Genomic DNA, 56,891 nt, shown 5'->3' on the forward strand with positions numbered 1-56,891 from the left:
GATTGACATCTCTTTCCATCCACTGCCTCACTTTGGCCGCCCTCCTAGATGAAGGGCTTCGATTCTGTTATTATCCAAAACACAGTAAAAAGATCTAAAATGCAACACGGATGAGAAGATACTATTGTTGAATCTAATAAAGGACAGAGAGCTCTCGGCCACCAGTTCCCCAGAGCAACTAAAGCCTCTACCAGCTCCATCAGCATCCAAAATCTAGCACCATCAAAAGCAACCACTTAGAAGCAGAGAACCACAATTATAAGCGACTTTTATCCGGTCCATTGAACCAGTTACTTCCTAGACTTCCCTTCTCTCCTCCCATCCTCTTCTCTCCTTTCCTCCTCTCCAAGCACCAACCACCTTCTTTTGTGTTTCTTTTGGATACCCATACAGCCTTCTTGTTACTCTCGAGCTACCGTATTGGTTGGTACCTCTAAAGATCAGTAGAAAGCTGAGCACAAAGAAGAAGAAGAAGAGAGAAAGGAGGGAACTTAATCTCAGAGGAAATAAGTGTTGAAGGAGGAGATATGAAGATCCAATGTGATGCCTGTGAGAAGGCGCCGGCGACCGTAATATGCTGCGCCGACGAGGCAGCACTCTGTGCAAGCTGCGACATAGAGATCCATGCGGCGAACAAGCTTGCGAGCAAGCACCAGAGGCTCCTCCTCCAGTGCCTCTCCAACAAGCTCCCTCGCTGCGACATCTGCCAAGTAATTTAATTAACTACTGAATCCTCACTTCCATTTCTCGTTGGCTATCCATCTTTACCCTGTGATGTTTTAGTTTTCGTGTTTCTTTCAGTGCTGGTGCTTTCTTTTGTTTCCTGAATAACAATATTTGAATAGCTAAGGTTGTCACTGTGACTTAATCTTCCTGCTGTATCTTCTGCATCAACCTGTTTTGATGTCTTTTCTATGGAAACTAGCATCTATGTTGCTTTTAAGTATGTGTAAATATTTTTCAAATTTATAAAGCAAAACCATCATGAAGGATCATCATTAGTTATTGTATAGACATCTGTTGAGCTGATTTTTATGATTGGGTGCTGATCAATTGCAGTTGATGCATCCCTTACGCTAAAAATTTACATAAACAGATTTTTTTACAGTCGATACCCGTGCCTTCTTTTTTCTAGATTCTGTTTCTTTGTTAGAGAATTAAGATGGATGGAAGTGTGGAACAAAATCAGGGTGAGGGTAGGATCAAACCTAAGTCTCTTGTATGAGTTGAATCTACACTGAGACTTTACCACCTCAACATCTATGTAGTATAGGGTGTCACAGAGTGATGAGCCTTTCTACGCTCGGGACTAAAATGTTGTTTAGGCCCAGAAAGTTTGCTCTGAAGATACTGAGTGGTTCAAAAATCCATGTTATGTAGATGTAATCAATAAATCAATCTTGACCTCTAAGAGAACAAAGGAACAAATCAACCATCATTTCTTTAAGATTGGGTTGGTCATATGGGCTTTCATGAAAAAGAAAAGAAAGGAACAGAAAAGTATTACCATATGGGCTTTCATTGGGACTGCACCTGCACCTCATCTTCATTAAAGCAGCTTGTTCTTGAGCTCAAACTAGACTCCAGTCACTTATACATAGACTACATTCACATAATATCCCAAATAATTAGTTAAAGATAAATTTCCTCTTTTGAGATTAAGCTACAGTATATACCCTATGTCTTTCGTCTGCATCATGCAGCTGGTAATTATCAAACTTTGTCCCACTAAAAATAGGTCCAGCAGCAACTATTGTTCAGAATTATTTGTTACATCACTACAGTGAATGAATCATGAAGATTGGGAGGAACTACCATCAAGCACAAAATAAACCATATAATTTCTCTATATGAAAAGAATCTCTGTTGCTTGTTTCTTCATGAAAATAACTGCAATATGGGTGAATAAAGAAATTATGGAATGTTGAAGAGACCTGCATCTTTCATTAGGTTGAAAATCATTTGTTCAGCACCGAATACAATCTGGAGACTTTCTTGGCGGATTGATCTTCTTCATGAAGTTTTAAGGAAGACTACTGAAATTGAGAATATTACCCTTCCACATTAGTCTCTTTTGGGATCTCAAAGAAAGGAGGTAGTTGAGAAAGAAATGGCTTGATAATGGATGAGTATCTAATGAAAAAATAGTTTAATTTACTTGTTAATTTTCTTTTCAACTTCCCGATTCTTTTTTGCGATTGTTACAGATCTAGGTTAGTTTATATGAACATTAGGAACTCCTGTATGCCAAACTAACATAGTCCATGGTGCAAATGGTTGGGTTTAAAGCATAAAATTTTGTGCTGGGATGGGAAGGTAGGGAATTCTGGATTCATGGCCTAAAACAAAGTATAAATTTATAAATTTATAACCAGTCATATAAATAATACTAACTACCAAAAAGAAAGAAAGGAACACAGGTACCTTATGGCAGTTCTGAAGGTTAAAGCAACCAGAAAATCGTAAAATAGATGATGATTGGAGCAGAGAGGTTCTTAGATGATTATTGATAATTGGATATTTATAGAATAGATGATGAGGCAGCTATAATAATCAATCAAGTTCGAGTTATCAAGTTGGGAGCAGAAATTATACATAATGTAATTTATTAGATTCATAGCAGTTGTTTTGACCTCCATTGATCAAAGCAGCTCTTGGAGTATACTATTTTATGCCTAAATTTTTAGAATTGTCCTTTCCTTTATAGTGATCTTAGGTAGTGCTTTGGATACGATGGCTGCATTGCTGGCTATATGAACTCATTTGTCCCAATACCATGTTAAAGACCTTTTTCTGTTCAAAGGTAATGAAGACATGACACATCTTAACCAAAGCATATTGCAAGAAATGTGAACAATACATTAGCCAAAGTATTGTGCAAGAAATGTCAACAGCACCTAACTGATGTCAGATGTATTTAGATCTGAGATAAATAGATTTAGATACAAAAGATGACAAATACCCTAACTGATGTCATGCATGCACTTCTATTAACTCTCTCTTTCTAAAATTGCCTTATAAAAGAATGCTCAAATAACAATTTCTGAAAATACCCTCTCCTTGCACTAAAGCATTTAATCTCTTTTAGCTGGAGTATTTCTAGATAGTCATAACTCACTACTCAACAATATGCTATGTCTTGTACTAGTAACTACTTGTCCAAGGCCATGGCAAATGAAGAAATGGTAATGTAATGTACTATTCCCTTCTTTTTTTGGTTTTGATGTTTTTGGTAGGAGAAGGCAGCTTTTATTTTCTGCGTAGAGGATAGAGCCCTATTCTGCCGGGAGTGCGATGAGCCTATCCATGTTGCTGGTACCCTCTCCGGCGATCATCAGCGCTATCTAGCTACCGGCATCCGTGTTGCCCCGAGTTCAGTGTGCAAGAAGGACACCAAGAAGGGTCAGTCTGAGGCATCAAACAACAGCCCAATACACCTTGCTCCAAAGGTTCCAGCAACACAAGCTGCCTCATCAGCATTCGCACCCTCAGCAGCATGGGCTGTCGATGAGTTCCTCCAGCTGTCGGACTATGAATCCGGTGACAAGGTGAGAGTGTTGAAGTTCTCCATTTGTTTCTGCAGACATGAGGTTTTGAAGCTGTCAATTCATTCAATTGCAGGGCGTGCCTCCTATCGGGTTCGGAGAGTTGGAATGGTTTGCCGACATCGGTGTTTTCAATGACCAGATGCCCAAGGGAACCTTGACAGCAGCCGAAGTCCCTGAGCTTCCAACCTCGCAGGCAAGCAATGCAGCGTTCTACAGATCGAACAAAGATAGTAACATTTCCCACAAGAAGCCAAGAATTGAACTCTCTGATGATGAGGAGTATTTCACTGTCCCTGATCTTGGATAAACTGAAGCCTGCCAATCTCTGTATTGGTACATTTGTGATCTCCAGAGAGAGATGCACATCTGTGCGCCTATCTACATTTCTACAGAAATGCAGATAGATATATTGACAGATTAATCTTGGCAGACAGTATTACCTTTGATGTTAGATGTTTGGGTAGAAAAAAGTTTTTTGAGTGCGGCGATATTACTGATATCTTCAGTGCCGTTATGGTTAAGATTGGCTTGTATTAATACTGAATTTGCTTTCCTAATGTGTTTACTGTAACTTCACACGTCATTGTTTAAAGAATGGCATTGGGTTTGTGAGATTTTGGGATATATATCTCGAAGACTGCTCAACTGGGGACAGGTAAAGAAGCCAGCTTGTACTACATAAGCTGAGAAAGCAACTGAAAGAATATAGAAGCCCTAGTTTTAGATGTGTACTGTTCCTCTTTATAAGCATTCATCAAACCCTGCAGCAAGTTTGATCATTTTCTCCTCCATCTAAGTTCGCTGTCTAAGCTCGCACGATGATGCTTTGTTTCTTGCACCACTTCAGACGCCTGTTGCTTTCTGAGTGCCTTCAGGACAAAAACTTACGCTTACAGCTTACCATTCCCAAAGATTGTAAGAAAACAGCAGTTGTGCTGGTGATATTTTTTATTCCCCCCAACATCAACGTTTCCTTGAGGGGTTCTCTAACATTTCAAATCTTACTAGGCTCTCTCTCAACATGTAAAAATAAAAAACTGAAGTTCAGAGGCATCCCCGTGGATGCAAAATACGAAATCATGGAGCTCCTGCTCCAATCTCTGATGCAAACCAGGACACCAAAATGCTGATGGTCCCACATCCATCTCATTACAGAAATACCTTCAGGATCATAATGGCATTTATAAAAATATATCATGAAATCAGAATCAGTGTGTTAGCATTCAGTGTATTCATTACAAAAAGAATCTATGATAAATCAATCTAGCAAAATTTTAGTATAGACTGTTGATGTATGTATGTTACAGAAGCATGAAATTTTTATGTCGTACAATGCAAATTCATATATGGAAGGGCCACCCTGTACCTGCATTTGGAATAGCAGTACTCCAGGTCATGTTAAAATGAAGGTCTTTCTATAGCATTAGTTAGGATGGCGAGGAAAACATATTTAGCAGAGAATGGTTTTCCTTCATGCTAGGCTATGATCCACAGTCCTCACAGGTTTGGCAGCATCTTCAACATCTTGAAAACATGATTCTGCAGGCAGCCTGAAGCTTAAACAATACATTGCCTGTAAAAAGAGGGGGAAAATACATAAGTCGTACAAAGAATATATAAGTTCGCAAGTTGTGAAACTGTAAAATTATCTAAAGTTCTCTTAGACCTTAGAACTTCTAAACCTATAGAAAATAACAAACAAATTATGGTGATAAAGAAAAAATGCATGGCAGAAATCATAAGTTATGCTACCAAACTTGATTCCATCTGTCGGATGGAACCACAAAATGTAGGTCCTCCACAAAGAGCTTGCTGGAAGCACAAACCATGCCATGCCACCTAAAAGAGTAATGCTACAGACCCAACCATATCACCAAGTATTTTCTGTGGATAGATGGCATGCGCCGTGGCAAAAGGGATTTGGTGTGATTCACAAGGATTGTAGTGAATCACTATGCACATGCCCAATGGCAAGCGAGCTGTGAACGGAAAATATTTGGTAATGGGTTCAGACTCCTTGGCATTTTTCAATTTCAAAAAAGACTTCAAGCAATTTTATACCTTGTTAGGAGCAACATCACGAACCCTGTGAAAAAGTGGTTCTGCTATCCTAGCATTCAAAGCTTTCTCTGCCTCCTGGAGGGAACAAGAAAGGGGATAATCTTTCAGATAGTGATTGTACATATACAATAACATGGAAGCTAAATTATGCAGATACATATGAAAAGGACAGATACAATAAGTATGCTTTAGTTGGTTTTATGACATCGAAATATTTTTACCTTAAAAAAAATGAGGATGGAATGTATGCTAAAATAAACTCCATAAGAGTCTCCAGCTAATCATGCAGTGCAGCGATAATTAGCATATATTATACTAAATCTATATAAATGTTTATAATTCTAAGAGGAATTAAATTATTAATGGTTTCCTGGGCAGTAAAGAACATATTCTTGAGGTGAATTCCCATGGTAACACTTAAGTCAGCACCAAATGAGGCAGCAGCTATAAGTTCTGTCTGAAGGCTATAGTTCATCCACCTTCCTGGATCATAACTGAAGTATGGATTTCAATACTTTAAAATAGTATTATACATATATACATAGATATCCATATGTCAATACACATAAATACATAGAAAGGCACAAGCACATGCGCAAGTGCAAATGACACACACACACACACACCATATACGTATTGAATTTCTATAAATTAGATTTTCTTTGGATCACTAAGTACCAAGGTTCACAAACTCGGTACTAGATCCCATATACACCTACTACTGGGGTTAGTTCAGCTTTTGGCACTTAGTATGCTCCCTGTACTAAGTATCAGTTCAGCATCAGTATGTACGCCCAGTATGGAATGGTACACAATGGTATTATGAACATTGCTAAGTACCCTCATTCCAACCTAAACAAATCTGCAACTAATACACAGTATTCTTCATAATGCTTCTTCAATTTAATAAATTAATTTGCTTTCATTAATGACTTTTGTGCGATTGATCATCAATTTATGTTGTTGATTAAATTTTATACACAGCTTTTACAAAAATATTATATGCAATAGGTTGTCAAAACTATCACTATTCTTTTTAATTTTTCTTTCTTGCATATCATGTTTATAATATATATATAGCTAGACCTGGCTAGACTTGAGTAGATCTTCACTCAAATCTGATCAAGTCTACATGAAATTAAATTATATATATATTTCTGATCACTTGATGCATAGGCCAAGGTCCTCCAAATCACATCAATTTTTGTAAGTAGTTTAGAGGTATTAAATCACATCCAACAGCTCATATCATCGATATGGGAACCCCATTGTCCAATGTAGACCTAACCGGATTTGAGTGGAGATCTACTCGAGTATAGCTAAGTCCAGCTCTCTCTCTCTCTCTCTCTCTACCCATACACATACACAGACATATATACATACATACATACTCAAATATATATATATATATATATATATATATATATATATATATCTTCAACCTGATCTGAATGGAGAAAAATTCAGCTTGGCTTCCATTTGCTGACCTACTCAAAAAATGGATGGGAATTAGGGTGCGCCGATCCATGATCCAATTAAACATGCTTGCAAAGTATGCTATCATTTCTAACACAAGAGGAATTCAGGCTAAAGCCTTTGTGATTTTTCGCAAATCGAATCCCGTTATACTAAGGCTAATTGAGAAAGTGAGGTCGGAGGACTGCATACAAACACATAGGAACCCAAGGCAAATACTCTCAATCAGATTTTTCACAGCTCTTCCAAAGTGAGAAACAGAATCAGCAAACCATTGGAATTAATAAAAGCAGGAATGGCTGCAAATTTGGGAACTAAAATATTGATATAATCTTGGGCTGTGAGCAGTGTATCAAGCTACTGAGAAAAATGCCGTTCAAACAAATTGCAACCTACCTTTTGCTTGCTCAATGGAAACTCTGCCTTCCAATGATAAGATAGCCACTTCAAAATACTTCTAGATGGCTTATACATATTTGTAAGTTAAAAGAAAAAATATGAATTTAACAATTTATGATCAGCTTCCTTTAGTCGACAAATCAACACAAATGATGTTGCACAGCTACTGTATATTGTTAAATGATGGTAAGTCTATACAATCTTATGGCATAAAAGCCAGACACTCTAATAAGTTGAATGCCTTATTTGGTTGTTACTTCCTACTGAATGCCGTTCTCTCTCCTGCCTGCTAAATGTTTGTTTTTTAATCAAAAACGAATGGCATACCAAACTTCCATTCTAATAATAAAACATACTTTATGGATCCATTAAATCTGAAGAATAAACTTCTTAAATCTTGTTCAGTTTGTCAAATAGAAACTGCATTGTACCATCTAAAATCCATATCATATCAGGGTCTTGGATTCATATCATTGACAAAAATGGGAAAGCATCCCAGCAACTATTCTATTTTTACCATAAAAAGAAAGAAGATGATCAATTTGATGTTCAACAAAATAATTTTTCATGCAATCTAGCGGAAGCAGTAAAAAAAATATCAGGTAATATACAGCAATGAAGTTTCTGCAGGAACTCACAGCTAATATTGATTCTGTGGTTTCATTTGATCGTATGAAGCAGTAGCAGTGTATCCAGGGCAAAGGTCCTTTCCAGTATTTTCTTGGGAGAAGGCCCTTGAAAACATCTGTATGTCATTTACCAACAATCATGAAAATAAGACAAAAATTAATCATATATTATGGACTTAACATGTAATTCAGTAAGAATAAAACTTGAACAAGAAATATAGCAAAAAGCAAGTTTATAAAGAGTAAAATAACCTAATTACATACAAATATACATATAAAAAAAGATCCCAGTAGAGATTAGATACATAATGTGACTGACTATTAGATCAGGAGAAGATTTGGGAGTAATTAACTCTTTGAAGGCACCAAATGCTGCAACCATCATTTGCATATGTAGGATGAGATATTAGAAGATACTTTCACTTTGGCAGTTTGGTGTGTTTTTGATTCATTGGTATAAACTGTCAAAATAGTTATCCACCAATTTAAAATAATGCAGCAAGTGACAACGGGACCACGTAGATCAAGGTGAGCCTAACCGGTACCGGCACACATACCAATCGGCTATCAGTTCGAAATGGTACCGGTTTGGTACAGGGTGAACCGGACGGTCCACTCTAGTTCGGCATACTGTAAATTCAAGCTTTTTGAAAAGAGGGGGACGAACCGGTTCAAACCGGTGCGAACCGAGTGGTTTGCCCCGATTCTGCTACAAACCGTCCAATTCGGAGCAATTCACGGCATTTCAGGAAATATTCGCACCATCATGCCACAAACATCACTGAACTACTGTCGTTATGATGGTATGTGGAAGGTGCAATAAGACATGGTTGATCAGTTGATGTTGATGATGGCTATAAGCAATGGCAAGGGATTCCATGCATTCCTTTTTGTTTCTTTTCAAGGTCTTTGGGTGTCTGGTATGGAGCTTAAAGAAATTCAAAAAAGGAATTCTGAAATATGTCCATGTGTTTCTCATAATAGTGTGCACATTTTACTGAAAATAACCTCTTTGGTAATTCAATTTTTTCTCATATCTTGGTAACCTCTTTGGAATTCTATAATTCTTCCTGAAAGTAACAAAAAATAGCATACATGCAAAAGAATGATGTCTCATAACATGGCAGCCGGGCAAAACTTTCCATGTCACTGCCTAGCACATTTTGGAACCAGCAGACATGGCCACAGAACACAACTTCACGTATCCTCAGCCAAAACAGAGCAACAGCTCTCTTGAGAGAAGTACATAATCCAAAAGGTGACCAAGAATGTGGCTACTAAATGCCAACAAAATATATTTCATTTCTCTTTTATAAAATGGAAAAAATTTCAACCTAATGTTATCCTTGTTTAAGTATGGTGCAAAGATGCATCTACAAGATTTATGAGCAAGATGGCCATAACTGATATATGCATCATCTTCAAGGAAGATGCCCGTGTGATTGGTCTATGCATTCACTTAATGGGTGACTAAGGGTTCATTTAGTTATTAGGTTGTTTGAGTTGTAATTTGATTACAATAAAGCTCAGTACAGAATGTCATATATATCCCAACCATTTTACGGCAGAGTACTTGTATCCTGGCCCTCAGCATGGAATTGTACTAGATTAAGAGAATTGTCATGGTCACAGATCACTCCATTGGGCCCTCCCTTTCCCATCTTTCACTCTCCACTTTTTTCTTCATTTATCTTTCAATCTCTTTACCTTCCTTTCATTTTTGTCCATCAATTCTTCGCAAAGCATAGCTTACACAACAGTCCAAAAACTAATCTTTCCTTCATGCGCTTATACTAGATCTGTTCAAAATTAGTTTCTTATTCTGCTTAGTGCAGAACAAAGATAGAGAATGGTTGATAGTGGGTGCGGGTGGACTTAGCCATAAAATTTGAAACTAAGACTTCATCTATCTTCCTCTGAAATCATGTTCAATATGTGCAACTCTAGGAATGATACATGTGCAGGTGCAAATGTTTACCTACAGAAGAATTAGCAAATACATAGTAGGAATTCCATGCATTTCTGGATGTTTTCAAGAGAACATTAGGACAAAAGAAAAAGAATTCTCTGCATATCCAGAATAATATTGCATTGCACAACACTTCCTTTCTATGCAAGTCAATAGGCAAAAATGCATACAATATAAAATTATAATTATAAATTACAATATATCAGTAAAAACAAAACTCACCAAGAAACTGCAGAGCAGAAGCAGGAAGATTCATTATAATATGATCAACATGCTCATATGTCTTGGGAATGGACAATTTGAAGCTTCTGATTCTCTTGCTAGCGTTTCCTTTTATCACACTCGCTGCAATTATACAACCATTTTCAGTGTTTCTATCACAGAAGCCGCTACTATATTTTTAAAAAAAAAAACTCTTAAAAGTCGAGGGCAGGCCTTGGTGCAATGGTGAGGTTACTCCATAATAGTTTGGATGTCATGGATTCGAAACAAAAAGCCAAGTCAAGAAGGTCTATGTACATCTAACCCTCTCCAGACTCTGCAAATGTGGAAGCCTCATGCACTAGGACGCTCTTTTTTAAAAGTCAAGAAGGTCTGTAGTAGAAATTAATCATAAAGGTTGTTTTTCATAATCCATAAAAGTAAGGACAGTAAAGCTACATGAATGGACATAGTTCAGCCCCTATTGACTTAACACTCAGAGCTGTCCTAAAGGTCCGTAAGTATTTCTGATGCAAAACAGACCGGAACAACAATCATGTCTAATTTTCGTATACCTGAGTTCTTTCAAGACCACCCTAATAGATAATTAGGTCCGCTAACCACCTTAAGCTTTCCTTTATCCTTGCTTTCAACTCCCGCCTATGAGGGCATCCTTTACCCATTTTTTTTGTAATAGTGCATCTTTTACTTAACTCTGTAATGGATGCTATCTCCAGACTGTCAATATTGTAATTGCTAACCTTCCACTGCAGCTTACACTTAACTAGGAAAGAACTGAGCTTCATTAATATCATCATAATTATTATACATCAAACAAAGCTTTCAGTACCATTGTTTGAAGGATCCACCAACTTACCATCATCAGAAATCTCAGACCGCCTTTTAGCAGCAGCATTTGCTATTGTTGAAGAATCATCCAGACGATCTTGAACATTTCTTCCAGTATCGAGCATTTCCTTATTATCAACTGCAATATATATATATATATAAACTTAATGCGAGAATATAACTTATAAGATAATAGATAAGCCTTCTGCAAATTAGGCAACATGATACCAGTCTGTTTTCCATGTTCAGAACTTCCTTCTCTATTAGCTATCAAATTGTTTGTTTGACAATCTATGAGTACAGTGTCCTGAGATTCGGGTTTAATCTCTGAATCAGGCACAGATATCATCTGGTGCATGAATGCTCTAGCATCCAGGTTATATGCATAAACACGATCCTCCACCTTGTTGATCTTTGCATTAATCTTTAAATAATGAACACTATCTGGATTTAAATCATTTGCATATACAACACATCCTTTCTGTGCTGCTGGAATTGAAAATGGACCAACACCAGCAAACATATCGCAAATGGTCTCTCCTGTCTGGAACTGTGAAACCAATCGAATGTGTTCATGCTCAAGCCTTGAGTTCCAGTATACCAAGCTGTAATCGAGTCTAAATGTGGCACCATACTGTTTCACATCAGTGACCATATCATCATTTCCTGCTAGAACTTCAAAATTTGGCACTCGGAACTCATTTGTTATGGTTCCAACTTTATTCACCACGGTTTTGATTCTTGGTTGATTTTTCTGCATAAAAAGCCAAGAAAAGGTACTAAATAATTTTTCTAGTAATTCACAAACTAGAAAGAGAGCACAAAATGCAGAACATACTTTAAGCAAGAAGAGCAAAATGTCCTGTATGTAAGCAACTTTTATCTTGAACCATGATGGACAAACATGGGAAAAGAAGATATTATCCTGAAAACAAATAAAATGTACATGCAACATATGCTTTCTGAAAACAACTTAGTTTAGGGGAGGAACCCCATGAAAAAAGAAAAGAAGAGAAAAAAAATAAAAAGATCTGGAATGCACATGTGAATGTTAAGACCGGGATAAGTCATTCTTTATTATGTCTTATGAGAGTCATTCTTTATTATGCCTTATCAGCATCTTTTTGATGCAAAATCACCAATACTTATTTGGTCTTACAGCGGATCCTTCCGCTGGATATCAGAGGTCTCACCTATAAATGATGTTTAAGCAAGCTAAGAAGATCGTTACTATATTATTAATCTTATCTTAGCCACCTATTTGGACGTCAATTAGTTGTAAGCAACACCAGCGAAGATCACTCTTCTTCACCTCGATCTTCCCTACTACTTTTTTTTTTCATTGATTGGCAGCCTTGTAGGCATATCTCTGCACATGCTTGCATCTCTTTGTGATGTATAATATATGTACTTGGGCATATGTGATGCAAAAAGTCCTACTTCATTCTAAAATTCATGCTGGAGCCACATAATTCAGGTAAATATTAAGAATGAAGCAGAAGCAGACATACATCAAAGATAACCTTCGCTATAACGTCTTTGTAGGGAAGCAGGTCACCAGTAATATTCAAATGAGCAATATGACCTGGAGATAGGAGGGTAATGTTAATTCAACAAGGCATATAATTTTAGGCATCATAAATTAATTATTATTTACAATGTGAACTGCCAATTTCAATCATTAACAACATAATACATAAAAGGAACAAATAACAGAGCAGTTTAGCATACGAAAAATTAAAGAATACTTAACTATTGTTTCAAAAGAAGAAGGCACCTCCACTCCATGGGGCAATATTTGCTTCAGAATATGGTCTATAAACAAAGAAAAGAATTAGAAAAAAAGACAGTTGTTGGATATATGATTATTAGATAACTGAAGTGGTTGAGCAAGAGGAGTGTCTGGTTTACAGCTGACCTGCACCCCAATAGGAATATCCAAGTGTCAGTGAATAGGGCACTACTTCAATGTTGCATAATTCCTTCAGTGCATCTAGTACTCGATCTTGTATCTCAGATAAATCTGTTCCATTTTAAATATTCTTCACCAGTAAATACTAGAAACAAGAGAAGAATGCGAACTGTATATTATGAGAAAACCCAATTGAATTGTAATGTTTAGCAGTATAAGATACACAAATGACAGATACAACACATTGATAAAATATCAAGTCTCTTATTTCCTTGTTTTTATTCTTTGATTGATATCTATCCTTTCTTAATGTCAAGGGTACCCAACAACCAAGATTCACCATACTAGTGTGTACCATCCTATACCGGATGTACCGTACTGTACCGATACTGAACTGAGACTCGATATGGGGTCGTACTGACTCCCATATAGCAGGTACCGATATTGTACTAGCATGGTACCTGTACGGGTCCGCTACTAAAATGGCAAATTTTGCAACAAACAGATACAAATAACAAAACTGATAATATAAATAAATGAAGACCAAAAGAGAAACTTCAGGAGCATATCAAGCATGATGCTTTTGAAAGTGCCTTTCTTTGTGGCAATCAATTGGTATCATTCAATGGAAAGTAAGTGACAATTTGATTTACCATAACAAGATATTAGTTGCTGAATTACAAAGTAATAAAATTATTATTCTCACACCAAAAACAGAAAAATCATAAATCCAGCATTTCAAATTCTTACTTGGCTTTTAATTGTCAAGATTGTAGGACAATTAGTATTAGGCATCCGATGCATTCAGAAACCCTTGTCTAGAAAGTTAATTAAGATTTACAGTGGACAATAGTGATTTAAATGATATTGCATATGACACAGCTAAGACAACTAAGCAACTTAGTCACATGAAACTCTTACTAACAGTGATTTTCTAAAATCAAAAACACATATTTCTACTCCTTATGTCATCCGATAGAAATCAAATGCTCAATTGCCTTCCCAATGATCTATCAAAATTAATAATATGCGTCTTATATATTCAGAATTTCCCTGAAAAATTAAAATTTACAGCAATAAGTGGTTAAAACAGATACTGCAAGAAAGCAACCACAAAATTTGCAGCTTAACCTTGTGTAAACCTCATAATAATCCTCTTCTCAAATTTCATAAATGTTGTTCCTTATCTCATCCACGACATGGGCAAAAGCTAAAAAGTCAAAATTTACAGAACAATAAGTGACTAAAACAGATAATGCAAGAAGGCAACCACAAAAACTTTGCAGCTTAACCTTGTGTGAACCTTGTTACTTATTATCCACAACATAGACAAAAACTATCTAGAGCTAGATAGGACAGTGATAAGGCAAAACAATAGGGGCTCGCTGAAGTAGATGGGTAAATCAACCTTGTGGTTTTGTGCATAAATAATATGCTTACCAGGGTTTTGAATCCTTTCTGATAAAATAACAAAGCGATTTTTCTCAGAAGTTGGATCTTCAGTAATGGGCTTGACACGAGCTTTGTCTAACAGATATCTGCCAAGGACGATAAGTATTTAGAATGTCTGTAAACTGAAAAAGTCATACATGAAAGCTGATGAAACAAGTTAGCATAAGATTTCTGGAAGATACATTTTTCAGGAGGCATGTACACCATAATCGAATCACAACACACGAAAGTGTGTTTTTGGTTCATTTTAATCAGCAAAAAGGAACAAAGTAACAAAAACAAAACCAATCAAAACCCCCAGATACAAATTTATAGTTCAGATTTCATCCCTCAAGTGTGTCCTTGCCATGAATTTGTGCAACCTTCATGTTCCGTCCCTCTAGCAGAGGAAAAAATACATATAAATTATACCACTGATTGGGCTAATTATATATGTATGAACAGCATTACTTCAGTAATGTCCTTCAACAATTTTTGGCTACTATTTATTATTTTATGAATTAAGAATATAGTAATGCAACATGCTTGATTGTTTTCTTATGCTTTTGATTTTCTAAGGATTTCATATCCTATATCTATAAGTCGATTGATTTCTTCTCCTAATACGCTCACATTGTCATGATTCAATTGTAGGTATTTATCAAAATGAGTATTGTTCTACACCACATTGTCAATTCCTGTGGTTTATTGGTCAAGATGTGATGTTGTTCGTTGGCCATTGGTCAACTAGCTTCGGACTTTTAAAACTATTTAGTGATCTCTAGGTCATGTATCTTGTTTAACATTATGACACCTCATCTCGTTCCTTGATTGTTGTTTTATCTCATTCTCTCTAGTTTTACATTGTCTAGCTAAACAAACTATGAGTGGCGAAGCACTTCCTTTTGCCCCAATAAAGCATTGGAAAGTCTTTGGCTTTTGCATGTAAACCTGAAGATAATGTACTATACTATATTACTAATCAGGTAATATGATAGCTCATCTCATTTCACGGTTTTGCTTTATGTCATTCTCTCTTCTACATTGTCAAAGTAAACAAATTATGATTGGCCAAGCCCTTCCCTTTCCCCACAAATAAAACCTCTAAGGTCCTTTTTCTTTTCTTGAGGGTTATAAAACCTTGTGAAGTCTTCAGCTTCTGCAAGTAACCCTGAAGATGAGGTAGCATTCAATATTACTAATCAGGCATTTCCATAAGGAAACAAATTCAAAAGAAATTATAAATCATCAATACCAGAATCACAAGTCAAGTTTTCTGCTCGACTCTACTTTTTAGAGGTAACATTTTCATATCACATTATACATGAAGAACTAATAAATTATTAAAAAGGAGAATTTTTCCCTAGTTTCATGGAGAACTAACCAACAAATAAGATCGCAGTATTTTGCTCATTGTCCTTTTTCATCTCTTCGTACAAGAAACCAATTCATAAAGTGCAAAGCATGGAATTAGCATTAGATGGGCATAATCGCTGCTATTTAGCACTAAAAATCACTGAAAGAGAGAGGGAAAAGATAGAACGATAGAACTACCCGCGAAGAACGTGGCTGACGGACTTGCAGAGCTCTCGGGGAATCCGAAGAGCCCAGAGCTGAAGCGTAGACTCGAACTTGCTCTCGTCCAGCAGCACGGCGTCCGCCATCCTTTTCCGCTAACATCTAAGCACGTAATTCCGTTGATTTGGGGAAGAAGAAGCTCCAATCAGCCCGCCCTTCTTCGATTCGAAACGGAAGAGGGCTAGGGTTTTCGAGAGCATAAGGGTTTTTTTTTTTTTTGAGGGTAATGGAGTTTAGAGGCTCACCGGACCGGACGGTTGGACCGGGCGATGGCTGTTAGGGGCTGGGCCCGACCCAGGGTTCAGGGGTTCAAATATAATTCACAAAACGTTTACTCTTGTGAAGTTCTTGTGACATGATGTATTCTTGTGTGAAAAAATAGCCATGTGATTGCTTCTCTAATCCTAGTTGCTCATGGGTAAATGGCTTGTGAAATCCATCCATACAAACTTTGATATACGTTGCCGCTGCAATTTAGTTCGACCGAGGTGTTGAGTAGGAAAGACTGCTGGAGAGCTTGGCAGTAAGATGCTTAGGCCGTGCAGAATAGCAATATGCCTGAAACCGCATTAGGAGGTAGAGATTGTGTTTGAGGTTCCGACCCGTCGCCAAGCTCAACCTAGAATAACAAAGACGAAGAAGTCCTCTCAGAAGCGGCTCAATGCATTTGGGGGCCTAAAGTGAACTCACTAAGAGGGGTCTTTTTTTCTTTCCGTTTTATCTTTGAGGTCTTTCCTACAGTGGGCCAGCCTAAGACAAATTCACTAAGGGGGGTCTTTTTTTCTTTCTGTTTTGTCTTTGAGGCCTTCTCTACGGTGGGCCTTCTTTGGGTCAAGGCCTTAGGTAACCGTCTCAGTCACCTAAGGGTTGGGCCGGCCCTGAGTCCTCTTACTGCAAAGTGTCTGGTGGAGGACTCTTCGATACCTAAGTTGAAACAATATTAAAAAAAGAGAGAAAGTTTAAGAGGCGACAGCACGATGGTCTATTAGAGCTCTAGAGTACTTACTTCGAGGGGTTTTTTTGGGAATGGATTGTATTATCGAAAGTTGATGCCTGACGCTAAAAAATTCGGGCACATGGGTTAATCGTATTCGGCAAGCCCAACATGTTTGAAGAATCACGCGCGACCATTTTACGCGTGCATCAAGCCTCACATATTTTGCAGGTGCAATTTAGGAAACTGTATGCAGTCGTGGTTCAGGCGCTATCAACTGTGGAAGATTTTGAAATTCGAAGGATTGCCTGCACGCTTCTTAGGCTTATCTTATGGCAGACCTTGATCGGCAAATTGAAAGTTTCGTGGATGATTTTGAATGGCCAACCATTCGTGTGGATTGTGATTGGTTCCGAGGCATGTGTATAAGCCTGGATGTTGTAGTTGGCCGTTGCATCTCATTTGATAGGGCTCAGATTGCTTTTTCATAATCCCCATATGATCATGATCATGTTAGAATCTCAGTAAAATTCATTTAAACTTTTAAAAGATACCAAACCTTGAATCCAAATTTGTTATAGATTAACTTTTAATCCATTTTATTGTTTCAGCGTGGAATTTTTCTTTCCAAGGCTCGGCACCGATGTTTCTTGGTTGCATCTACTAGGGCTTTTCTCATATATTCTTCTGTCGTTTGATTTGACGTTTCTTTTTTTGCTACAGATTTAAAGTTTCTTGAAGCTTGACGTACGGTGACACGGTCTTAGACCAGTAATCTGCAATATATTGGAAATAAGACAAGAAATGGATCGATATTCTACATTTGTTTGCAAGCAAATTAAGGAGCAGTGTATATATGCACCTTGACCTTGTTGATATATTTCCTGTCTGAAATGCTTATGATCCCTTGCACAACATGACTGAGTATTCTATAGCTTTGACATGGAATACCTTGTCCATGGTCATTGGAATTACATTGATTAAACCTCTCTTCACTGCCTGCTGCTTTATTTAAAGTTGGATATATGGCCGTCTGGTTTGTGATCATGCAAAGAGGCTACTTGCTGCAGGAGGTGAGATTTCATGGTTATCATGTGTTCCCTAAAACGAACCAACCGATACGAACGTTGGTTACTGCATGTTGTGTTTCCTATTTATAGTAGTGATCTTTTGAACTTATCAAGGTTTGTCGTATCAGTCAGCATCATACTGTATTGTATCGGTACTGAACCAGTATGCAGCTTGTACCATATCAATACTTGATATGTCTTATCGCCTCGTATTGCCGATATTGTAATCTTAGAACTTACTAATTTCTCTCTAATCTCGATAGATCTGATCACAACTGGTGCATAGTGTTGTTTTCATGTGCTTTGGTCATAAGATGTAGACCCTTCATGAGTAACCAAACAAAAAGACACATAGCTAGCTCATGATACTATCAGCACAGGAAGGACATGTCAAATTGTTTTTGTTTCGTTTTCCTTTATTCCAGCGTGCAAGCACCCTGTAAAGTGCTGCACTTTTTCACAACGCAAGCTGGCTTCGGAGATGTCCAATAGTATCTTTGGACAGCAAGAAACCTGTCGCCATTTTTTCTTTTTTTTTTTGAGTGGTAAGCGGCAAATATTTTTTTCTTTTACTTGTTCCCAGAAGCATTATTCTTCTTCCTTTTTTTTTCTTTAAGAGGCAGAATTACGACCAAAGCATCCTCACACATACACATGTATATGTAGCTGTGCGCTTGCATTTATGCATGCATGTATCTGCATATCAATCAACATTGATATGAGTATTTATAAAACCATATAGACATAAAAAAATACATCTCATTGACATTTTGATATTCCATGTATTATTTAAATACCCACTCGCATGCGTAAAAGCACGCATTAGTGTAGCATAGCATGTCATTAGGCATGCCATTTTCACATCTTCTTGCATTGTGAGATCAACTTAGGCTTTGACTAGGCATCGAGGATGACATTTCTATATGTCATATCCACGCCTTCTATGATTCATATTGACGTGGACTGATTTTAAGTTTATTCGCCTATCCTTTTCACTTCAGAACAACTCAAGTTCCAATCTCTTATATATTTATGATCTATTTTTTTGATATATATTTATGATCTATTTTCAACAATGTTTCCATGCAATGCAATTGGGCGTTGATTATTATATATTTTCTTCAAAAAACTCATCCTCGTGATGCTAGATTTCTGAATCCACCATCTGCCTTTTCAAGTACCTTTTAGCAAATTTTATTCATGCCATCTCAAACGACCAAGACGAATCCTACTGCACCCACTTAACAGGGTCGCTTGCATGTTCGCCGCGTGTACCACAAAATCTTATAACAATACGTACTACATTAACGGTATTTCCTGACCCAAAAAATAAAGTTATTCTAAATATAATCAACTTACCACCCTTCACATGAACTACGTACTCGTAGAAGAAAGAGGCACAAGCCAATTATGCATTCTTCTTTTTTTTTTAACAAATCTAACAAAGTTATAGCAAATATCAGGAAGATCTTTTCGATCCTTCGCCATGCAGTTTCGAGCAAATTCTGAGTAAAAAAGTCTGCGACAATGCAAAGATCAACTTGAATTTTACTGCCAAGCAAACTGATAGAACACACATATATTCTTCCACAGAGAGGAGTACAAGGAGAACAAAGGAAGGGAACAACGACAGGGGATGGCCTTTGTGAACTACTAGGTAGACTGCAGCAAGCTTAACAAAGAGACATGGACAACAAAAAGGAAATCTTCAAGAGTTCTAATCTCTCTCCAGCAACTCCAGGACTTCAGCTTCCTTGGGCAAAGCAGGAATCGCTCCTCTCTTGGTTGTCGTTATAGCTCCACAGGCATTGGCAAATCTCAGCACTTCCGTCAGTTTCTTCTCATCCTGCAGTTAACATAAGGATCCCATGTAAGAAAAATGTCACTTGATATCTAACTTCTATATTTCCCTGTCACATGTAAGGTATTAACAGGCTCCTGTGTTTGAAGACACCAATACTGCATGCCATAACTCACTTGCAGTGTAGATTGGTCATCAGCGATCTTTCTAAGCATTGCACCGACGAATGCATCGCCGGCCCCCGTCGTATCGACTGGCTTCACAGCAATCCCTTTGACAGTCCCTCGAAAGTCCTATAATCAAAGAAACAAATACTGTGTAAACATGACAAGAGAAATAAATCCTACAAGAAGTTGTTGGAGTTTGTTCTTCTTCCAATTCACTTGATCATACTATTGTTTGTGAACTCTAGAGTTGTCATGATACCTTGGTGTAGTATTTGCATCCCTTCCCCCCAAGAGTCACCAGCAAAAGCTTCAATTCCGGGTGCCACAGGCTCATAACAGCATCATCTTCGACTGCGTCCTTGTTGGTCAGGAACTCAACCTCGGCATCACTGACCTTAATGATGTTGGATTGCTTCCAAATCCTCATGATAAGAGCCTGTGCATCCTTTGGGGATTCCCAGAGTCGTAGACGGAGATTTGGGTCGAAAGAGAGCAATGCCCCTGCCTTCTTTGCTATCTCCATCGCCGCCAACTGAGTCGACCGGCAAGGCTCTTCAATCAGGCTTATCGATCCATAGTGAAAAATTGTAGCCTGAAATTAAGGCCATCCATAGAAAAATAAAATATTTATATCAGAAACAAAAGTCAATAGAACATAATTTCAGAAAATAAATCATACAGCAAGAATGCGAAGCTAAGGGATTGAAACATTTGGTTTTTTTTTAAAAAAAAAAGGAGTCTAAAATAGATTATTGATTTAGAAAATATGCATCTTCCTTAGTCCTCAAGAAAAAAAAAAATCATCTAAAGGTAGATCTTTTTTTTTCCCAAAAGATAGATAATTTAGACCACCATGATCGCAGAAGGTATTTTTATTGGATGATGGACTGCTGATTAGATCAAATGCCTCATGAACTGCATCATTTTCCGTAAAATATACAGAAATCCATGTACAGATCAGATCTGATGCTTCCGAAAATTACAGTACACAAGGGACATCAGATTGCAGCCTCCTTTGACCTATGTATGTATCGGTCGCCATAACCTAATCCCATCCCCTTTTCTAGAACAGATCTATGGAGATCATCGATATTCATCGCAGATACGAATTTATGTACAATAACGTAATACAAATATAGAAGCTACTTGAAAAGGGAGTTACCCTTCTAACGAGATCTAGATTGAGCTCGGATTCTCTAAGCAGCATGTCGGCGCTTGGATTGCGGTAGAACATGAAGTCACGCTCGCCGTCGTTCCGAAGCGTCACAAAGGAGAGACCCGTCCTCGCGGTGTCGTCGAAGACCACGCCCTTATCATTGACCCCATTATCCTTGAGGATCGCGGCCAGCATGAACCCGAACTCGTCGGCGCCGAGCTTCCCGATGAAGGCCACATGGCCGCCAAGCCTGGCCACCGCGATCGCGGCGTTGGCCGGGGCGCCGCCGGGGGCCTTCACGAACCCCGGGGCCTCGGCCAGCGACACGCCAGCCACCGTCGGCACGAAGTCGATGATCATCTCGCCGAAGCTCACCACGAAGCCCTCGGCGGTGCCGTTGGCGATGGCCATCGTCGATCTCTCTTCTTCGGATTCGACGAAGAAGAGACCTGACAGGAAACGTGAAGAGAGGAGAGAAAGAGAGAGAGAAGAGATGGAAGAGAGGGATAGACAGATATAAAGAGAAGAAAGCAGAAGGGACCAAGAGGGTCTTAAATGGTCGGCTTTGGACCGTCTGAATGCTAACAAAATGGTAATTAAGGTAAAGGTGATGAGATAATTATGAGAATTTTTTTTTTTTTTTTTGGAAAGAGTCAAGATATATAGAAATTATATCTTAGCCTCTATGAATAAATATTTGAAAAAATTGTATATGGTTGGCTATGCTGGATGTAGTTAATAGAACTATAGTTGTGCTTGGTGCACCCCTCATAGTACTTGGATGAGCACCAATTTTGTATACCATACAAGGAATGGGTTGTTTATCAAAAGTTCTATTGCCCATTTTATCTCTAATGATTCACCAAAAAAAAAAAAAAGAGTGGGGGTTGGTGGTGGGTATATTTGGATAAGCATTTTGTTAAGTTGTTAAAAAAAATGCAGGTGAAAAATTTATTGGATAATATCTATATGGCAATCCTCTTTTCTTTCTTTTTTTTAAGTAAAACAATAAAATAAATTTGAAAAAAAATACTGAATAAATTGTGGACTATTATCCTTGCAGTTTTTTTTTTTTTTTTTTTTTGTGTGTGTGTGGTACAAACAGCATCGGAAGCACATAAGCGATTATCAAAGAAAGAATATCAGCCGGCAGAGAGATCATATCAAAGGCTTCCTTTTTCATCTTATGAGAAATAGGGAGATTTGGATAACCACACCCATTCTCATTTGAAAACCTTTTCATATAATTAAATAATAAATGCTCCATTTTATCTTCTATTAAGCATATCTACATGGCTTAACATTTAGAAGGATGTGCACATAATGTGATACCAGGAGAGGATTGGTGCATTTACTCTCATATTTGGTGTTCAAGATTAATCTAATGTTCAATGTGAATGAATGCTTTTCCTTCTCTTTTCTCCCTCGGAACAAGATCAACTAAATATTTTTACTATCATTAGTGTCAACTTTTCATATGGAATGAAGGAAAAAACTTTTTGCATAAAATATGTGCTGTTACAGTGGCTCTCCTTTGTCATGCTCCAGGAGTGCAACAATAATATTGGGAAACGGCACTTGTTTGCCAGCTCGGTCTCGTTGGACCCTTCTGCTTTGTCAAGTTAAAGTCCTGTCAAGAATCATGATGGAGACCGTCATTAGTGCGATCGTGTCTTTTAGGTTTCCCAACGGAGAGTATTCTTTCTCGCTTGTCTTCTTCCTTCTTCTTCCCCCCCCTGTGACTTCAGCAGCAGTTAACGAAAGAGTCGGTGTGTGCATGCTGTAGAGAAAATAATATATTAAGTAGATGAGGCAGGAAAGGAAAGGCAAGAGTGGACGCACAGTATCTCGAAGGGGGTGGGTGGGAGCCCATGCACCCATCGTACCACTGAAAACATGGACTCAGCTTTGGGAAACCACGGCCGAAACAACGGACGTGCCGAGAATTATATACAAAAAAAACAGTTGGTGGCCCGCATCCCGGATGCATGAGCCCATGTGTAGTGTATGTATGTATATGGAGAACAAATTATGAAACAGTAGGTGGCGCACTTGCTTTGAGATTTGTACAGGTGATGGATGATAGAGATTGGACCACTTTAAGAGCTGCGTGGTGGATGACCCAAAAGTGGAGGCGTGCAGAAGGTGAATGGTAGCTTTGGGTTAGATTAGATAGGGATCAGATTAGATACGGGTTAGATCAAAAGTTTATCAACCTAAATCCAATTTGTTTATTAAATAGGTTAAAATTTTAAATCTGAATTCAACATGTTTATTAGAGGGATTAAATGGATTTAAATAGGTTAAACAAATTAAGCAGGTCGGAATAAACATGTCAGGAACAGGTTAATTAAGTAGATTTCAAATAAGTTAAATAAATTTTAAACAGGTTTAAATCTGAACACAATCCACTTAATAAACAAGTTTAACGGATTGACCCATTTATGACCTAAATTCGTTCATGTCAAACCCAAATTTGCTTAAAGCAGGTTATGCGCGGATCGAGTTGACGGATCGGATTATAAATTACCATCCTTGGTGGATGGTTTTTTTTAAAAAAGAGATCAATATTTGCCTTTTGTATTAATTTTATTCTATTGAAACTAAATGAATATAATAATGTGGCATATTTACACTATGCTGCAACATACATTTTTGCGTCCTCTATTATTATTTTTTTTTACAAGGAGGTTGGGCGACAATGTGGCCAAATGTCGGAGCGATGGTAAGGTGGAATATCAAACCCAAGTTTTATATATATATCAATAAAATGTTTAGAACTTTAATGTCATGAATATTTTTATTAATCAAAATTTTATGATTGTTATTGGAAATTACAAGATGCTTTAGAACAAATTAAAAGTTAATATTATTTTATATGGTTCTAAAAAAGTTACCCACTAACCATTGGCTCTTTTTTAATTATTTTTACAACGTTTATACCAGAATTTGTCTTTTAGAAACCTCTCTAGCTTCCAATAGTCACATATAATTTTAATCAGGAGATGTCTTGTCTGCCATTTGACCACTTGAAATCAAACAGTAAATTTGTTTTTAAATGCCTCTATGTGAACAAATGTTTTACTTAAAATGGCAAATGTTTGGTTCTGTCTTTTGCTAACTATAAAAAGGACCCATTAATCAAAAGGAGGTAATGGTATACTATGTTAGAATTTTCCTAAAAATATTATGTGGTGGTGACTTTGCTTTTTCATTTCTTTTTGTGACAATTAAAATATTATTTTTTTATTGACTTTCTGCATTTTGTTAGTTTCTAGTTTTCAGATGACTAGAGAATATCCATTCAAGGTTCACCACCTCATGTTTATACACCATGAAGGGCAAATCATTAATTAGAGGTCAATATCATAGACATGCCTCCATGACCTACATCACCTTAAACCTTCTTATTTGTTCACTTATTTATTAGCTATTTATCTAAACCCTAAAATTAGATTAATGTTTATAGCAATTAGACACTATCTTTATAACATTATTTAGTGTGTCTAAATTGCAGACTTATAGTAAACAATTTGATTAGTGTTTCCAATGGAAAATGTTATTATACTATTGCCAATAGCAATGTTGGTATAGAAGGCCTATAACTAAATCGTAACTAGCAATATATTTTTGTTGAAGAAAAGGGGGATTTCTTGTTTCTTGATTACTTGCTCGATCCTAATCAATAATTATATTTCAAATCGCCTTTTCATCTCAACAACCTACAAGTGCACACTAATATTTATTTAGCACATTCAGCGCATGTGAGGTAAAGAAATGGATTGACAAATTTTAACCTCGACATATGTATGTATGTATGTATGTATGTATAAAGATAGAGAGAGAAAAAGAGAGATTTACTTAGTTACACTTGAATAAATCACTACCTAGATCCGACAAGTCTAGATTGCAAGATGTGGGGTCCCATGTTGATGATCTAGGATGTTAAATATAATTTATTATATCTAAATTGCTTACACATTAAAAATTATGTGATTAGAAGACCTCTAAAAAAAGGTATACTTTAAATAATGTAAAACATTGCATATTTTTTATGCATGGGCTACAAGTTTTTTTGCGTATTAAATAGTTTAGAAATAGTAGATCATATCTAGTAACACGAATCATCAAAGTAGAATTACCATCTCTCAATTTAGATCTGAGGAGAGATCTACTCAAGTGTATCCAAGTCAAATTCTCTCTCTTTCTAAACTATCTAAATTTTTTACCATTTAAGGCATGGGCTAGGATCATCAAATCACATGATGTTTTGTGTGTAAGCAATTTAGAAATAGTAAGTTATATTTAACGGCTCGAATTTTCGACGGACGAGTCATATTGATGATCCGATCCATTGGATATGATCTACTACTCTAAACTGCTTGCACACCAAAAATCTTATAACTTAGAGACTACTAAGCCATGCATCATTGGTCAAAAAAAATGTGTATTGTTTATGTTATTCAGATTATCTAATTTTTTAACTACTTAATACAATATCTAGAAGTATCCAAATTACATGATTTTTGTTATGTAAGCAGTTTATAGATAGTAAATCACATCCAATGACTTGGATCATCAATATAGAACATCATCATCCAATCTAGACCCAATCAAATCGGAGTGGAGATCCACTCGAGTGTAATCAAGTTAATCTCTCTCTCTCTCTCTCTCTCTCTATATATATATATATATATATACATATAACTAGTGTAAAATTGACTATCAATATTCTAAAACAATGGTCAATGATATTGATAATGATATAAAACATTTTAAGATGCCTACATATTGAAAATCATGAATTTTGGAAGTTATTTATCTATAGATCAAATGGATACAAAATGGATTGTATAAATAATGTGAATATGTTGAAATATAGGACAAGACGCATAACTATTAAATCCATTCCAGCTTTCAAAAAAGCTAGTAAATCCAATCCAATTTTTATGACCTACATGACTTAAAAGCATGTATGTATGATCCATAATTCAGCATGTTTGAGTGCTTCTAAACCATAATTATACATTATAATTGTCAATCTTCAAGCCACTTGATGTATAGGTAAATGATTTTTAAAATAAATGAATCTCAATTTATGGGTATTTGAAATGTTCTAGATTATTATCATTTACATGAGTTGTCATTTTAGAACATTATAATTGAATTTGCACGGAGTATTGAGGTCTCAATATCCTTAAGTATCAAAGAAGTCCACCTTATGGTCGATTTTTAAACTCGCTGCATTAGTTGGAGATCTAAAAGTATAAATTTTAAAAAATAAAATTGGATCATTTTATCAAAAAATGGTCAAAATAAATTGGGGTGGTCTTTAAGTCTGATAATCATCATTAATTTTAGGATCATTAAAATATTTTATCAAAGATTTAAAGTTTGGTGTGTACTTGAGTTAATTGTATCTGTAAATTGTTGTTCTAAAGTTTCAAAATTTCGAATTTCAAAAAGAAACTTGGTAATTTTAGCACTATAGTAGATTTAATATGTGTACAATTTGATTGATGCTCTTGAGGTGCATGACAAGATAGGTCAATGTTTTGTTTTGTGCATGCATGCATGGGGCATAGATTATCATTAGACCTACCAACAGTGGTTGAGACAGGTTTTAGCTTGAGGGGTTGAAATAAACAGCAATCCAAACCATTTGTCGTAGTATACACCCTTGCTCATTTTTGACAACACAACTTTCTCCAGCAAAAGACAATATTTGAAAAGAAAGTCATAAACAAGGGCTTCTTTATGGGATTGGGGCTATTATACTACTTCAAACTGTTGCAAACAATATATCTATATATATATTTCAAATTATCAAAAACTCACATAATTTGGAACATTAGGGGAAAAATCAGAGAAACAACGTCCGAAAATCGGAAGGAGGTTTCTAAAGTCTGGCTCCAGCCAGGGGTGGATACAAGGAAGGGGCTAAGGCTCTCAGTGACGAACGTTAGCGGCGGTGGTGGTTGGAAAAGAAAAGAAAAAAGACAAACCATGGCAAAAAAGAAAAAGATTCTTATTCTAGTTAATTTCTGGCCGACGACCGTAATTTCGGGTCATGAGAAGAAGAATGAGAAAAGGGAAAGAAGGCCAACGTGTTACCTTGGCACCGGCAACTTCGACTTTTAGCGAGCATAGTGATGGCCACTACGAACCTCAACAGAAAAAGAGGAAGAAAGAGAGAACGAGAAGAAATTGCTCGGGGTGGAGAGCTTTGGATGGTGGGGGCTTTCTCTTATGGAGGAAGAATGCGTTGTTATTCTCTCTACTAAACTAAGAAGGAAAGTTTAAATTGATCCTAACCAGGTTTGTCTTTGCACAACTACGATTGCACGAAGAAATTTCTTTACAATTAAGCTAAAACAGCAAATTCTTATCCATTATATTTGGTAGCACATCCATGGCAAATAGATCCTGGGAACACATTCTATGATTATAGGGTGGCAATATTATTCATCTGATCCGGATCACAATGGAAAAATAAAACGTATATATCCCTATATCAAACGTCCCACAATTTTTGGTGGTTGTTTGGGGAGGATTAACTGTTTTCTTATCTATATGCAATGGAAAACATGTCATTTAGAATATGATATGTGGCCTCTGATCCTGGACCTACTTCATTGCCATGGACGACCATGGACCTCATCAATGAGAACTACTTCAGAAGATTGGGGCTTTATTGGTCCTGTTAACTGATATAGTCAAACTACTCTAGTATTCAAATCCCATTCTGCATGTTTACGTAAAAAAGTTAGTTTTTTTCAAAAATACCCCTCTATGTAATTGATTTTCTAAACATATCTTTCTGTTTAATTGATTTTCAGATTCCGATTCCAGAAACAAACCAGATACATCGAGGAATGTGGCCATCCGATTTCCACTCTAATCCATTCCGATTTCGATTCGGGTCGAGAACTAAACATACCCCTAATTACGGTTATAACACTAATATGACAATTAAGTTTTCTAATTCAACTCCACATAAAGTCTCTCTGTATATAAACTAGCATCATGGGGCCAGCATTGACTTAATGCTACTAATTCAACCTTCCACATATTTGGCACCACCAATCTATTGATTCCATTCCGCAAGTATGGCAAATTCTTGTACTGAATTAGTGGATGTAAACAGTTCAGAATTCTCATACGATTTTCTTAAAAATAATCATTTATATATAATCTGCTCTAATATTGTTTGTTGCTAGCATAACTTTTAAATTGGTATTGAAATCATGGCTTAAGTTCTTTATGCTGGGTCTTCCCTTTGGAGTTTCTTAGCATGCCTTTTAGGTCAAATCAAAACTCATAAAAACCTTGATTCATCTTAATATGGTTAGTGAAAAAGTTTCAATTTTAACTAGCCAAACATATCCAACATCAAAATATAAAATCTTTTACAGTCCAAGATCAGATAAATTGTGAAGTGCATCTATGCAACTTCAAACTCCAACAAAAATATTCCCACAAGATGCTTTATGTATTCAAACATCTCTTCCTAAACAAATCGAAGTAAACAGGAAGCAATAATCAAACGAAGTTTAGATTTCGAGCAGATAAGCAGTTAATAGCCCAATTTATGTTTAGGCTTGTTACTTGTCCATATGTCCTGCAGTAAGCGAGCAATTTTGTGTCTGAGCAGAAGAACAACCCCATTGATGAACCCAAAACATCAATATTATTACTATGCAACTGGAAATCAACATCCACCCAGAGGTATCTTTCTGCTGTTTTACATCACACACACACAAAAAAAAAAAAGAGGTCTTGGAAGAACTAGAGATTTAGAGTCATCAACTTGTCAAGTTACATAGCCAATGGGTGATATATTTACATGTGACAGGCCACACTATACATCTTCCATGCTATGAGAAAATGAACCTAGCAAGCTAGATGTCTTGTAGTCCATCAAAATTATCAGTTACTAAGCACGAGTTATGTTGAGTCCATACTCGGTGAGAATCCGAACCAGTTCAATTTTGGAAAGCGGCTGCACCAGCAAAACCGATAGATATTTTAATCATCGAAGGGAAGAGCATATCCAACAGTAAACAAATGCTAGTGATATATTTTAGCAGAATTATAAATTATAAGCAATAGTCCATCTTATATTCATTAATGAATATTTTTGGGATATGAAATCTTGATGAAATACAAAGGTGTGATCATATACCTTGGCTTGGAAAGCATTAGCCCCTGCATGGATGAAGCGGTCTCTATCACTTGGCAGACAGTCACTAGATAAAGCAATGATAGGTGTGGTCACTCCCAGAGAACGTAGCTGCTTCGTTGCCTGTAATTAAACACGAAGTGTAAGCTATCTGCCAGAGAGAGAGAGAGAGAGAGATTTTGATCAAACTCCATCCTAAAATTTATGTAGGGCTCAAAAAGATAATCAATTTCCCGAAAAGTTGGACCTACCTCATACTTCAGCTTTGATTTTGAAGGGTTCAGTTCTAGATCCTAAACCTGAAATTAACTGTATCATGACCCAGGTTGTACAGTGTCAGCATCCAACTTGACCTAGTTGTAGGCATAAGTAATTTTATAAGTCTACCCATGTCGAGCGAGTTCAAGTGATTTTTTTGTTGCTTGACTCGATGCAGTCTTTTCGTTTTTCCCCTTCTTTTTTAAGGGGAAAGGGGGATTGGGATGCAAAATTGAGTGATTGTGCCTAATCTGCATGCTGGGACAAGAGTTGGAATTGTTTTATTGTTTACCTTTGAAAATATTGATGCTGTACACGTCTCTCAAAAAGTCTAAAATCTGCTTGCACACCCTTATGGTCATTTTCCTTTGATAAAAAGAACCTTCGACATCGGGCCGGCTCTTTGATCCTCGACAGACCAAAGCGAATAGACCGTCCTCCTCCCTTGGTACGGCTATAGCTGCCCTAACCCTTAGCCCTTTGCCTTGGCTGTTCGAAAGCCACACTAACAAGTGGAGGAGGGGGTTCAAAAACAACTGTGACTCATGCAGTAACTTCTGTGTTCCTAAACTTAGCTAAAGTTCATTCAACTGGTCAATTAATATCCTGTCAAAAGAAAATGATAATTGATATACAATTTTTTTTAAAGTGAACGAGTGCATGCATGAGCACGCACTACACGCGTGTGCAAAAATCCTTGAATGAATTATATAGTAAAATTACTTCTTATCAAGTCGACGTCATTGAATCGTAGGAGTATGCAATCTTCAGATTTTCAAGACATTTATGCATGTTTCTGATTAACAGAGGGTAATAAGCACTTATGGAGGCTTCTAAAGGGAAAAAAGGCAGAAGTTTAAACATTGGAGTGATAAAAATAGGTACATAAGCACCTTCTAGTTAAAAGGTAAGCATGCAAATAGTTTCGCCCCATATATATCTATTAATTTGATGAGGGTCTAACCTTGCAACTTGACAATAAGGTGGCATTTGGTGGCCTAAATAGGATCACTAAGATGATCTTAGATCATTGGTGATCCTTATCCCGAGGTTATCTGATCCTCGATTTTTTAAGATCCCCAGATATGGTATGCTATATTTCAATGAGTAAAGATTCACAGTTATCCACGAGTACCCTGTTTGGTATTCTATAGGAATTTAAATTCATTGACTATATAATACCAAAATTACCCCTGATATATTTCATAAAAATACACTTAGTAATAATATAAATGCATTATCATAAAATATTAATATAGTTATTAATATATTTCATAAAAATACATTTATTAGTCCTATAAATCATTAATCCTATAAGGATATATTAATTGTTATTATAGAATTAATATTTTTGTTTATACTTATAATATATTATTTTTAGTACTAATATTTTTTTGATTAGAAAAATAAGGCAAAAAGAAGTAATACATTAAATAATTTCACTATATAAACATAAAGTACCATAATATATTTCTATTATAATTTAAAATTATCATTGAATAATAATATTGACAATAATATGATTAATAATATGTTATAATATCATATATATCATAAATACAATATGTATAACATCAATATGATATAATATCATCTATATGATATTGATATAAAAAGTTAACTATATTGATGTACTAATATTTTTTCATTGGATTGGGGGATATTTTTGTCCACACTGCCTTGAGGTAAACTTTGGATTCCTGACCTCAAGCACGAATGCCCCATCACTAGGTTGGGTGGTGATTTGAGGAATGGAGATGATTTGAGATCACTACTATGTAAGATAACCATAGTGTTGATCTCATCACCTCCACCTTGGGATGATCACCCCAATCCAAAAGCCCTCTAAGAGAGTGTTTTGTTGTTGTTTATCCTCAATATTAGATACATCCACACTTCAAAATACAAAAAAGCATGCTTTGAAAAGAGCAACGAAAAACTTACAAACTAGTAATGTAAATTTTGTATGCAAAATTTTCGTTAAGTAAATACCTCATGGCCATTCATAACAGGCATGTCCCTATCCATGAAGATAAGATCATATGTTCTGCCTTGCTTAATGAAGTCCACTGCTATTTTGCCATTCTCTGCCTCCTCCAAGCCCACGTTAGAATCACTCAGAAGCCTCCTCATCACCATCTGCACTTAAATCAGGATATCTAAATATATGTTACGCCCCAGATACTTATGTAGAATAAAGAGTTAGACATGCAAACACTTAAAGGTTCCAAAACTATATAATACTGTTAGTCAATATATCCATTAGACATGTACGCATAATTTATCTCCATGACTGCAAGATCCAAAACAAAAATCATAAGAAGCTGGTGGTTTTTACCCTGTTGATCTCGATGTCCTCGACCAGAAGAACCCTCCGCCCCGTCGAACCCATGGAAGCCCGGCCGCCGTCGCAGTGCAGCGAGAAACAAATCCTTGCTATAGTGGAATTGAGGACGAAGAACGACCATATATAAAAACTCACTGGCGGCTGGTGCAGTAGAATGTGCATTGAATTCGTACAATGGCTGTCCAGATAACGCCGCAGCCTGGGACCCAGCAGCCTCCATGAGTGGAGCCTGACAACCACTGGCCGAGAATGGAACTTGGTCAGTAGGAGAAGAAAGAAGAAATGCAGCAATTTGTAGACAACTTATTCCAATTCCATTGTAATAGTTAGTTTGGCACTTCCCAAGCTTACCTTGCCAAATGGAAACAAGGGAGGTAAGCCCTTAAAATCCCTTGCCATTACAAGCAAGACTGAAGTAAAGGATGCTTGTCCATAAAATGTGAGAGGGAAAGCCTCTATAGGCCCCATGTTGATACGTGGGAGATATGGCAATAATTGATCTCATATATTCTACGTGAATATGTTATAAAAAAGGAGGCCTCAAAACTTAGGGACCAAGTCTTGCATGTCATATTTTCATTTCTTACTCTCTCTTTTTTTTCCTTTCAAAAATTTAATAAAAAATAAATCAGTAAAATTAAACTAGCTAGATTAAACAATGTAATGAAACTTCTTCAGTAGTAGGAATTTTTAAATTAAAAAAACACCTCTTCGAGAAACCAGTTGACTAAGAATTTTATTCTCGATCCCTTGTTTTCAGTGATCATTAATTTTATGTTTAATCTCTAATCCATGTGTACAAAAGTAGGCATGACTATATTGAGAACTGGCCTAATTATGTGTATGAAGTACTGAATGTGGAAGTAGTGAAAGTAAAACGGCCATCAAACAAAGGATATATAAGGTGCTAAGTTCCCCTTCATGCAAATGATCTCATCAAACCAGCTAAGCAATTCATGGGAGATTCTAACTCTACGTTCTTAGGGATGTCCTCATGTCCAAGACGAGTTTAGCAAGCAGGAATCAGATTAATGCAAATGGGAGACAAATGAGGGAAGAAAAGTTAGAGGGAGGAATAGTTGTATTAATTGATTACTACCAAGTGTGAAGAGGAAGTGAAGACCTGGGATTCTGTTGCTCTTCCTACAAAGAGGTAAAGGAAAACTGGCAGCCATGTGCTGTGGTACCACCTTTTCTTCCTCTTGTTCTCCATGCGTCCAAGCTTCCGCTGCCATGGCTTTCTTCTTTCCTTTTCCCTTGCCAAAGTGAGGCTGCTTGAGACTTAATAAGGGACGGGTCCCGGCTACGTCTGTTGCGATGGTTGATGCCAAATCCCTATGAGGATATTCTTGGTTTTCAGAAGCAAATATTTGTTCTTCTTATTGTGGCAAGTTAAATCCAACAGTAGAAACCTGGGTCTTGTGGATAAGTGCATAGAAATTTCTATGAGGATGCGATTATGTGCTACTGGAAGCTCCATTATTGAGGATCTATTACTTAGGATTTCTGCTGTTTTTGAAGCAAGAACCATTGTGATGGAGATTGAGGAATTGATTGGCTAGGTGCCCGTGGCTTCTCTTCTATCTTCGTTAAGACCATACTTGATCCCCGTATTGTATATATAGAGATTTATTTCTAATGATGCTTCATGTCATGATGATGGCCGTAAGGCTAGATATGATGTTCAAAAGGTAGGTCTTTTGCTACTTATTTCTCATGTCCATGACATGAAAGAAAAATCATAAAAATGTCAAATATCATGCAACAATGCATGGAAATATATATATATATATATATATATATATATATATATATATATATATATATATATATATATATAAATATAAATAAAAGATTGGCAGTTTGACGAGTGTACAAAGGTTGAAATCAAAACATGGTAGAGTTGGCTGAGCTGACCATTAATTCAAAGACAAGTACTTAAGAAGATTTTGAATTAAAAAAGAAAAAAATAATTGATTAAAACACTAATTAGTTTAAAATTTTAGTCATTCATCAAAATCAATATTTAAAAATGCCTTGACTTCTTGCACCAATATGCAACATAATTCATGTTTTTTTAAAAGGCCAATCATTAATACGACTCTCTTGCCACTACAGCAATATCTGGTATTGCCAATGCTTTTTAATGCATTTGCCCATGGGAAAAATTATCGTGTGACATTTTAATCATATATTATGGATAATATTTCTTCAAATACATGTAGATCGCTATCACTTGTTTCCATCACAACTTAGTTCACATGTTTTATGCGAATGGTAATTGAGAGTCATATTACAGTTGAACCAATCATCGGTGATTAACAGTAACAGAGATGGATGATATATCTATTTTTGTTTTTTAACAGTAACAGTTCAAATAGAGCTAGAACTCATAGAAGTGTTTTAGAGAGGGAGAGAAGGCAAAAGCTTAAAATTGCTGGAAGCGTTTAGAAGTGCATCCGCATAGAAGTTTCTATGCGTCCATCATGCCCGAATCATAGCATCATCGTGGGACCAGTTTCATGAACCCGACCGTATTCATGGCACGTGGCATCTCGACGGCATCTATCGAGGAAAAGCTGACATGGCGGCGTGACGTACGAAAGGGGAAAGATCCGGGCCGGATCTCACGAAAGGGACAGAAAGGCAGCGGACCTTTTATCGATCTTTCCTTCCAAGTCTTTCCAGAAAGACGCCACGTGTCCTCTAAACGATTTCGACCAACAGTTTTTCGACACGTTTCATCGATTCCGTCAACTGGTGGGTGGAAGATCTTATGCTGTTTCGTGTTCAGGATTTCCGAGGCCGTGCACGTCTCTCGGTCTGAGATTTAATGTGGGGTGGGACGTTGATGCGAACACTGAAGAAGATTTGGATAGTACTACGCGGACAGGTCATATTACCAAATCGAAGGTCTGTGCCACATGGCATCATATCATTGGCAAGTTTATGGGCCCTCAGGACAAGCTTTTACAATTTTTTTTTAAAAAAATAAAAAACTTAGACAGCAGCTGAGGAGGAAAGATTGGAAGTATATATATATATATATATATATATATATATATATATATATATATATATATATATATATATATGTTTATTTTGTTGTATTCAAGTTAACAAATTATCATATTTTTTAATATATAAATCCTTTAAAAATAATAAAATTACATGGAATAATTTATAGTTATTCCGTTCGAAATGATAATATACGATATCTTTTTAGAGGATACATAGATAGAATTTATATCCTAATTTTATTCATATTTTTAACCAATTCTATGGAAAGCCTGCGTGATTTGTACGTTTAAGTTAAATATTTTTTTAATAAAAGCACATTTAGTATTATGCATATCAAATAATTTTCAACTTTAAAAATAATAAAAATATTTTGAATAAGATCTGTGTGGTGGGTTGATGGCATGGTATAAGTTTTGAACCTTTTATGGCACCGATAGACCTAATTTCTTGTGCTACAGGAACATGAGAATGGATTTCAAAACTATTTATTTTTTCGTGAGAAGAACATGGGCAGGAAACTGTGATGAAGTCAAGAAAAAGTTAATCAGGTCGGATTAGGTGGACTTTTGTTCTTAATGGCTTTGATGAGATCCTTTTGTACGTGAAAACGAGATGTAGATCGATTTGGAGTGATGGAAGGAATTTGGGTAGATGTGGGCTTTCAATGTAGCATCAAGAGCTTTTTGTTTTCTTTCTTTTATGGGATTCCTGACAAACTCTAGGTGGACCAGAATCATATTTTCTGAAAACTATGATAGATGGTCAAGTTTAATTCAATATAAATTAGTTGTTGAGACAATCTCTTAATAGAAATTGATCTGCGCAGATCTTGGCATCCATGGAATAGGCTAAGTTCATGTCTCCAAGAAAGACTTGGGAAAGAAAAATTACTGTTTGACATATGCTAGAACTAGAAGGTGCTGTTAATAGATTTGATGCAGTGACAAGGAGCCGGTTAATGTCACTAGAAGTAGAGTATTAGTGGCTTGCATTTCAGTCCCATCTGCACCTTAATAAAAGAGTCAAAGTTTTGAATAATCCATGTGAGATCATTTTTTAGAGAGGGCCAGAAATTTTTATTTTATTTCATATTTCTCGATCAATAAATTATAAATTAATGATTATATTTTAATATATAATAATTAATATAAGAAAATATTGATTAACTTATATTTATTATTTTGAAAATAATAACAGCATCATCACCTTTCGAAAGATTACATAACCGGCTAGAATTCATGTTATAGATCTATTTATGCCAATTTTTTGATGGTTAGGGAGTAAGCTAGATTGACCTCTACAAGAAAGATTTCAGGAAAGAAAAAATTGTTTGAAATACTTTTAATATTATAAGATGGCAATGAAAAGATTGGTAAGATCACCAAGAACAGGATACTAATGGTGTAGATTTGAGTCCATAAGCTTTTAACAAAGTGGTCATAGATTTGGATAGTCCAGGTCAAACCATTTTTGAGAAGGCTGTATATATATTTGTTTTATTTTGCATAAATTAATTAAAATATTGCAATATAATGTAATGAAAATGTAATAACTAGTTTTAAGTTTATATTTTGAAAGTAATAGTAGTATCATGACCTTTTTAGAGTTCGCATGACTGCAATCTATACAAGTATTTTCATATTTTTAATGACAATGTCCTGACAACTACCAAAAAAGGATGGCCAATGCAAGAAAGATTTAAAAAAAAGATTGCAATGGCAATTTTGAAAAAAAGCCACCATAGGTAGGTTGCCAGCAGCCTGAGTTTTTTTTTTTTTTTTTTTTGCTAAAAACAAAAGTATCATGTACGGATATAACCAAAAAAATCAAAAAATAGTGCATCACGAAGCACACGCACCGGGCAACTCCGCCTCCTCCGCCTAGGGGTGCAGCCTGAGTTTGAGTTCACTAACCTTTTGGCTACATTTGGCTTCGCAATAAAAAAAAAATAATTACAGTAAGTTACTTTTATTTTCATTTGGCTACAGCTTTTAAAATAGTCCTAAGCTAAGGGTGTTTTTATCCATTAAGAAAATTTAAATAAATATAGATAAAGGCTTTATGTTGCGAATAACTTATAAAAATCTGTTCTTGGAATGATGATCATGGACATAAGCAAGTTTGATACATACATACATACACACATTACATATTTCCTTTACATAGTTTGGCCACGAAAAAATTAAAAAAAAAGGGCTTATAATAAACCTTTTCCTTTTTTCTTTTTTTTTTTTGGGAAGCCAAACACTACCTTGGGGATTTACTCTTTAATGATACAAATCTTGTTTGGTTGGCAACTCATACACGAGTCGGAAAGCCCGCAAGGAGATGAATCAGAAGGATGGAATTGGAGATATCGAGAAAGCCTCTGACTTGACAATGTCAAGATTTTCAAGATATCAAAATGGTTTTTAACATCCCTACCATCTCTGCTTTCATGGAAAATATCATCACATATACGGTGATCGAGAGTCCAAATGAGTTTCCTGTCAGCAAATTGACAGGGATTACAATGAATTAATGAAAAGAAAAAGTAAACATATTTAGAAGACTATGAGGATATGACCCCTGTACTTCTGTACGACAAAACCAACAGGAGCAAACTACATTGCACATCTGCTTTTAATATATTGCTTTTAGTATATTGTTTCGTATTGTACTGTACTATTACATTATTATATTATATTACATCACATTATTATAATTATATCATAATGTACAACTATATTATATCATATCATTTCTTACTATATATTATATTATATTTTAATAATATTATGTTATATTATAATATTTATTATATCATATTCTAATAATATAATATAGTTTAATATTATACTTTAATGATATTATACTATGTAAGAATACTTTAATGTATAATAATATGTAATATTATATTATATTATACTATAATATATAATACTATACAACGCTCTATTATTATTTTTTGTCTACTAAAAGCGTTTCCTCAATTCAATTAACAAATAAATGTACATGTTCCATAGTACTTTTTAAAAATATAATTATCTAACAACAAACAGCTTTTAAGCTCTACTAGTCAAAATTCTACTTCCAAAAACTACTGACAACAATCCCAAAGCCTAAATCTCTTGTTAAAATTCATTTTAAAGAACCACTTGAGTTGTGAATTTGAGCTTGTCCCCATGGTCGCACTGTCTATACAAGGGTTCTGGTTCGAATCTTGAATTGGTGCATCCGAGTATATAGGCATAGTAACTAAATTTCATGTGGGTCTTCCTTTCTCCCTCAAATAAAAAACAGAAACAAGCTTGGAAAATGTAAGGAAAACCATCAAGAGAGACTGTTCCAATAGGCTGAATTCCATGAAGTAATTAATATGCAAACAAGAATCTAACATGTAAATTGTCATCAGGAATTCAGTAGTCCACGATAATATTAGAGCAAAGACACTAACATTGGTGTCTTGCAAAGATCTAGAATGCTTACTTCAAAGGGCGCAGGATCATGTCTACATAATAAACAGTACGGTGCCCTTCATCATCAGCCTGTCCATTGAAAACTTGGTCTATCCGCATTGCACGAAGGGATAACCATCAGCTTGACTTGTTAGAATAATGAAGTATTCAACAGGAATTTCCAGTCATCAATATACTTAAAAAGTACCAACCTGAACAGATTTATGAGGTGCAAACCATTTCTCTTGCATCATAAGAGCCCGTATGATCAGAAAGGCATCCAGTAAATGCTACCAGATCTGAATGGTAAGTATCCTCTAGCAGAAGGCTTCCTAGCTAGCAAGTGAAGGAACTTCAGGCAACCGTGCCGCAATGCTTGAAGCCAACACTGTCAACCAAGTCAGAAAGAAGTCTGCTGTGAGAAGCCCCAAGTACGTGCAATGATCGCCATTGCATGCAGCACTCATTGCAAAGATCAGTACAAGAAATTAGCAGTTAAGTATAGGAATTCACCATCTCAGAAAAGGGTTCTGTTCATGCAGCAGATATCGAGCATTCTGGTGATGAACTTGATTGTGGAAACTGAAAAGCCAATGAAAATTTCATCTCCTCCCACTGACTGCCTAAAAGGATCCAAGTATGAAAGCCACAAACAGCAATAATTCAATACAGAGAAACTCTGTGCAAGTGAATGAGCCAAGAACAATTGCGAATTTGTACTTTTTCTTCTCGTCTATACAGTGTGCAACTTCTTGATAAGCGGCCAAAAGATTGGATCGATCTATCAAATACAACCACAAGCAAATTTTCAATAGACACTATATAAAACATGCAAGCAACTTAACAATCTGGAAAAGTTTACAAGCAACACTAAAATGGCGATATGCTGCATATCTTAAGAACTAGTATTTTAAGTTCCTTATTTTTTTCTTTTCAAAGGAGTATTGTCTACTGCAGTAACAAACATTATCAGTCACTCTATTTAGCTTCATCCTTACATCTTTCAGGAGGAAAATTAAGCGTCCAGTAACAAAAAAGGTCGAGTAGCAGACTTGCTGAAAAAACTTGAACGGTAGCCTTTAACTATGCTCATTCACGAGTATTTGAAAAGATAACTATTCAAATCAATATGCAAAAGAGGACAAAGCCTAGTGTAGGAATTAGTCTTGTTGATCAACTAGCAAAGATTAAGCTATATAATTTTCCACAGAAAAAATAAAACTGATTTTTTGTTTTGTTAATTCTATGCATCTCTTTTTAACTCCAGTCAAACTGAAATGTTACTACTTATATTCCTATATACCAAAAAAAAAAAAGATGATAAAGGAGAAAAGATAATAACTAATTTCTTCTACTTCCAACCTGTTATTCACAAGCAAAATGCTGAAGTACGGTAAGACTTAGGCAAACTCATTAGAATCTTAGCATGCATTGATTAATACCTGGTAAAATCCACTTTCTAAAAGTCATGATGAACAGATTTCTCTTTTTTTGATGGAATGATGAACAGATTTCTCAGGCTGGGTGTGTTGGTACCCCGAGTATTTCTCTTCATCCTCTGAATCTGTCTCTGTTTCAGATACTTCTTCACCTTCTGAATCAATTTCAGGCCCTGTGAAAATTTCATCATGGGAATCACTTTCAAGGATATCATCAGAATCAACTTCTGAACATGAGATAGCTGCAATAATATCATCATTTTCTGAATCTGAAGAATCAACTTCAAAAGTATCATCAGGATCAACTTCAGTATTTGAGAGATCTTTATGCAAATTATCATCACTAGTTGAACAGACACTTTCTTCCTTTGTCAAGGTAGATATCCCTGCCTCCACTTTTAAGTGGCCTTGCCCATCATCACCATACACTAAATCTGAATTCCTTGAGTTAGGATCACCATAAAGTGCAACATGTCGGTAATAAAGTTCAAGCTCCTTCTCGGATATTGCAATGAAGCGCCTCACCGTCTCAAGTGATTGCTCATACTTTGATTTTTCAAGTGCCTGAAAACAGAAAGTCAACTCAACAACACTGACAACTGAGAACTCAACCATGTTAATTGATTACATCATTACTGCCAGGTCAAAGGAGCCTAAAAACTAAAACTATATAAATTTCCAAGAAACAAAATGTGGAAATGACTGAAGCACATACTTTTTTCTTGGACAGTGTATCAATAGGTGACATAACTTCAGGCTGAACATAATTCTTTCCCCGATAAAATACAATTGTATTATTGTTAATAATTTGAATTGGTATGCCACCACTCAGCCTAGCTATCTCTTTTGCATATTCATGAACTTGGCCCGGTTTACAGGGCTTGCAGACGACCTTAACTGTTTCATGCTTTTTCCAATGCAAATGCATGTTAAGAATTACACCTCCAAAAACGCCTCGCCTTCCAACTGGTACATAATTGGACTTTTTCTGGGCCATCTTTTTGACGTAGAAGCGTTCCTCGCCTGTCAAGTCTTCTGGTTTGGTCATTGGTCCTTGAACTTTGGGAACTTCATACTTCTTGAGCTTTTCAATCAGTAAGGCTTCCTTAATTTTGGCCTGCATTTGGGAACAGATTGCCTTTCTTTACTTGCGTATAACAGCAACCAAATTTTAATTGGATAACAAACAAAGAGGTTTACAAAGTATGAAGAAGGTGAAGAGAAAGAAAGCGAAAAACACAGCATCAAAGTAGGGCATATAATGTAGTGACAATCATTTAGAGTACCAGGATCTGATACTGAGACACTTCATAAGTGCCATGGGTGCCAAGTGTCCAGCATTTTAACATTCAAAAATCCTAAAAAGGGGGGACATTTTTGATACAATTCATTTGATAAAATTAAGTATGGTATGTCCTAAAAAAGGCCGATGACAAGCATATATTAACCAATCAATGATACTTTTAATTAGAAAAAAACTTGCGCCCATGCCATGATAACAATAAAGAAAAAGAAAGTAAAGGTGTAATGTCTCATAGAAAGAGTTTAGACACTTCAGACTAATACTGTTTAGTGGTAATACAGTTGAGAATTCAAGTGTCATCCACAGCAGCAAGGTATTCTTTTGACAGAACACTTCCAGAAAAAAAGTGTCAAATGGTAATAATCTAGCTGACATAAGTAGGACACTCCATTCTTTTGTAGATTTGTGGACTGCTATGCCCTCAGTAGCAGGAAACTTCTACCTGGGCTGCCCACACCCTTTTTCAAACCTCCCAAAAAACTTGCTCCTACACCTGCAGAGAAATTTGCTTCCCGAACCTGCACCTGCTCCCACTCCAAGTAAAAGGTTGTGCCATGTGGTGTCATATCCAAGTGTCCAAAAATGATACCACTTTCAAAACTCTCAAAAAGTGAAGTTTCTGAGTAACACAGATACATGAAAAGGGCAGAGAAACCAAATTACTTACTATAGCAATAGAAAACTGAATTAACTCTGGGTCAGGAAAGCATAATAACAACACCTATTTGGGCCCTTCAAATATTCATAAACCGTGAATTAGACAAACTAAACTATGAAGATGCCACACCCAGTAGCCAAATGGTTCCAAACCCCTGAAGACTAACACCGTATGCAATAAAATTGGACATTGCAGATCAATTCCACTCAAACTGTTTCTTAATCAAAAACAGAGTGGTCGGAAAAAGCCAGAAGAACCAATTATAACACTTGACTGACAGCAAAACTATCTCAATAATTTAATGCGACTACTCACAAGTGAAACACAGCATGATAAATCAAGGTAAACAATATTGGTGGAAAATGGTGATTGTGAAAGATGGGTGGAGACTTTTAAAGATTTAGAATGAAGATGATTTCAAGGGTTTATTTACTATGGAAAACTCTCTTAAAGGGATAAACTTGTAAGTAAATTTTAGTGATATGCACTTAGTTGGGAATAGATTTGAGTTATCTTCTTGTTCTAATGAGCAATAAAGGTGAACTCATCATAGTTTTAATGAGGAATAAAGCTTTCTCATCCCTATGGAGTAAGGAGCAAGGAATAAGCAACCATCATTTAGGAATATTTGACTGGCATGCTCGCTTATTTGGTGGCTGAAAGAAATACATAGATGACAACTTCCACAAGTAATAAATTCTTTACAAAATTTTTGCAAAAATATGACCATCTATCTCCTCAAGACAGATGTACAAACTATTATTTCCTTCTTCCTGTTCCTTCTCTGTTCACCTCTTCTTCCACTGACCGATGAGAACCCCCAGCTTCTTGAGCTAACGGGACTCTGCAGTTCCTAGAGTTACACTATTAGCCTTTGTAGCTGAAGCTCTCAGCATCCGCCCTTTGCATACACCTTGAAACCGCTTTTTCACCTAAGCTCTATGCGCCATTTCATGTACACAATTCCCTCCATTAATAGATCACATAAAACCTTGATAGGAGCATCTCCACCATCAAACAACTCCAATTGCAAGCAAAAGATTCCAAAATTCACACCTTAAACACAAACAAGCTCGCAGCAGTTTGACAGAATAATTAGCCTCTCCATGCACCTCCTCTCCCCAAAATTTTCCCCTAACTCAAAAGCCTACAAAAACTAGTATCTACCAATAATTGCTGGGGGCGAAAGAATCAAATCCTTCAATAATTTCCACACTCATCTAAATAATCCCAATATAACCCGGATACTAATATAGAGAGTAACAGGATGATTTTAAAGAGAATGATAATGCAAAATACCGATCCAACTCACCTTCTCAATCTCATATCCGCCCACAAAAATGGGGGAAAGAAAACCTTTCCCACCTAACAAGCTGAAATCAATAGAAAAGCAAATCAAAATGCTAACTTTAGGCTTCCCACCTTCTCAATCTTATATTTAATCCTTGCCTCGGCGGTGGCAAACTTTCCCGTCTTCTTCTTTCCCTTGGGTCTGATCCTACGAGGGTCCTTCTTGTTGGCCTCCCTCCGCTTCCGCTTCTCCCGCTTCCTCTGGAGCTTAAGCCGCTTCTTGGTCCGATACCTCTCCTTCCTTGGTGGCTCTATCTCGTGAGTCTCGAACCTCGGCTTCCCGTCCGACAGGACGAGGTTTACCGAGCCGTAGCTCACACTCCTCGAAGCCCATGAACGGCGATATGGATCGAAAGAATCAAAGCTTTTAAAGGAGGGTAGAAGAAGGCCAAACCTAGGGTAGAAAAAGAAGAAGATAGATTGAGGAAAGGATGGAAGGGGAGAAGGGAACACAGTGAGGTAAGGTTAGGGTTTGATACCTGAGAGGGAGTGGAGGAGGGGGAGTTGGGATTGGCGAGAAGGAATGGAGGAAGCGAGAAAGCGGGGATCTTTTGAGTCCCTGAAGCAAGACGAAGCGGCCTCCCATTTCCGGATACGAAGTGCAAGAGGGAGGGGAGGGCCGATGACAGTGATGACTCATAAGCACTCCTTTTACCGGATTTTGGGTTGGTCCGTTCCGGAGTTCGGGTTAGGTTGGGTTGTGTCGGATCAAAAGCTTAACAAAAAAAAAAAAAAAAAAAAATTCTTACCAAAATATTTTTTTAAAAAAATAATATTAAATTTAAAAAATAATTCTTATATGTTTAGTTAATTATTAAAAAAATTGGCATATTCCAAAATAATTTATGATTAAGCCTCTACTTTTTTTATAAAAATTATATAAAATATTTATTATGCCTCCAATAAAAAAAATATCACAATCTATTTAAAAGTTTAAAAATTCGAAAAAAAATATTTCAATTTTTAGGAGATTGAAATTATACTTTTTCATATTCCATATAAATTTTTCTTTTCTATGAAGTGTAGGAATCTTATTATCATGAAAAAACTATTTTTCTATCTCTCTTCTTTAAATACCTTAACTAAACATGAGACATTTTTTCATTTTTTTGTTGACCATATTTTTTTCTCTTCCCGTGAACCAACAATTCCAAAGTCCTTGGATAGAGATTAGGTTGAAGTCAAGTTTATTATCCATCATACTAGTGAAATGAGTTCCCATGTTAAATACAGATTTTCATTGTTGTTTTCTTACTACAAATTTAATAATTCAAACATCCAAGATTGAGTAGTACAAAAAGTTCAAGAAATAAATGTTTCAAGATATGGAATGACAGGATGAGTGGAAGAAAAATAGTTATTCAAAGGTTACCAGCTAGAAGAGTAAGGAAATAACAAAAATAAAAAGAAAGGAAAAGTTTTCTTGGCCACATGCAGTATAAAGGGGATATCGAAGTAACATAGCAGTATAAATTAGATTGCATGCACATGTTCTGACAAGGACAAATATTGTATGCTTGAATTGCTAAATTGTCTCGGAATCATTATAGAATTGATTGGACTGGAAGAAACTGCCACCTCATTTGCAGCTATCTGAGCAAAGGTGCTCAGAAGTTCTACTTCATTCATCACATGAAACACCAATTAGCAAGCACCATATAAATAAAAAGGTTTAGAAAGTGGGAGGTCCACTACCACAAAAATTTTGAAAAAAGAAGCATAATATATGAAACATAGCTTTCGTTAATTCTAGATTTCTTTATTTCCTTTTCTGTCCAGATAAATACCAGAGAATGTCTCATTTGATGGATCTGCTCCCTTCTTAGAGATGACTGCTTGCATATGGTATCAGTTTAGGGATAATCACATCGTTCTTTCAAATACATAAAACTATAATATTATGAAATATACAGAAGAACAGGAAGAATATGGGGCTTCATGGAACCTCCAAAAAGAGCAAATGGAACAATCACTCCAATTTGCAACAATAATCAAATAATCATCACAATTTAAATTATCTTCTCCTTCGCTTCAAAAGAGAGCTAGCTCTTAAAAATATTTTGTCAATCTCATCAAGCTCTTCTAGTTTTACATCCTTTTCCAATGAATCACCGATCTTCGATGCAGCAGCAATCTGACGCAAGTGCTCCTCAAAATCATCTGGCGTCCCACCATTTACCGATGGAAACCTTTCCACTGCATCTAAATATAGAGGCTTCTCCAATTTATCCTCTGTCTCACCTTCAGAATCTGTTTCAAATATATCTGACAAATCTTCCGAATCTGACCAAGTGCTCGACTCCATCAGTGATTCATCTTCCTCCAGCTCATTGCTTCCATCTTCTTGCACCTCGAGCTCCTCAAATCTTTCCAGCTGGTGGTCGGAAATTGCTCCATTACCTTCAGCATCTGGACTTTCTTTATTGATTGATAGCTTGCCCTTATTTTCTCCCTCTCTTTGCATCTGCACTTGAATATCTTCGAGGTCTTGTTGAAGCTTTGGGATGTACCTTCTGACAGCCCGGAGGGCATCTCTGTACTTGGATTTATCCAGAGCCTGAGTGAAAGATACAGGAAGACCAATGGTTGAGATCAAAATTGCAAAATCTTTGGCAAATCCAGAAAGCTGCATCAAGGAGGACAAGTAATTCTTCCTCTAGAAGCTTACGACCCACCAAACAAAAAAGGAAGTAGATAATTATAAAACCACTTCCTTCAGAATGGGACAGAAAATAATTTTACATATTCTGCAGGTTGATGATCAACAAAGTATTATAAAATGAGAACGAAAGCAAGTGAAACTTCATAAGCAAGCCACGGACATTTCAAAAAAGAACAACTTACAGTATAAAAGGTGGAAATGGCATCCAATATTCATGATTATATTAACTGTAAACTAGTTTCTAGTCCATGCACTTAATAATCTTTATTTTATTGGCAAAATCACTTACAAAGTCTAGGATTTCCGAAGCTAATTCTGTTAGATGGATAGTCAGGTTTAATTGCCCAACCTCATGGTTGCCAACACATCTTGACAGAGATATAGGCTTGATACTGGGTTGTAAAAGCAATTTCCAAACAAATCAGCTGTTCCAGACTTACACTCATGGCTATAATAGTTATTCTCCTATGCTTTATTGATGTACATCTGACTCTGAGCCGCACCCCAACAGGCCCTCCTATGGTCGGCCCTGTTTTGCCCATAATACTGCCGACTAGAGGTGTGGAGGCAATTTGGAGAGATCCGAAATCTCAAAACTCAAAAGATCAATGATATGATTTCATACATGTTGCTTATAACCATGACTATGGGATAACACTTCTCAAATAAGGTAAATATATCGACATTTTACAGCAAGAGAGTAATATGAATCCAATGAACAGTTTGAGGTGTCAATATCCGGAAAAGAATGGGTGCATATTGATATGTACGCACAGACAAATACACACATAGACACACATCACATACAACACACAAGATCATACATACAATAGATATTAGGTTCGGTCACACCTTCCAAACAAATATTGAAACTTCACTATTTTGTCTCAAGCTGATCCAAAACCGAGATCAGTTTACAGATTCGGCTGAAAATCTACATAACCACATTGAACTACTAATCAGCTATTTGGGTAGTTTATAGGCCATCTATTCATTAAGCTTCAAAGTACATTATTAATATGAAACTAGGATTTTACCAGTTTTTCAGAAAATTTGAAGCAATTACGTGTTTAGTTCTGCAAAACTAAGAGAAACATAATTTTTTATAGGTTGATTGGATTTTATCATTTCTAAGATATTCTTAAACAGAAAGATAGTAGGTGCTTGTGGAGTAGATTGGCCTCCTAACGGACTTACAAATATGAACTTTGATTTTGTGAGGTTTAAGCTCAATTTCAATACCCCTAGCAGATTTTGAATAAAATTCGTGATCCCTTTCCCATATATTCTACAGATCAATCATCCTTGCGTACAAATATTACCAATATAGAGAAATTTTTGATCTTCAAGCGGAAGTGTTGCAATTTTTATATAAAAAGTATAGATTTATTGATTTCATTCATTTTCTTTAAATTTCCATGTATCATATTTGCCACAATCACAACCAAAAAAATCACTCTAAAATTATGTGGAACATCCATTGTTTTGATTTTGTAATTCATTACAAGTTACATCCAAAACAATAAAAAAATATAAACAAGAAATACTAAATAAAGGAATCTAGAATAAGGACTAATACGTTTGCAGAATTAGTTTTATTAAATTTAATTTCATTTGGATATATTAGATTTTTGTATTTTTATTTTTTTCTACCATAGCCGAGATTTAGATAAGCTACACATATAGCATTGGTAAATTCTTTATACTTTTATCTTAGGAACAAAGAAAGGTACCTTCTTTTTAGAAAGAGTAACTCTTGGAGACATTATCTCTGTTGGTGGCTGTGCATAATTTTTCCCCCTGTACATGATGATGGTATTTCCTTCATGGATATCAAGCACAATTCCTCCACTTAATCTAGCTAACTCCGCTGCAATCTCGCGAACCTCCTCCGGTGTAAATGTCTTCACCACAACCTTCAATGTTTGATGTTTCTTCCAGTGCAAATGCATATTCAGAATTACTCCCTGGAAAATACCACGCCTTCCAACAGGCACATAGTTCTTGCATTTGTGGCCCATCTTGAGGAAGTAAAAATGCTCTTCAGGTGTAAGTACCTCCGGGTCGTGTGTAGTTTCTGATGTCTCTGATGGTTCAAGTTTCTTTAGTGCCTGGACAAATCGCTCTTCCTTCCTACGAGCCTTTTTTTGCCACCACAAAATAGTCAGAGTTGCAAAAATTGAATTTGCATTTAAATCATTACTAAAGTTATGAAAAGGCCACGTCATCTCAAAACAAAACAACCTGCAGTGCAAGCTGCATTCATACTGCATATGACAATCAATTGGCAATCTAAATTTAAATGCAATTCGACTTAGATGCATCATTTATCTTGTTACAGAATTCAGGCCTTTGCTCTAGTTAATCAACAAGGATATGAGCAATCTTAAGCTGTTCATGTCACCAAATGCTAAATCCAAGAACTAAACGGTAAAGAAACTGCACCAGATGCCCTTTTTAAAGTAAGAGATGCCTTTTGCACTTTTGATCCGTGCATGATCTGTTTTTGTATGCACAATGTCTATAAAAAATTAAAATTCATGATCAGAAAAACATCCACATTGCTAAGTCTTGATATAGGATTAGGAGGTCACTAATCATGAGGCAAGCAGCAGTTAAGGGAATAGTTACCAAATACAAAAACAGATAACTTGCATGAACAAAAAGCAGATGTGAAAAGGATTAGAAAGATGCATTTTTTAAATAAAAATTACATGCTCGGAAAATGGCAACAATTAGCATGAGCATGCATTAAATAAAGAGCCATGTTACAAAGAAAGACAAGCATCTTTGCACGTAAGCTGTAAAATGAGTCTTTTGCAACATGACGAACAAAGAAGAGGAAAGGACAAAACTAATCCACACAAAGAATATCTCACCATGAAAAACAAAGCTACAGCAGATCAATTGCCATTGCACAAAAAAGATGGGACTTGAAGGACTTGGCAAGAAACTGAAAAAGTTCACATCAGTATATAAAATAGTAACTACTTCTAGCAATGTACAAGAAAACCTACCAACAATTAATCACTTTAATTATATCTGACTTCATAACTGTGTATGAGTGTCTTTGGGGCTGTTGCAAATGTTTGTGCATATAAATACATTGTTTTAGAATCCAATATCAACATGAAACTCTTCAGCTCCAATATGCAAGTGGAACATTTAATGTTTCGGACACAATTTGACAATTTCAAAGTGGTTACCACAGATCATGATCATATCAAACAATCCAATGAAATTCCCTCAAATCTTTATTATACTAAAATTGCTAGTTTGTAAACGAGCAGGCACCAAATGGCAAATATCAAATTGGTTGGCAATAATAAGCAGCAAACTTGAATAAACTTAAATACACATGATGACTAAATCAGAAACAGAAGTGCCAGATGTTTAGGCCATGGAGAGGAATTCCGCATACTTAAACCCACATGCTTAAGAGAGTTAAAGTTTCTAATGCTAACTCCATATGCAATTAGCATATGTATAGCATCAAAAAACAATAAACAAGGAGCTTTATTGGGATCTTATATGCGAACAGTTGAGAAATTTGCTCTGGTGATCAAAGTTTCAGGCCTTACAGACAGTGAAAGGACAAACATCACTAACATATGTGAAAAACATCACTAACCTATGAGAAAATCATAATCTTCTTCTACAGAAAAATTAGAACATCCATTGCTATATTATTTATTTAGAAAAGGCTCGTCAAAAACAACAAGAATTAATGATGTAAAAGTTGCCCACAGATTCAAAGAGGAGAAATTATCTAAAAACTATGTCATGTGTTGCTAGCAGAATCTTCATCAAATGAAAGAGGCTCTGATCTTTCCACACTAGGCTATCAAATGAAACAAATTCCACTGGGCTATCAAATTATATATTTAACATATACAGCATAATGACATATATATATATATATGAAAGCAGAAATATACCTTCCTTAATTTGTATAAAATCTTCTCTTCCACAGTCATTCTTTCATACTCCTTTTTTTTCTTCCACCTGAAGAACTTCAACCACCTTACTACTGCTCTTTTTCCTTTCAACTTTTTTCTCTTTGCTTTGGCTTTACCATTATCATCAACAGAGACCACATCTCCTGCATTATGTTGAGGCTCCACCACATCCTGGCCCGTGTTGTCAACAGGCTGACTTGTATGAATACTACAACAACCAGTAAGACTGAATTGTTCCATACTGGCAAGAAGCCCATGGATAGGTCTTTTACTATGAACCTTGCATAAAACATCAGAACTACTGCAACATGAGGTTTACTACGATTCTCAAGATGATAAACTTTTCCCACTTGCTTAAAATAGAGCAAGACAATTAACAGAGTGCAAACAGAAATGTACAAAAACACAAATCTACAGAAGTGGTATAATAGAGTGATTGAATGTGCCATAACGATTAACATAGTGATCACTTAGCATTAACATATTTACTCACTGTATGATTTAATAAAGAAAAAACTTCATATTTGTTGATGTATATATACTTCACTAGAAATCACAGCAGCATATATTTACACATAATACTAGAGAAAAATACAGAGTATCTCTAAGCATAAATATTAATAAGCCTATCCCATCTATCAGTGGTTGCCATTACAGTTCCTATTTTGATATTCTTATCCAAGACATGTCCTCAGCACAAAGGAAGACTCTTCAATCACCATCTCAAAAATTCTAAGCCTTCTGTATCATCCACCTCCTTGACACTTTAGCCTGTTGTTGGAACCCCTTCATCTCCATTGCCATCTGTGGTTAGGTTGCACATTCACCAAAGCATCTCAAAATTTCTTATCTAACTAGCTTTTGATGCTTGAGTGTGCTTTCTCAAATATACACATTATCAACTCAATCTTTTCTAGTTAAACCACAACATATTCTAGTCCATGCTGATTGTGTGCTGCCAAAGAAACTATAATGGTATCTCTATTTACCCAACTCATGCTAAGCATACTTGACAAACCCATCTTTCTCTCCATTTTTGGGGAATCCTTTGTCCCTCAGTTTTATATCAGTTTGGCTTTACAAAAGTTCGATCCTCTAGTTGTTTTCTCATTACATATGGTCAAAATCAACCTTTGCCATCTCTCTTTTAACTCTACCTTACTGAAGAAACCAAATCCCAAAGTCAATAACTCATAAACAAGTTTCTCAATAGCTTCATTTTTCTTCAATAGTTAACTGGTCCCAGCTCTGTCACTTGTCCATTGCAAAAAGAGAACTTTCATTGGATAAAAGCAATGAATTTCTGAAATCTACCTTACAGGAAAACTCAATACCTAATGGGCATAAAATTAAAATCTTCAAAATTCGCTGTCATCAAGTTTCATTTATAGGAAATAAATCTCTCAATTGAGGCACGAAAGTAGTATTATTTTTTCTCTGAAAAGCCCTTTTATATACATAATTGCACTTTATCATGATTTTAATGCCTGCGAACTTATGTTCCAAGAAAGCATGGTTGAGCCAAAGAAGCTAAATTCTCTGCTATTTCAACAAGATAACTCATCCTGAACCACTTGAACAATGACAGTCCTAATGTAGTTGCAAATATTTGTGAACTGTTGCTTCTTTTTTTTTTTTTTTTTTTTTTGGCGCGGGGCGGGGGGGGGGGGGGGGGGGGGTGAGCTTCCAGCCGAACCTGAAAAGGCCTGTGTTGGGCTTGGGCTGGGAAATTGCAGCCTGGTTGAATTGACCTAGGGGCCCAAGCCCAGCATGGCCTAAAGCCCACCTTGTTCACCATCTCTCCTCTCCTCTCTCTACACTGTCTTACATTTCAGGTTTGGGCCTAGCCCAAGGCCCCTAAGTCATTTTTTGGCCAGGCTCAAACAATGAGGCAGCCCAACCTTGTCCATTTCTAGTCCTACAACCTAGTAGTTAAAGAAAATTCCACCATCAAATTGAATAAAAACAAGTTAAAAGATGAAACGCAACCAAGCCTTTTTCTTACAAAGATGAAAATGTTAAATTCATTTCGCAACACACTGAAACAAAAGTTTAGCATCCCTAGCTAAACAAAATATCAAAAGATGTCAAAACATTCAACACATCAAAAGGTTTTTTCTAAACATGTTTATTCAACCAAAACCAGAGAAAGTGCCCCCCAAGCACAGTATCCATCTTGAAATTTTTGAAAAATATCGTCCAAAAAAAGAATTTTGAAATAATACCACAAGAAGACATGCTATATGATTCAAAACAACTTCAAATTTAAATCAAATGAAACAAAACATAACTTTTGTTTACCTTATGGATCCTAAAGAAGTCTTAGGCTTCAGTTGTCCATGCAATAAGGCAGGCCTTGCAAAGCCATGTATAAAATTCCTTCTGACCAATGAATGCTTACATGGTTCCAAGAGACCAGAGCTCTTGTAATAAGGAGCAATATAACTACTTGGAAAAAACAAACAAAAATAAATGAAATGGGTATAGCTAGAAAAATGAAGAAATGATAGGAAAAAGCAAGATTATTTACCTAAGTGGAGATGAGAGGTGAGAAGATAAATGGGGAAGGGTAAGTAACAAACTCCTCAGTATCTGAAGTGAGTGAAAATGGCCCACCATTGTCTGCAACACAAACCACAATAAACAGATAGAACAATTTGCCATTAAGGAAGACAAATGAGAAGAAATCAAATTATCTATTTCAAAAACTAGAATTAAAGATTCCATTTAATATACTTATTCCAAAAACACCGCTATCGTTTTTCTACGTAAAATTAAACAAGAAATAATTTAAGAATGAAAATTTCCAATAATATGAGAGAAGCTTGACACAACCACATTTTCTGTAATGCATTACCTATTCTTTCAATACTTCAGCTTGTTCTTGGGAGAAGGTTGTACTTTTGTTAATAATAGTATGCTCTCATTTATTTTCAATTTTCTCAATTGTATATTAGTATTGCCTGCATTACTACCTAACCAGAACTACTCAAAGAGCGATACATAGAGTATCATGATTTCTCTGGCTTGCACCTGGGCAAGGCCAAAGTGTCCATATCTCAATCTACAGTGTTGAAAAACACATAATATGAGCCCATTTTATGGTGAGCTACCCCACAACATATTCCCATGACTTGCCAGTTACTACATGCAGGAAGCTAAGCCCATCAGCTTGCTTTAGACTTAATTTTGGCTTCTTGCTAGAATCACAAGAGCTTAATTTCTCTGCATTTCTTGGTGCCAATTCCACCATTAAAGATTTCCACTCCAAACATTCATCCATTCTCAGCTTTCTTAACATCAAGTCTCCATTGGAGCATTCATCTACCAAATTGAGTTAAAAGTCTTGCGGCCATGGTGTTGAGTAAAGAGGAGAGGAAGAGCGAGGAGCCAAATTGAAGAACTATCCAATCCATATACGGTTGTCCACTAAAAGCTTTTATAGCCAAGAATGCAAAGAAAAAAAAAAGGAACATAAATGCAATCAAAACAAAAGGGATGAAAACGGTCAAATCCCATGAACCAACAAACTATATGAACATGTCGAGTTCTTAATCTTGTGATTTTTGTATCTTCAAAGCCTTGATCTAACTCAAGGCTGCGAACCCTCCTCCCCTCATCATCTGGTTGAACTCCTTGAAGTTCACCATACCGTCTCGTCGGCATCCACCATGTTGATTATCCTCCGGCAGTTCTTGACGATCCTCCCCTACTTGAGGCCGAGTGATGCAAGCACCGACCTCAACTCTACCGCTCTAATGCCATTCTGTCACACCCCCAACCCAAATTCATGAACCGGGGGTCGTGTCAATCGTCGCATACTCATAGAAAACCCTCCCCACAAATGCATCTCAATATAATATCATAAATATGCAGCAAAACAAATTAAATAATAATATGCAAACTTTATTTCAAAAACTAGCTCAACATTTAAATGTCTCACCATTTAACAATATTCTAGGGTAGTACATCAATTTAAATGAACTCTATTCTAAGATGATCTTTGCCAAAGTTCTGCTAGTCGCTCTCCCATATTGAAAATCCCGATCAAGCTAGTTTTCTGAATCTGTACAAAAACAAAAAATTATATAATGAGCTAGACAACCCAGTAAGCAATAATCACTTTAACTAAACAAAATCAGCCAGTCAAATAGATAATAACAAAAAATAAGCATATATCTAGTAATAATATATGAATCAAATCTTTCTTAAAATATTAAATTTTGTTCATAGATTCAAATTCTTTCAAATATTTAATTCATCTTATTGATCCCGAGCTATGACACATCATCCTATGGCAAGGTTCTAACACCGACTAATCTTCCTGTGGTAAGATGTGCATCATCTTGCAGCAAAGTCCTTCAGGACCTCTGGTCTGCTAGCGGTATTTCGCTAATCATCTTGGACACAACCTTCAGGACAAATCATATGCCAGCGTATTAGCCCCCATTGGCGTGTACAACATTGCCAAGTCGATATTCAAATAGTTGTAGGTTTCATATTTTAGAGTTCTAAAATCATGCGGTGTCAAAATCAATCAATCATATCCATAATAAGATGATATATCGTCATAATATTTTAAAATAATATTTTTTTATAATAATATATTATCCATCAAATTCGTGCATAATGAATAATACCACTCAAAAGTCATAAATATAATAATTCAATGATTGCTAATAAATTTAGAAAAAAGTGATACATTACTTATCTTACGAATTCAATCCAACCAACAGATCTAATTAATCTTGAAAATCTTTTTCAAAGCCTAATATCCAAAAATTATATTTTTCATTAAAAAAATTTATAATTATTTTTAAAAAAATAAAAATCTTAAATTCCAACACCCTCATAAGGCTGACCAAGCGGGAGTGCCCGATACCCCGTTGGTCCGATCAAAAAGTGAAATTCATCGAATCATGCACGGACTAAAGCACAAATAATTCAACAGAGATCGAGAAGAAGGGTTAATCAAATCTAACAATGTCAGAGAAGAGCCAAGGTAGGAGCTAGTGTGCTACCCGCCAAACATGGATGAGAGCCCTTCACTAAGGTCAATCCACTGTGAAGAGTTCCTACTGAATCCAACTCTCCTAAAGAGAGTAGAGAGAAAGTCCATGTAGAGAGAGAAACTTTGTAAAAAGAAATAAGAGAGAAAGTATGGGGAAGAGACGGAAAAGAGAAAGAAAGTTTCTCTCTAACCAAGGAAGAAGATTGGCTGCTGGTGGAAGATGGAAGGCCTAGAGAACGACGGGCAACCAACAGATGGTCGACAGCCAATGCTAGCAGGCGGCCGATGGTGAAAACCCAACCAAAAATAGAGATCTCTACCCCTTACATCATGTAACCGAGGCTGCAAAGCATCGTGAGGAACCAAGCGAAGGCCTTGGTGACAAGATCTAGCAGCATCACCGGCAAAAAAAAAAGGAATGAAATCGAGAAAATCCAAAGAAAAACAAAATAAAACAGAGCACCCATTCTTGACAGAAAATCCGGTGATCACCGACCGAAATCAGAGCTTCCAAGGGCCACGGAAGAAGGAGAAGGTCAATCTAAAGTTGTCGGTTTCTTGCCTAGCTTCAAGCAATGGTGGCCCACAGTGGCAGCAGCGCTGACACGATCGACGATCGAGAAGAATCGAAGAGGATTTCGGTGATTAAACTTTGATTGGGGATGGCTTTCCAGTGTGAGGGATGGGAAGAAGCTTATATGGAGCAAAAACTAGGGTTTCCTAGTCTCCGACAGAGTCCGAGGAGGATTCATCCTCCTCTGCCGTGCTTAACTAGGGCTCTGCCTTGGTTTTGGTTCGGAAGGGCCTTTGGATGACATTCGAATGCTGGGCTAGGCCAATAGGCCGGCACAATGAGGCTTGGCGTCACACCAAATCCAAATATCCAAACTCTAAAAAATGAAAAAGAATCATCAACAATTAATCATCTTTTTTGTGTCTTACAAGCATTTAAGATGATCATGCACCCAAATTGATACACCCACTTATGTTTTTGGGATTTGCATCGCTTTTTTTTATTCACAAACAATGTCATTTAAAGCCATTACTTAAAACACATGCCTTGAAATGGTTCAAGGACATAACTTAACAAGTTAGGAGAGCCCTCGGTTTTTAATGCATCAGCTCATAAAGTTGTAGCAACTATCAAGATTAAAATAACACATTTATGTATAGAAAGATGAGCTAATGAAGCAAGGCATAGATCAAGCATCTCTCTCTCTTTCTCCCTCGCAATTACAAGAGCTCATATTAACCACTCCAGAAGCACGAACAACACTTGAAATTCAAGCACCATTTGCTTACCGCTTTGCTCTCTTCCTAGATGGTAAGGAGCAATACCATCCAAGCAAGCACTCAGTGGTATAGATCACTGATTTAGTTGTTTGATATGGCATACAATTTAAGCCATGCATGGCTCTTAGTGATATAGATTATAAACTTAGTTGTCCGATATGGCATATAATTTGAGCCATTCATAGCTATGGTAGGAAGGTTTAAGCTTAGATTCATGAAGGGTCAGCAAAACCATCTCAAATCAGGCAGTTATGGCCGTTCCAAGCCGAACTGGTGGCTCACTGGTACAGTTCCAGCAACGGAAACAAAACCCATTGCCGAGGCCGAAGAAGGAAAGATAGAGCGAGCAAGGGAGGGAGAGGGAGAGGGACCCCTATTTCGTTCAAAATAGGGGAACTTGTCGTGGCCTTGCCGCCCGCCGGCCTCCGTCGTACCTCCGCCACCCTCTACTGGCCTCCTTCCCTCTCCCCATTTTCTCTCTCTCTTTCCTCTCTCCCATGGTACTATGTCTGATACAATCGGTACCGACTCGTGCCCCAAAAAATCGGTACGGTGCCCACTACGGGTTCCGCCGATCTTGGAATCATGTCAAATGCGCTGATTGGGTCACAATTCAAGTAAGTAGGGCCACTCCTTAACTTGTTTAAATTGTTTCAACTATTTAACTTGTTTAAATGCTAGGGTTGACAATGCTTAACTATTTAACTTGTTTAAATTGTTTCAACTCATTACAGAACGGGTTAGATTATCTACTTAATAAAATGGTTAGTTCGCGTCTAGATTTTTGACC

At 36.3% G+C, this 56,891-nt stretch overlaps 6 protein-coding genes across 28 annotated transcripts in view; 1 reads left to right on the forward strand and 5 right to left on the reverse strand.

Annotated features, from left to right (window-relative positions):
* The first annotated feature begins 250 nt into the window (after positions 1-250).
* LOC103714623 (B-box zinc finger protein 24-like) lies at positions 251-4,172 on the forward strand. Its single transcript, XM_008801942.2, has 3 exons — positions 251-710; positions 3,237-3,548; positions 3,622-4,172. Exons 1-3 carry the CDS (start codon positions 528-530, stop codon positions 3,853-3,855), a joined length of 729 nt encoding a protein of 242 aa, XP_008800164.1. The 5' UTR covers positions 251-527; the 3' UTR covers positions 3,856-4,172.
* A 543-nt stretch (positions 4,173-4,715) lies between these two features.
* On the reverse strand, positions 4,716-16,282 carry LOC103714617 (tRNA (guanine(37)-N1)-methyltransferase 2). The gene is made up of 11 exons (XM_008801929.3): positions 16,030-16,282; positions 14,485-14,582; positions 13,051-13,155; positions 12,885-12,947; positions 12,644-12,717; positions 11,361-11,886; positions 11,161-11,271; positions 10,305-10,427; positions 8,123-8,229; positions 5,610-5,684; positions 4,716-5,121 (listed from the first exon to the last, which is right to left on the reverse strand). Exons 1-11 carry the CDS (start codon positions 16,137-16,139, stop codon positions 5,020-5,022), a joined length of 1,494 nt encoding a protein of 497 aa, XP_008800151.1. The 5' UTR covers positions 16,140-16,282; the 3' UTR covers positions 4,716-5,019.
* A 3,295-nt stretch (positions 16,283-19,577) lies between these two features.
* On the reverse strand, positions 19,578-21,698 carry LOC103714607 (fructokinase-1-like). The gene is made up of 4 exons (XM_008801918.3): positions 21,188-21,698; positions 20,285-20,617; positions 20,035-20,151; positions 19,578-19,903 (listed from the first exon to the last, which is right to left on the reverse strand). Exons 1-4 carry the CDS (start codon positions 21,590-21,592, stop codon positions 19,775-19,777), a joined length of 984 nt encoding a protein of 327 aa, XP_008800140.1. The 5' UTR covers positions 21,593-21,698; the 3' UTR covers positions 19,578-19,774.
* Positions 21,699-28,848: 7,150 nt separating this feature from the next.
* On the reverse strand, positions 28,849-32,158 carry LOC103714601 (two-component response regulator ORR41-like). The gene is made up of 4 exons (XM_008801906.4): positions 31,960-32,158; positions 31,614-31,760; positions 29,367-29,486; positions 28,849-29,183 (listed from the first exon to the last, which is right to left on the reverse strand). The coding sequence occupies exons 1-4, from the start codon at positions 32,128-32,130 to the stop codon at positions 29,118-29,120; spliced, it is 504 nt and encodes a 167-aa protein (XP_008800128.2). The 5' UTR covers positions 32,131-32,158; the 3' UTR covers positions 28,849-29,117.
* A 4,906-nt stretch (positions 32,159-37,064) lies between these two features.
* LOC103714571 (uncharacterized CRM domain-containing protein At3g25440, chloroplastic) lies at positions 37,065-43,812 on the reverse strand. Of its 6 annotated transcripts, none has more exons than XM_008801871.4 (8): positions 43,656-43,812; positions 43,249-43,570; positions 40,581-40,982; positions 39,869-40,429; positions 38,940-39,049; positions 38,639-38,814; positions 38,458-38,536; positions 37,065-37,475 (listed from the first exon to the last, which is right to left on the reverse strand). In XM_008801871.4, the coding sequence occupies exons 1-4, from the start codon at positions 43,760-43,762 to the stop codon at positions 39,893-39,895; spliced, it is 1,368 nt and encodes a 455-aa protein (XP_008800093.2). In that variant the 5' UTR covers positions 43,763-43,812; the 3' UTR covers positions 37,065-37,475; positions 38,458-38,536; positions 38,639-38,814; positions 38,940-39,049; positions 39,869-39,892. The 6 variants fall into 6 exon arrangements, with proteins under 6 accessions (XP_008800093.2, XP_038989628.1, XP_026663433.2 ...); XM_039133700.1 differs by having other exon boundaries at positions 38,940-39,207; XM_026807632.2 differs by lacking the exon at positions 37,065-37,475 and adding an exon at positions 39,147-39,207 and having other exon boundaries at positions 38,307-38,536.
* A 1,098-nt stretch (positions 43,813-44,910) lies between these two features.
* Positions 44,911-56,891, reverse strand: part of LOC103714562 (uncharacterized CRM domain-containing protein At3g25440, chloroplastic) — a 15,011-nt gene continuing 3,030 nt past the window's right edge. For 5 of the 18 annotated variants that reach the window (XM_039133707.1, XM_039133705.1, XM_039133703.1 and 2 more), the window contains 6 exons: positions 53,741-53,863; positions 52,328-52,419; positions 52,099-52,245; positions 49,777-50,098; positions 47,572-47,979; positions 44,911-45,733 (listed from right to left, as the gene is read on the reverse strand). In XM_039133707.1, the coding sequence (XP_038989635.1) occupies positions 45,191-45,733; positions 47,572-47,979; positions 49,777-50,098; positions 52,099-52,245; positions 52,328-52,419; positions 53,741-53,743 (1,515 nt within the window). In that variant the 5' untranslated portion in view covers positions 53,744-53,863 and the 3' untranslated portion in view covers positions 44,911-45,190. Of the gene's footprint in view, positions 45,734-47,571; positions 47,980-49,776; positions 50,099-52,098; positions 52,246-52,327; positions 52,420-53,740 lie in introns of all 18 variants that reach the window. The other 13 variants (XM_039133713.1, XM_039133712.1, XM_039133716.1 and 10 more) reach the window with 12 other exon arrangements.

Source organism: Phoenix dactylifera, chromosome 14 (genome assembly GCF_009389715.1).
Source record: "Phoenix dactylifera cultivar Barhee BC4 chromosome 14, palm_55x_up_171113_PBpolish2nd_filt_p, whole genome shotgun sequence".
Classification (NCBI taxonomy): domain Eukaryota; kingdom Viridiplantae; phylum Streptophyta; class Magnoliopsida; order Arecales; family Arecaceae; genus Phoenix; species Phoenix dactylifera.

Bases quoted from the DNA above. Each gene is read 5' to 3' on its own strand.
- LOC103714623 (XM_008801942.2), top strand. From the start codon at position 528: ATGAAGATCCAATGTGATGCCTGTGAGAAGGCGCCGGCGACCGTAATA. The intron at 711-3,236 runs GTAATTTAATTA...TGTTTTTGGTAG, and splicing joins CTCGCTGCGACATCTGCCAA to GAGAAGGCAGCTTTTATTTT. The intron at 3,549-3,621 runs GTGAGAGTGTTG...ATTCAATTGCAG, and splicing joins ACTATGAATCCGGTGACAAG to GGCGTGCCTCCTATCGGGTT.
- LOC103714617 (XM_008801929.3), bottom strand. From the start codon at position 16,139: ATGGCGGACGCCGTGCTGCTGGACGAGAGCAAGTTCGAGTCTACGCTT. The intron at 12,718-12,884 runs TTAAGTATTCTT...TCCTATCTCCAG, and splicing joins TTCTTCTTTTGAAACAATAG to GTCATATTGCTCATTTGAAT. The intron at 10,428-11,160 runs GTAAGTTGGTGG...GTATAATTGCAG, and splicing joins GTCTGAGATTTCTGATGATG to CGAGTGTGATAAAAGGAAAC.
- LOC103714607 (XM_008801918.3), bottom strand. From the start codon at position 21,592: ATGGCCATCGCCAACGGCACCGCCGAGGGCTTCGTGGTGAGCTTCGGC. The intron at 20,152-20,284 runs GTATCATGACAA...CTTTGATTATAG, and splicing joins GATGCAAATACTACACCAAG to GACTTTCGAGGGACTGTCAA. The intron at 19,904-20,034 runs GTGAGTTATGGC...TGTTAACTGCAG, and splicing joins ATGACCAATCTACACTGCAA to GATGAGAAGAAACTGACGGA.
- LOC103714601 (XM_008801906.4), bottom strand. From the start codon at position 32,130: ATGCACATTCTACTGCACCAGCCGCCAGTGAGTTTTTATATATGGTCG. The intron at 29,487-31,613 runs GTATTTACTTAA...GTTTAATTACAG, and splicing joins CTGTTATGAATGGCCATGAG to GCAACGAAGCAGCTACGTTC. The intron at 29,184-29,366 runs GTATATGATCAC...TTGCTGGTGCAG, and splicing joins CTAATGCTTTCCAAGCCAAG to CCGCTTTCCAAAATTGAACT.
- LOC103714571 (XM_008801871.4), bottom strand. From the start codon at position 43,762: ATGGGAGGCCGCTTCGTCTTGCTTCAGGGACTCAAAAGATCCCCGCTT. The intron at 43,571-43,655 runs GTATCAAACCCT...TTTCTACCCTAG, and splicing joins CCTCCTCCACTCCCTCTCAG to GTTTGGCCTTCTTCTACCCT. The intron at 40,983-43,248 runs GTGGGAAGCCTA...TCCCAAATGCAG, and splicing joins TTAAATATAAGATTGAGAAG to GCCAAAATTAAGGAAGCCTT.